Consider the following 72089-nt stretch of genomic DNA (forward strand, 5'->3'; position numbering starts at 1 on the left):
GGGAGGGGGGGAAAGGGAGGGGAGGAGGGAGGGGGTGAAAAGGGAGGGGAGGAGGGAGGGGGGAAATGGAGGGGAGGAGGGAGGGGGGAAATGGAGGGGAGGAGGGAGGGGGGAAAGGGAGGGGGGGAAAGGGATGGGGGGAAAGGGAGGGGGGGAAGGGAGGGGAGGAGGGAGGGGGGAAAGGGAGGGGGGGAAGGGAGGGGAGGAGGGAGGGGGGAAAGGGAGGGGGGGGAAGGGAGGGGAGGAGGGAGGGTGGGGAAAGGGAGGGGAGGAGGGAGGGGGGGAAAGGGAGGGGAGGAGGGGGGGAAAGGGAGGGGAGGAGGGAGGAAGGGGGGGAAAGGGAGGGGAGGAGGGAGGGGGGGAAAGGGAGGGGAGGAGGGAGGGGGGGAAAGGGAGGGGGGGAAAGGGAGGGGGGAAAGGGAGGGGAGGAGGGAGGGGGGGAGAGGGAGGGGGGAAAGGGAGGGGAGGAGCGAGGGGGGGAAAGGGAGGGGAGGAGGGAGGGGAGGAGGGAGGGGGGGAAAGGGAGGGGAGGAGGGAGGGGGGGAAAGGGAGGGGAGGAGGGAGGGGGGGAAAGGGAGGGGAGGAGGGAGGGGGGGAAAGGGAGGGGAGGAGGGAGGGGGGAAATGGGAGGGGAGGAGGGAGGGGGGAAATGGAGGGGAGGAGGGAGGGGGGAAAGGGAGGGGGGGAAAGGGTTGGGGGAAAGGGAGGGGGGGAAAGGGTTGGGGGGGAAGGGAGGGGGGGGAAGGGAGGGGGGGAAAGGGAGGGGGGGGAAGGGAGGGGAGGAGGGAGGGGGGGAAAGGGAGGGGAGGAGGGGGGGGGAAAGGGAGGGGAGGAGGGAGGGGGGGAAAGGGAGGGGAGGAGGGAGGGGGGGAAAGGGAGGGGAGGAGGGGGGGGAAAGGGAGGGGAAGAGGGAGGGAGGGTGGAAGGGAGGGGGGGAAAGGGAGGGGAGGAGGGAGGAAGGGGGGGAAAGGGAGGGGAGGGGGGAAAAGGGAGGGGGGGAAAAGGGAGGGGAGGAGGGAGGGAGGGGGGGAAAAGGGAGGGGAGGAGGGAGGGAGGGGGGGAAAAGGGAGGGGAGGAGGGAGGGAGGGGGGGAAAAGGGAGGGGAGGAGGGAGGGAGGGGGGAAAGGGAGGGGAGGGGGGAAAACGGAGGGGAGGAGGGCGGAAAAGGGAGGGGAGGAGGGAGGGGGGAAAAGGGCGGGGGGAAAGGGCGGGCAGGGAAGGGAGGGGGCAGGGAAAAGGAGGGGGAGGGAAAGGGGGAGGGAGGGCAAAGGGGGAGGGAGTGGGGGAAGGGGGGGAGGGAAAAGGGGGGAGGGAAAAGCGGGGGGAAGGAAAGGCGGGGGGGAGAGGGAAAAGGGGGGAGGGAGGGGAGGGAAAAGCTGGGGGGAGGGGGAGGGAAAAGCGGGGGTGGGAGGGGGAGGGAAAAGCGGGGGGGAGGGGGAGGGAAAAGCGGGGGTGGGAGGAGGAGGGGGATAGAAAAGCGGGGGGGAGGGGGAGGGAAAAGCGGGGGGGAGGGAGAGGGAAAAGCGGGGGTTGGAGTGCGAGGGAAGGGGGGAGGGAGAGGGAAAAGTGGGGGGAGGGATAGGGAAAAGCTGGGGGGGGAGGGAAAAGCTGGGGGGGAGGGAAAAGCAGAGGGGGCGGGGGAGGGAAAAGCCGGGGGGAAGGGGAGGGAAATGCGGGGGGAGGGGGAGAGAAGAGCGCGGAGGGGGAGGGGGAGAGAAGAGTGCGGGGGAGAGATGAACGCGGGGGAGGGGAGAGAAGAGCGTGGGTGGAGTGGGAGAGAAGAGCGCGGTGGGGAGGGGGAGAGAAGAGCGTGGGGGAGGGGGATAGAAGAGCGTGGGGGAGGGGGAGAGAAGAGCGCGGGGGGGCGGGGGAGAGAACAGCGCGGGGTCAGGGAGGAGAGAACAGCGCGGGGGGAGAGGAAAGGGAGAGAACAGCGGGGGGAGTACGGAGGCGAGTATGGGAGATGAGGAAGGAGAACTGGGGAAGGGGACGGGGGGGATTACGAGGGAGTGGGGGGCATAGGAGGGGAGAGAGGAGTTTTGAGAGGAGGGGGAGGAGGGGGAGGGAGAGAGGAGGGGCAGGGGAGAGAGGAGGGGGGAGGGGGGAGGGGAGAGAGGAGGGGAAGGGGAGAGAGATGAGGGGGGAACACAGTATAGGGGGGGAGAACAGCGGAGGGGTTGAGAGCAGGGCAGCTAGGTTAAGAGCGATTGGCCAGATAAACCCTGCGCGGGGTTTGGTAGAGAGCCAGCTACAGGGTGAGACCAGGGAAGGGGAGAGGGGGAGGGGGATGGAGAGGGGTAGGGGGATGGGGACGGGAGTGGGAAGGGGAAGGCTGGGGGATGGAGATGGGAGGGGGAGGGTGTTGGGTGGGGGATGGAGATGGGGGAGGGATGGGGCGTGGATCGGGAGGGGGATGGGGTCCGGAAGGGGATGGTGCGGGGATTGGGAGAGTGGGGCAGGGAGAGCAGAATCACACACTGCTGTAGAGGCCCATCAGGTCTGCACCGACACATGAGAAACCCCTGACCTTCCTACCTTATTCCATTTACCAGCACTTGACCCATAGCCTTGAACGCTATGATGTGCCAAGTGCTCATCCAGGTACTTTTTAAAGGATGTGAGGCAAGCCGCCTCCACCACCCTCACAGGCAGTGCATTCCAGACCGTCACCACCCTCTGGGTAAAAAAGTTTTTCCTCACATCCCCCCTAAACCTATTGCCCCTCACCTTGAACTTATGCCCACTTGTGACTGACCCTTCAACTAAGGGGAACAGCTGCTCCCTATCCAACCTGTCCATGCCCCTCATAATCTTGTACACCTCGATCAGGTCACCCCTCAGTCTTCTCTGCTCCAACGAAAACAACCCAAGTCTATCCAACCTCTCTTCAAAACTTAAATGTTTCATCCCAGGCAACACCCTGGTTAATCTCCTCTGCACCCCCTCTAGTGCAATCACATCCTTCCTATAATGTAGCGACCAGAACTGCACACAGTACTCCAGCTGTAGCCTCACCAAGGTTCTATAGAACTCCAACATGACCTCCCTACTTTTGTAATCTATGCCTTGACTGATAAAGGCAAGTGTCCCATATATCTTTTTTACCAACCCACTAACAAGCCCTACACCTTCAGAGATCTATGGACACACATGCCAAGGTCCCTTTATTCATCAGAACTTCCTAGTGTCATGCTGCTCATTGAATACTTCCTTGTCAAATTACTCCTTCCAAAGTGTATCACCTCACACTTTTCAGGGTTACATTCCATCTGCCACTTATCTGCTCGTTTGACCATCCTGTCTATATCTTCCTGCAGCCCAAGACACTCAACCTCACTGTTAACCATTCGGTCAACCCTTGTGTCATCCACAAACTTACTAATCCTACCCCCAACATAGTCATTTATGTCGTTATATAAATGATGAATAATAGGGGACCCAGCACAGATCTCTGTGGTACGCCACTGGACACTGGCTTCCAGCCACTAAACCATCCTTCTGTCATCACCCTCTGTCTCCTACAACTAAGCCAATTTTGAATCAAATTATCATGTATCCCATGTGCATTTGCCTTCTTTATAAATCTCCCATGTGGAACCTTGTCAAAGGCTTTGCTGAGATCTATATAAACTACATCAACTGCACTACCCTCATCTGGTCATCTCCTCAAAAAATTCAATCAAATTTGTTAGGTATGACCTCCCTCTGACAAAGCCATGCTGACTATCCCTGATCAAACCTTGCCTCTCCAGGTGGAGATAGATTCTCTCCTTCAGAATTTTCTCCAATAGTTTCCCTACCACTGATGTGAGAATCACTGGTCTGTAGTTCCCTGGATTATCTCTAAGACCCTTCTTAAATAGCGGAACCACATTAGCTGTTCTCCAGTCCTCTGGCATCGCCCCCATGGCCAGAAAGGAATTAAAAATTTGGGTCAGATCCCCTGCGATCTCCTCCCTTGCCTCCCTCAGCAGTCTGGGACACAAATCATCTGAACCTGGAGATTTGTCCACTTTTAAGCCTACCAACATCTCCAATACCTTGTCACTCCCTAAATCAATTTGCTCAAGAACCTCGCAGTCTCTCTCCTCGAGTTCGATACCTTCAGCCTCATCCTCTTGGGTGAAGACGGATGTAAAGTATTTGTTCAACACTCTACCGATGTCCTCTGGCTCCACCCATAGATTGCCCCCTTGGTCCCGAATTGGTCCTACTCTTTCCCTGGTTGTCCTCTTTCCGTTGATATCCTTGTGGAATATCTTGGAATTTTCCCTACTTTTACCAGCCAGAGCTTTCTCATATCCCCTCTTTGCTCTCCTAATTGCTTTCTTAAGCTCCACCCTGCACTTTCTGTACTCCACTAATGCCTCTGCTGATATGCTTCCCTTGTACCTGCTAAAAGCCTCTCTTTTCCTTCTCATTGTATCCTGAATACCTCTGGTCATCCATGGTCTCTGGGCTTGTTACTCCTTCCTATAACTCTAGAGGGAACATATTGATCCTGTACCCTCCCCATTTCCTTTTTGAATGCTCCACACTGCTCCTCTATAGATTTCTCCACAAGTAGCTGTGCCCAGTGTACCTTGGCCAGATCCTGCCTTATTTTACTAAAATCCACTCTCCCCCAATCCAAAACATTTTTTTGCAACTTGTCTATTTCTTTGTCCAGAACAAATTTAAATTGTACCATGTTGTGGTCGCTATCACTAAAATGCCCCCCCCCCCACCACCACCTCAGCCACCTGTCTGGCTTCATTCCCCAGAATTAGGTCCAGCCATCCCTTGTTGGACCCTCTACATATTGACCTAAAAAGTTCTCCTGTGCACATTTCAAGAAATCCACTCCATCCAAGCCCTTAACACTATGTCTATCCCAATTAATGTTGGGAAAGTTGAAATCACCTAATATAATTACCCTATTGTTATTGTTTTTACACATCTCCACAAATTGTGCACATATTTGCTCCTCAATTTTCCGCTGATTATCTGAGGGTCTATAATAAACACCTAACAATGTGGCTGCCCCTTTTTTATTCATAAACTCTACCCACAAATCTTCATTCGATGCCCCCTCCAAGATATCATCTCTCCTTACAGCAGTAACTGACTCCTTAACTAATAATGTAATGCTTCCTCCTCTTTTACCCCTTCCCCTGTCTCGCTTGAAGATTCTATATCCCGGAATGTTGAACTGCCAATCCTGCCCCTCCCTCAACCACGTCTCAGTGATGGCTACTATATCACAATTCCACGTGTCAATCCTCACCCTTAACTCATCCGTTTTACCTGTAATACTCCTGGCATTAAAGTAGAGGCCAACAAGCCTTGCCTTACTCCCTTGAAACTTAATGCAGCTGTACTCCCTCTGACTTGATTGTTTTACTGTATTATGATGTGTCCCTATTCCTCTAACATTCTCCCCCTGCCAACTTAGTTTAAACTCCTCCCAACAGCACTAGCAAACCCGCCCGCAAGGATGTTAGTCCTACTCTGGTTCAGATGTAGACCGTCCCACTTGTACAGGTCCCACCTTCCCCAGAAATGGTCCCTGTGATCCAGGAATCTAAAACCCTCCCTCCTGCACCAACTCTTAAGCCACGTATTTATCTGCACTGTTCTATTTCTGAGCTTGCTAGCACATGGCACTGCGAGATTACAGCCCAAGAGGTCTTTCTTTTTAGTCTACTGCCTAACTCCCTGAATTCTTGATGCAAGACCTTATCCCTCTTTCTACCTATGTCTTTGGTACCAACACATATCATGACCTCTGCCATATCGCCCTCCCCCTTCAGGATGCCCTGCAGCCGTTCAGTGACATCCCGGACCCTGGCACCAGGGGGAGGCAACACACCATCCTGGAGCCACGTTGATGGCCGCAGTAGCGCCTATCTGTTCTCCTGACTATAGAATCCCCTATTACTATTGCTCTTCCTCTCTTCCTCCCCTCATGTACAGACAGGCTGTTTATTGTGCCAGAAGCGAGGCTCTTTCTGCACTCCCTGGAGGAACCACCACCCTCATCAGCCTCCAAAATGGAGTACCGATTTGCAAGCGGGACCCCAGGAGACTCCTGAACCACCTGCCTGTTTCTCTTGGACTGCCTGGTGGTCACCCATTCCCTTCCTTCCTCGAGTCCCTTCAGCTGCTGTGTGACCACCTCTCTAAGCATGCTATCCATGATGCTCTCAGACTCGCGGATGCTCCACAGTGTCCCCAGCCGCTATTCCAGCTCTGAAACCCAGGCTTCCAGGAGCTGCAGCTGGACACACTTCCTACACACAGTCCGGGCACTGGAAATGTTCCCCGGCTTCCCACATGGAGCACGAGGAGTACGCCACAGCATTGAGCTCTCCTACCATGACTTATCCCTTTAAATTAAACCTTTTAAATCAATTATTCTAGGGTTCTTCTTTCCTGATCCTCGTTACTACAGAATATACAAACTATAAACCACAAAAAGACCTTAAACTATAAGCGATAAAAGTAGTGAATATTTACCCAACCTTACCCAATACTTACCAGTCATTCCTTTCCCTTATAGTGTCTACTGTGGCAGCAGGGCAAGAACTGAATTTAAGAAGTTGGATAGCAAAGAAAAAATGCAAAGAACACTTCTTCCCCTATGCACCAAATTCCCACTGTGCACCAAATTGCCAATACCCGTACTCACTCTGGCTGTGTCTCACTCACGATGAGGTGTCTCCCCTGTTCGTGTGCAAGCAGTGGTGGGGGAGAGCGTTGAGGCAGATAAACTCTCAGCACGGTGGTTATGAGTGAGGGACCTGGTCTCTAAGAGTTCGAGTGTCTGAGGGGCTGGGCATGGGTCCGGGAGGAATCGTCCGTGCTGAATGTGGGCATATCCGGGACATGAGTGGATGGTCTTGGGTGTTCATTGGCACTGTGGGCTGTGATGGTTTCAGGTGACAGTGGAGGGCTTGTCCAATGTTTTGGGGGATGCTCTGCAGGGTAGCAGGTGTGTCTGGGCGATTTGGGGTGATAGGGGAAGATTCCGGCAGGGGTCAGGGGTTGGTGTTGGAGGGTTGATGCTCCTGGTGAGCAGGAGTTTCCGGGACTGTGAGCGTCTGGGAGGGTAGATGGAGGGCTGCAGGAGAGAGGGTGAGTGTTCTTGTGGATGTGAGACTTTGGGGGAATACAAGGAGTCTGGGTGTTATGAGGGCCTGGGGAAATAAGAGGACGGTTTAGCAGGGGCTACTGGAGGATGTTGGATTTATGTGGAGGCTTGCAGGGAATATATGGAGGGTTTGCGGGGCCTGGAGGGATAGTGATTGTCTGCAGAAGCTGCTATGCCACTTCCTGTCCTAGGCTGTAGAGTTTGCCAAGTTGACCCAGGATCAGGCTGCCTTTGTACAATTAAACCATTTCAAAAATTATTTTCTGGAGCAGCCCTTTGTTTAAATGAAACAGTTTTTGAGGTAGGTTTGCCAATCATCTGCTAAATATTTACAAATCTGTCAGTAGTTTGATGGCAGAAATTGCCATCACAGCTGGAATTTTATTTGCAAAATATTTATATTTCTCTATATATTTGACCATACAGTTAGGAAAGATTATAAAGAGTTCTTTGCAGCAAATTTGTAATATTCACTTTCTAAAATAAAACATTTTGCAAGATATTGAAAAATATATTTAGGGGAGGCGGTGGCATAGTGATATTGCCACTGGACTAGTTTTCCAGAGACCCAGGGTAGTGCCCTGGGGACCCAGGTTCAAATCCCACCATAGTAGATGGTGGAATTTGAATTCAATAGATAACTGGAGTTAAAAGTCTAATGATGACCATGAAACCATTCTCAATTGTCATAAAAACCCATCTCATTAACTGATGCCTTTAGGGAAGGAAATCTGCTACCCTTACCTACATATGACTCCAGACCACTATGTCCCTGTCCCACTGTAATCTTCTACTTCACTACTCTTCTTACTGCTTCAACAGTCTCATTAAAACCCATCTCTTTAGTTGTGTAATGACTTTCAACCCCCGACACAGTTCACAACCTTTACTGTTACAAAGATATGCTGTACAGAATATTAATTTGTAATTTTATCAGCTAGTCACATTGAGCCACTTTTAAAAAGAAATATACACTTTTACTAAACAAAGGACGCTGACTTGAAGTAGCTGCTGATTTGCACCTGTAAGGTCACATTCCATTCCATGGAGACACAAAGTCTACAGAAACCCCAACAGAGATAATGGCACTAAGATAAAGGCAAAAAACTGTGGATGCTGGAAATCCAAAACAAAAACAAAAATAAAAATACCTGGAAAAACTCAGCAGGTCTGGCAGCATCTGCGGAGAGGAATACAGTTAACGTTTTGAGCCTGTAAGACTCTACAACAGAACTAAGGAAAAATAGAAGAGAAGTGAAATATAAGCTGGTTTTAGTGGGGGTGGGACAGGTTGAAGGATTCTCAAAATTCCCACATTTTTCATATCATCAACAAGGATATGACTTTTGGACTTTTATGGCAGAGGACATAACTGCTGAGTGAAGTGTAGAACCCTGAAGCCCATGAAGGCCAGGGACTGGATATGCCCTGGCTTGTTGAGTGCAATGTGGATTTTTGCCTGTAACCAGACAACGAGAGGAGACAGAATATGCATTCTTCCCTTTAAAACAATCAACCCAGAGAAAGACTTCATCTTGCATGAAACTAAAGCCCATCAAAATCTTGCATAAATAATCGCTACTAACTACTAAGGCAGGAAGGCAGCAATCAAGGCAATTATGTGAACCAGTTCAAGACTAGATACAGGGACAGGAAGACAACGATAAACATCATGCGAGCTCATCAAAAACAACGAGACAACAATCACCTGAAGAAGCCCGAATCAGACAAAGAACTAACCTTGATTTGGTTTCAAATAAGAAATTCAAAAAAACAGTATAACTGAGCCACCAGTTACAAAGGGGGTGAGCAGTTTTTGGAGCGGTTGAAGCAGAGTTTAAGCAGGAAGGAGATCGGGAGGTTTGCAGGTCCGCAGGCAACATCACGGCGAGGGCCACGGGGTGGCAGGCTCAACCGAAAACAACAAGACCGCAACCATAGCCCTCCACGAAGATCGAACACCCACAACCGCGCCCTCCACCCAACTGAAGAACCTTCGCAGATTCCACAGACCAGGACCACGTGGGGACGGCAGGCCCCAGAGGACACAAAGAGCGTACCCCAAAACTGCAACTGGCTTACCTGGCTGGATTTCGAACTGTTAAGGAACCCTGGTTGGTGAGCATGATCCCTGACCTCTCCTCGTTCAATTTAATTAGGTATTGGGGGTGGGACAAGGGTAAGGGGATTAGTAGCGTGATTTTCCCTCATTATGCCATGTGTTCCCCGTTCTTAGCTAAGTGTACTTCTCAGTGTAATCTTAATGTTATAAGTTCATTGTGACTTCAATAAACCCAGTTTTAAAAAAACAGTTGTCTGCTGCACTTTGTCACAACCCCTGAATAAATCCAAGTTCTAGAACCCAGGGAGGGGGAATGATTTGGACCGCTCAGAAGTCAGAGGTGAAGCTGATACACACCACCACCCCTACAAGGTAGAGCTGGATAGAGGGCCAGTGATAGGTGGAGATTGCCAAAATATGTCATAGACAAAAGGACAAAGAGGTGTTGACAGTGGTGACAAGAAATGTGCTAATAGTTGACATTAAGGGTAGAAAGCAGGACGAGCAAGGTACAGATAGCCCTAGTGGGGGTGAGGTGGAGGGAAGGGATCAAAATAGGCTAAAAGGTAGAGATAAAACAATGGATGGAAATACATCTAAAAATAATGGAAATAGGTGGGAAAAGAAAAATATATATAAATTATTAGAAAAAATGGGGGATCGGAAAGGGGATGGGGATGGAGGAGAGAGTTCAGGATCTAAAGTTGTTGAACTCAATATTCAGTCCTGAAGGCTGTAAAGTGCCTAGTCAGAAGATGAGGTGCTGTTCCTCCAGTTTGCGTTGAGCTTCACTGGAACATTGCAGCAGGCCAAGGAAGGACATGTGGGCATGAGACCAGGGTGGTGTGTTGAAATGGCAAGCGACAGGGAGGTCTGGATCATGCTTGTGGACAGACTGAAGGTGTTCCGCAAAGTGGTAACCCAGTCTGAGTTTGGTCTCTCCAATGTAGAGGAAACCGCATTGGGAGCAACGAATGCAGTAGACTAAATTGAGGGAAGTGCAAGTGAAATGCTGCTTCACCTGAAAGGAGTGTTTGGGCCCTTGGACGGTGAGGAGGGGGGAAGTAAAGGGGCAGGTATTGCACCTTCTGCGGTTGCATGGGAAGGTGTCGTGGGAGAGGGTTGAGGTGTAGGGGATGATGGAGGAGTGGACCAGGGTGTCCCGGAGGGAACGATCCCTGCGGAAAGCCGCCGGGGGGGTTAAGGGAAGATGTGTTTGGTGGTGGCATCATGCTGGAGTTGGCGGAAATGGCAGAGGATGATACTTTGAATGCGGAGACTGGTGGGGTTATAAGTGAGGACAAGGAGGACCCTATCATGACTCTGGGAGGGAGAGGAAGGTGTGAGGGTGGATGCGTGGGAGATGGGCCAGACACGGTTGAGAGGCCTGTCAACCACCGTGGGTGGAGAACCTCATTTAAGAAAGAAGGAAGACATGTCAGAGGAACTGTTCATTGAAAGTGGCATCATCAGAACAGATGCAATGGAGGCGAAGGAACTGAGAGAAAGGGATGAAGTCCTTACTGGAAGTGGGGTGTGAGGAGCTGTGGTCAAGGTAGCTGTGGGAGTCCGTAGGCTTGTAATGAATATTGGTGGGCAGTCTAATAAGAGATAATGGCACCCCTGGAGGTGTGAACAGCTCCTTCCTATCTCATCCAGATGGAAATTTGATTCCTCAGGGGTTAATGGCTGGGACATGAAACAAAAATCCCCATAGCTATGAAGTAATGGCTAAAGGGAAGCTCTATGACACATCAGCTTATCCTGTACATTGTTTTAGAATATGCAACCAACATGGAAAGAGGTTATGTGATACAGACTTTTGAGTGGATGTTTGAATTTGGGTTAAGGCAGAGGTATTCTAGCTGTTGGAGAGAACAACTGTTTTCTTTCTCTCTACGATATTCCATCAAAGATTGAACCCTGTTTTGATGAGTGAAAAGTGTGTCTAAGTTCCTACAGCAGACAGACAGTACACTGAAAGTTGTTGGATTGCTACAACAGTATTTCCAGGAGAAAAAGGATTTACCAGCCACGACTGTGAACAGCAACTGCCTCAGCTGAGCACTGCTCCTCTGGATACAGCCAGTGAATTATTATTGACTACTTTAAGTGTATTTCAACTTGGCAACATCAGTTCAACATCTGATATTCTGTTAAGTTGTATTCTTTGAATGTTTGGAGTGGATGAGTGTTTGTTCACGTGTGTTAGTGGGAATTAGGACATATTTGTAACATTTTCAATATTTTTATCTGGCCAAGGCATTGTCCTGAGGAATGAGTCAGTGAATGGCTGTCACTTAGCTTGTTTAGCTGAAACAAGCGAGTTGTGTGTACAGGATCGTTTTGTCTAAAAGAACATGGCCCTGTGTATTAACATATGTAGCTTCCAATACATGCAAATGAACCACAGACTCGCAGCGCCCAGATACCTGTATCAGTGACAGGGCAGTGAGAATGCTCAGTTACCTCTAACTGTGTTAGGGCAATGAGAGTGCTCTGGTACCTTTATATGTGACAGAGCTATGAGAGTGCTCAACTATCCTATTCTTTGACAGGACATTGAGAGTGCTTTTGTTTCTTTTTATTCATTCATGGGAAATGGGCTGCGCTGGTTGGGCCAACATTTATTGCCCATCCCTAGTTGCCCTTGAGATGGTGGTGGTGAGCTGGCTTCTTGAATAGCCACTGTCCATGTGGTTTAGGTGCACCCATAGTGCTGTTAGGGAGGGAGTTCCAGGATTTTGACCCAGCAACAATGAGGGAACAGCTATATATTTCCAAGTCAGGATGATGAGTGATTTAGAACCATCAAACCATAGAAAAGTTACAGCACAGGAGGAGGCCCATCTTGTCCATGCCAGCCCAAGGACACCCAGGTGCCCTTGCTAATCCCACCTTCCTGCACCCTATCCATAATCCTGCAGCTTACAGCACTTAAGGTGCAGATCCAGGTACTTTTTAAAAGAGTTTAGAGTTTCTGCCTCTACCACCAACTTGGGCAGCGAATTCCAGACACCCACTACCCTCTGCGTTAAGAAGTTCTTCCTCATGTCCCCCCTACACCTTCTGCCACTTATCTTGAATCTATGTCCCCTGGTTCTAGAATTCTCCTCCAAGGGAAACAGTTTTATCCTGTCCACTCTATCTATTCCCCTCATAATTTTGTACACCTCAATCAAGTCACCTCTCAGCCTTCTTTGTTCTAAGGGAAATAACCCCATCCTATCCAATCTCTCCTTGTAGCTACACTTTTCTAACCCTGGCAACATTCTTGTAAACCTCCTCTGCAATCTCTCCAGAGCTATTATGTCCTTCCTGTAATGTGGTGACCAGAACTGCACACAATACTCCAGTTGTGGCCTCACCAGTGTTTTATACAATTCCAATATTATATCCTTACTCTTATATTCTATACCTCTGCCAATGAAGGAATTAGAGGGAACTTCCATGTGGTGGTATTCCCTCTGTCTGCTGCCCTTATCCTTCTAGATGGTAGTGGTTGTAGGTTTGGAAGGTGCTGTCTAAAGAGTCTTAGTGAATTCCTGCACTGCATCTTGTAGATGGTGCACACTGCTGCTACTGTGCATCGGTGGTGGAGGGATTGATAGTTTGTGGATGTGGTGCCAATTAAGTGGGCTGCTTTGTCCTGGATGTTGCAAAGCTCCTTGAGTGTTGTGGGAGCTGCATTCATCCAGGAAAATGGGGAGTATTCCAACACACTCCTGACTTGTGCCTTGTAGATGGTGGACAGGCTTTGGGGAGTCAGGAGGTGAGTTACTCATCGCAAGATACCTATATCTGTTGCAGGGCAATGGGAGTGCGCAGATATTTGTGTCTGTGACACGGCAGTGAGAGTGCGCAGATAACTGTATCTGTGTTAGGGCAGCGAAAGTGCATTTTACCTGTATCTGTGAAAGTGCAGTGAGTGTGTACATCCATACCTATATCTTTGGCAGGGCAATGAGAGTGCTCAGATACTTGTATCTGTAACAGGGCAGTGTGAGTGTTCAGATGCCTGCATCTGTGTTAGAGCAGTGAGAATGCTCAGATACCTGTATCTGTGTTCGGGCAGTGAGAGTGCTCAGAATCTGTATCTGTGATAGGCCAGTGCTCAGAAACCCATATCCGTGACAAGGCAGTGAGAGTCCTCAGAGAGCTGCCTCTGTGAAAGGAAAATGAGTGTTCTCTGATACTTGTATATGTGATGTGATAGTGAGAAAGCTCAGGCTCAGATACCTGTAACTGTGTTAGGGCAATGGCAGTGCTCAGATACCTTATTCTGTGACATGACAATGATAGTGCTCAGTTACCAGTAACTGTGCTGGGGCAGTGAGAGGGCTCAGTTACCTTTATTGGTGACAGAGCTGTGAGAGTGCTCAGATATTTTATTTTGTGACAGGTCATTGAGAGTTCTTAGATAGCTGTAACAATGTTAGGACAGTGAGAGTGCTCAGATACCTGTATAACTGTTAGGACAGTAAAAGTGATCAGATAACTGTATCTGTGACAGGGCAGAGAGTGCTCAGATGCTTGTATCTCTGTTAGGGCATTGAGAGTGCTCAGAAGCCTGTATCTGTGTTATGGCAGTGAGAGTGCTCAGGCACCTATATCTCTGTTAGGGCAGTGACAGTCATCTGGGTTAGGGCAGTGAGGGTGCTCAGACAGCTGTCTCTGGGTCAGGGCAGTGAGACTGCTCAATACTTGTATCTTTGTCAGGCTGGTGAGAGTGCTTAGATACACGTATCTGTGACAGGGCTATGAGAGTGCTCAAATCCCTGTATCTGTGTTAGGGCAGTGAGAGTGTCCAGAGACCTGTAACTGTGACAGGGCATAAGAGTGCTTAGATTACTTTTCCATGTTAGGGCTGTGAAGGTGCTCAGATATGATATCTCTGTTGGGGCAGTGAGAGCACTTTCATATCCTTATCTGTGTTAGTGCTGTGAGAGTGCTCAGACGCCTGTATCTGTGTTACGACAGTGAGAGTGTCCAGATAGCTGCATCTTTCACAGGCCTGTGGAAGTGCTGAGATACCTGTATCTGTGTTATGACTGTGAGAGTGCTCAGACACAATTATCTGTGTTAGGGCAGTGAGAGTGCATAGATACCTGTATGTTTGACAGGGCAGAGAGTGCTCAGATGCCTGTATCTCTTTTAAGGCAGTAAGAGTGCTCAAATACCTTGTATCAGTGTTAGCACAGTGAGAGTGCTCAGGTAATTGTATGTATGTTAGGGCAGTGGGAGTGCTCCGGTGCCTGTATCAAGAACAGGGCAGTGAGAGTGCCCAGCTACCTGTATCTGTGACAGAGCTGTGCGAATGCCTAGATCTCTGGAACAATGTTAGGGCAGCGAGTGCACTCAGATAACTGTGTCAGTGTTAAAGCAGTGAGAGTGCTCAGATACCTATGTCGGTTTTAGGTCAGTGAGTGTGTGCACATATCTGTATCTGTGACAAGGCTGTGAGAGTGCTCAGATACCTGTATCTGTGACACGGCATGAGAGTGCTCGGATAACTATATCTGTGTTAAGGTAGTGAAAGTACACAGATATCTGTGATGAGCCAGTTAGAGTGCTCAGAAACCTGTATCTGTGTTAGGGCAATGAGAGTGATCAGATACCTGTATCACTTTTATGGCAGTGAGAGTGCTCAAATGCCTGTATCTGTGTTAGTGCAGTGAGAGCGCTTGGATGCCTGTATCTGGGATAGGGCAGTGAGAGTTCTCAGCTACCTGTATCTATGACAGAGCCAGGCAAGAGCTCAGATCCCCAGAACAGTGTTAGGGAAGTGAGAGTGCTCAGATGCCTGTACTGTGTTGTAGCAGTGAGAGTGCTTTGATACCTGTATCTGTGTTCGCACTGTACAATTGAGCCGATAATTTTATCTTTGACAGGGCTGTGAGAGTGCCGAGATACCTGTATCTGTGACAGTTCAGTGAGAGTGCTCAGAAACCTGTAGGTGTTTTTGGGCAGTGAGAGTGCTCAGATACCTGTATTTGTGTTAGGGCAACGAGAGATCACAGATCCCTATATCTTTGACAGGGCAGAGAGTGCTCAGATGCCTGTATTTATGTAAGGGCATTGAGAGTACTCAGATACCTGCATCAGTGTTAGTGCAGTGTGAGTGCTTTGCACCTATAACTGTATTTGGTTGCTTAGGGTGCTCAGACAGCCGTATCTGTGTGAAGATAGTGAGAGTGCTCAGATGCATGCATCTGTGTTAAAGCACTGAGAGTGCTCAGATGCCTGCAATTGTGTTAGAGCAATGGGTGTGCTCAGGTATCTTATTCTGTGACAGGGCAGTGAGAAGTACCTAACTATTCTAATCCCATTTTCCAGCACTAGGTTCATAACCTTGTATGCCATGGCATCGCAAGTGCTTAGGGTTCCTGCCTCTACCACCCTTTCAGGCAGTGAGTTCCAGATTCCCAACACCCTCTGGGTGAAAAAATTCTTCCTCTCATCCCCTCTAAACCTTTTGCCCCTTACCTTAAATCTATGCCCCTGGTTATTGATCCCTCCACCAAGGGGAAAAGTTCCTTCCTGTCTACCCTATCTATGCCCGTCATAATTTTATACACCTCAATCATGTCCCCCCTCAATCTCCTCTGCTCCAGGGAAAATAACCCCAGTCTATCCAATCTCTCTTCATAACTAAAACTCTACAGCCCAGGCTACATCCTAGTAAATCTCTTCTGCATTCTCTCTAGTGCAATCACATCCTTCCAATAATGCGGATTCCAGAACTGCACGCAATACTCTAGCTGTGGCCTAACCAGCGTTTTATACAGTTCCAGCATAACCTCCTTGCTCTTATGTTCTTTGCCCTAGCTAATAAAGGCAAGTATCCCATATGCCTTTTTAACCATCTTATCTACCTGTCCCACTACCTTAAGGTGGACATGCACATCAAGGTCCCTCTGATCCTCGGTACTTCCCAGGGTCCTACCATTCATCATGTATTCCCATGCCTTGTTTGTCCTGTCCAAGTGCATCACCTCACATTTATCTGGATTAAATTCCATTTGCCACTGATCAGCCCATCTATATCCTCCTGTAATCTAAGGCTATCCTCATCATGATTTACCACCCCACCAATTTTCATGTCATGTGCGAACTGACTGATCAACCCTCCTACATTCAAGTCTATATCATTTATGTATACCACAAACAGCAAGGGACCCAACACCAATCCCTGTGGAACCCCACTGGACACAGGCATCCAGACACAAAAACACCCCTTAACCATCACCCTCTGCTTCCTGCCACTCAGCCAATTCTGGATCCAATTTGCCAAATTGCCTTGGATCCCAAGGGCTCTTACCTGTGTTATCAGTCTCCCATGCAGGACCATATTAAAAGCCTTGCAGAAGTCCAAATAGACTATGTCAAATGCATTGCCCTCATCTACGCACCTGATCACCTCTTCGACAAATTCAATCAAATTGGTCAGACATGACCTCCCCTTAACAAAACCATGCTGACTATCCTTGATTAATCCCTGAGTCTCCCAAGTGTAGATTAATTCTGTCCCTCAGAATTGCTTTCAATAGTTTCCCCACCACTGAGGCTAGACTGACTGGCCTGCAGTTCTCTGGTTTATTCCTTCCTCCCTTCTTGAATGACAGTACAACATTGGCTGTCCTCCAGTTCTCTGGCACCTCTCCTGTGGCCACTGAGGTATTACAAATTATTGCCAGTGCCCCTGCTATCTCCTCCCTTGCCTCACTCAACAGCCTGGGATACATTTCATCCGGGCCTCGTGATTTATCTACTTTTAAGCCTGCCAGACCACTTAGAATCTCCTCCCTTTCTATGATAATTTCTTCAATTATATCACAATCCTTCTGCCCGATTTCCATACCCACATTGTCCTTCTCGTTTGTGAACACCGATGCAAAGTATTTATTTAGAACCCTCCCTACATCTTCCGGCTGCACACACAAATTGCCACTATGGTCCTTAATGGGCACTACTCTTTCCCTAGTTATCCTCTTACTCTTAATGTACTTGTAAAATAACGTTGGATTTTCCTTTATTTTACCTGCCAATGTTTTTTCATGCCCCCTTTTTGCTCTCCTAATTTCCTTTTTAAGTTTCCCCCTACACATTCTATACTCCTCGAGGGTTTCTGCTGTTTTGAGCTTTTGTATCCGCCATAACCCTCCCTTTTTCTCTTTATCCAATCCCTTATATCCCTCGACATACAGGGTTCCCTGGGGTTTGTTTGTCCCACCCTTTATCTTTACTGGAATATGTTAGCCCTCTACTCTCCCTATTTTCTTCTTGAATGAGTCCCAATTCTCTGACACAGATTTACCTGAAAGTAGCTGCTCCCAGTCCACTCTGGCAAATCATATCTGATCTTATTAATATCAGCATTCCCTCGATTTAGAACTCTGATTTCTGGCCCATCCTTGTCCTTTTCCATAAGAATTCTGCTCCCTCTAAACCTATGACGCTATGACTAACTCAGTTAATGTTGGGGAAGTCGAAATCCCCCACTATTCCTACCCTATTATTTTTACACTTCTTTGAAATTTGCCTACATACCTGCTCTTCTATTTCTCTCTGACTATTTGGGGGTCTATAGTACATTCCCAGCAATGTGATTGCTCCTTTTTTGTTTTTTCGTTCTACCCATATGGCTTCATTTGAGGAGCCTTCTAAGGTGTCATCCCTCCTTACTGCTGCAATTGATTCCTTGATCAATATTGCGCTACCCCCTCCTTCTTTATCTCCTTCCCTGCCTCACCTGAAATCCCTATACCCTGGAATACTGAGCTGCCAATCCTGCCCCTCTCTCAACCATGTCTTTGTGACAGCAATGATATCACATTTCCATGTGTTAATTTGTGCCCTCAACTCACCTGCCTTATTCATCAGACTCCTTGCATTAAAATAAATACCATCTAACCTTGCCAAACACCCTTGTGCCTTAACTGGCATATAATTTCTATGCCTTCCAGACTTACTTGCTCTCTCTTCTAATTTTGGCTGTGCCTCTCCCCCTGCAGAACCTCCTCTCAGGATCCCAACCCCCTGCCTAGGACAATGGAGAGAGATTAAATCATTGTGTAGAGTCCATGATAGGGTAGCATGTGCATTAGCTGTGGGAGGAGGTAAAAATCAGTGAGTAAAAGCTCTGATAAAGGTAGCAGGTGCATGGACTGTCAAAGGAGAATAAATGGGTGTGTAGAGTCCGTGAAAGCGTAGAGCTGGGTTAAAGACCTAAAAGGCTTCTTGTTATTTTATCCTCCCTTTAGCTCTTGGGCAGTCACAGATGATGGTCCCAATTAATTAATTTTTTTTAATTGTGAAGGTTTTCATCTGTTGATTTACATAGGCATCACAAAAGCAGAGGCAAGTTTACTAATACACAATGTACAGTCCAGCAGGAAAGTAAAGTACAGCATATCACTAAGGACTATAAGTGAAACATTTAAAAATTATATGTGTTGTACAAAATTGCAGACAGTAAAATGATCTAAAGGTACTTTTGAATGACAGTGTTTAAACTATATACAGCTCAACATGTTACTCAAAGGCCACGCATTATTATCAAATAGTTAATACTTGGATAACTGTGGTACACTCTGCAAGGTTCATTTACGTTTTTCAGTATTCGTAGTCACCCGAGATGTCATAAGCATCATCTTCATCGTCATAATCCTCTTCATCTTCCTCTTCATTTGTGATATATTTTCTATCTTTGCCTTTCATACTCATTTCCACTGCTAATGGTGAATCTGTGGGTTAAAATCACACTTGCATTAAACCCATATGTGAGACTACAGAGAAAGACATTGTATTTATATAAGCCCTGATATTAACTCAAGGTGGGATTTGTGCATGACGGGCTCTGGAGAGCAATAGATTTAATGCCAAGGCCCAGTGTGGTTTAAACTCCTGGGCCTTATCACTGCTTGACCAGTGATGAGAGTGGGAATTCACATGGCAGCAGGCTGCAGCTGTGAACCTAGCAGTCAGGTAAGTCTCAGAGGGGGGAATCTCATTGAAGGAGAGGTGGGGCGGCTAAGGTGGCAGAGGAGACCCAGGGTTTCATAGTGGGGCTCAGAGGCACATTTCTGTCACTCCTGGACCACAATGAAACTAATAACAATTAATAAAACTCACCTTTCTGGACCTCTTTAGGTACTCTGAGTCACCTGGCAAGTTTGCTCTGACAGTAAAGCCATCACTGCTCACCTGTGCTGGCCTCACATAAAAAAAACTGACTGGGCCCCAGTGACATCATGGGAGTATGATCTTCATACCTAAAGAGGAACTCACTGGCTAGGGGCAAGACAAGATGTCCTTGTAGCCTGAAATTTAAAATTGCAGGCAGCCAGATCGGGGCAGGAAAGCATTGGGTACGTCCTGCCTCCAAGAGTTAAAATTGAGGCTATTGTCTTTAATCGCTTTAGAGTGCTTCTTTTCAACTTGCCACTGATGATGTTGATCAGATGCCAGCACTCAATTTCATGTTCCATTTTGGAATAGTTATTAAAGGAAGCTGATTTGCAATTCCAGTCTTATACCCGCGCAGCAAGTTAAATATATACCTTCTGCAGTGTAATAACTGTTGTTAATGAGATAACCAAGTTGTCACAGCACAATCCTCAAACCACAAGCCAATGAATGCTTTCACAGAGCTGATGGGAGAGGGGACCCCAGTTTAATACATGACAGCGCATCTTACAATGTAGCATTGTACTACACTGTAGTCTCAGCCTCAGTTATGAACTGAATAACCTGCGGACTTGGAAGCAATGGTGCTAACAACTCGGCCAAGCTAACACAGTGACAAATATATACTTTATAAATTGAAAAGGGTGCAGATGAGATTTATCAGAATGACACAGGACTTCAGTTATCTGGACAGACTAGGGAAGCTGGGATTGTTTTCCTTAGCACAGAGAAGGTTAAGCAGAGACCTAATATAGATGTTCAAAATTATGGAGAGCTTTGATGGAATAAATAAGGAAAAACTGTTTCCACTGGCAGGTGTATTAGTAACCAGATGAGGGAGACTTAAGATAATTAACCACAGGGGAGACGAGGAATTTTTTTTAATGCAGAGAGTTGTTACAATCTGGAATGCATGCCCTGAGGGAGTGATGGACACAGATTCAATAATAACTTCCAAAAGTTAATTGATCTATAGTGGAAAAAGGATACATTTGCAGGGCTATGGGGAAATAGCAAGTGGGTAGAAGTGATCCTGCTGCTATATAAAACACTGGTTACAACATATTTGGAGTAAATAGTGAAAAACTGTTCCCACTTGAGAACATCAAGAACGAGAGGTCGCAGATTCAAAATAATTGTCAATAGGAGTTAATATCATTTGAGGAACGTTTTTTCATGCAGGGAGTGGTTGGAGTCTGGAACAAACTTCTGAAAGGGTGGCAAAGGCAGGTTTGATTGAGGTATTCAAAAGGGAATTGGATTGCTATCCGAAAAGAGCGAATGTGTAAGGTTATGTGGATAAGACAGGGGAGTGGAGCTAGGTGGAATGCCCTTTCAGAGAGCCAGTACAGACTTAATGGGCTGAATGACCTCCTTCTACACTGTAAAGATGGTGTGATACTGTGACTCTGATACTATAAGCAGTAGGGGAGACAATGATATAGTTGTGGTCACTGGACTAATAATCTAGAGGCCCAGGCTAATGCTCTGGGGCCATGGGTTCAAATCCACAATGGCAGCTGGTGGGATTTAAATTCACAGAATCTCAGTGCAGAAGAGGCCCTTCAGCCCATCGAGTCTGCACCGACACGTCAGAAACACCTGACCTACCTAATCCCATTTACCAGCACTTGGTCCATAGCCTTGAATGTTATGATATGCCCAGTGCTCATCCAGGTACTTCTTAAAGGATGTGAGGCAACCCGCCTCCACCACCCTCACAGGCAGTGTATTCCAGTCCGTCACCACCCTCTAGTTAAAAAAGTTTTTCCTCACATCCCCCCTAAACCTCCTGCCCCTCACCTTGAACTTATGCCCACTTGTGACTGACCCTTCAACTAAGGGGAACAGCTGCTCCCTATCCACCCTGTCCATGCCCCTCATAATCTTGTACACCTCGATCAGGTCACCCCTCAGTCTTCTCTGCTCCAACGAAAACAACCCAAGTCTATCCAACCTCTCTTCATAACTTAAATGTTTCATCCCAGGCAACACCCTGGTGAATCTCCTCTGCACCCCCTCCAATGCAATCACATCCTTCCTATAATGTGGTGACCAGAACTGCACACGGTACTCCAGCTGTGGCCTCACCTAGGTTCTATACAACTCCAACATAACCTCCGTACTTCTGTAATCTATGCCTCAATTGATAAAGGCAAGTGGCCCATATGCATTTTTCACCATCTCACTAACATGCCCCTCCACCTTCAGAGATCTATGGACACACACGCCAAGGTCCCTTTGTTCCTCAGAACTTCGTTGTGTTATGCTGTTCATTGAATACTTCCTTGTCAAATTATTCCTTCCAAAGTGTATCACCTCATACTTCAATTCAACTAATAAAATCTGGATTGAAAGCCAGGCTTGAATTTCACGCTTGGCGTGCACAGCAAGTGGGCGGACCCAGCAGCGGACAATCTCTTCCTGGGCGAGATCGTGTTTCCAACCTGATTTCATGCTGGGTGGCCAATTAAGGGCCGACCAGTGTGAAATGCGTCTGCTCAGTGTTCGGAAGGGTGATGAACCAGTGGGGGATTTAAAAACAGCAGAGGCAGCTTCATGAAAGCTGCCAGGGGACACATTGTAGCTTTGGAGTTGTTTGACAAAACATTTTTTGAGCTGCAATGGCATCTGCACCTGCTGGGCACATCAGGCACAGGGACAAGTCCTGTGGGCACTCGCCCCCCCTCACGCCGGTTCTCGGATGAATGCCTGGGAATCCTCATGGAGGAGGTGAGTGTCAGGCAGGATATCCTCATCCCCAGGGATGGCATGAGGAGGCCACCGCACCTGACCAAGAAGGTATTGGCAAAGGTGGCAGCCCAGGTCAGCAGTCATGATGTTGTGTGGTGCACATGGGTGCAGGGCAGTAAAAGGTTCAATAATTTGCTGCACTCGACAAGGGTGAGCACTGAGTTGGCATGAGTCTGTGTTGGAAAGCATTAAAGGCTGACCGCCACAACCCACCCCCCCCCCAACCCACCCACCCACCCACATGGTACTCCAGGGGTGTTAGAGTCTGTGTGCCAACTGTCAATGATATCGGCGCCAGTCAAGGCAGTGAGCTTTGGCTGCTTGGCCTGATTGCTGTACAGGTTGAGGGCCAAGACTCAGATGTGCTCTTCAAGGTGTTCCTCAGATAGAGTTGGCCAGGCTGCAATGGTGCTGCAGGTAGATAGTGGACTAACCAATGCTCCTCTGTCCTCTCAGGAGAAGAGAAACCATAACAACATCGAGAGGTCAAGGACAGGCAGAGGCCTCCCAATTCTGCTCATATTGAGGGGGAATGAGATGAATGCCTTAGAGATGGGGTGCTGATGCCCACCTCGGTCAGCCAGTCGTGGAGAGGCAGGGGTCTCTGATGAAGGTAAGAGTGCAGTGCACAGATGTAAGAGTGTCGGAATGTGTAAACATTGCCATGTTGTCTCATCTGTAATGGAAACCTCAAATCTGGAATCTCCATTCTTCATTGAAGGATGATGGACCAATGTTGCAGATCTCTATTGTTTCACCAGCCTGCCGAGCATGCCCAGTGACAGTGTGATGACTAATACTAATGACATCATTTCTCTCCCCTAGAATCACCATCCAGCATACAATTGCAGGAACCCAATGAACCACCCTTGACACTGGAGGACCAGTGGCTCTCAGATGTACCTGCATCAAACCCCCTCTCTGCACCAGGCACCAGTGCAGGTACCAACATCTCAATGGGCATTAGATCATCAGCTACAATGTTAGTGCACAGTGGTGAGGGCACAGCACGCTAGCACGAGGAGCAGGCGGAGGCAGAGAGTGCCCAGGGTACCAGCAGTCGGAGAACTGCTTAGGACCAGGACCATGCTGAGTCTGAGGCAGATGATGAGCCTCTGGAGTCGCCGATTAGGCAGCAGGTGCTGGATGTGCAGGAGGATCTGACGCAGATTCCTGAAGGTTTGCATGCCATGATCTATGTCATGAAGGAATCCATACTGTTATGACCCTCAGCACTGAGCACACTGCCTTCTCCATTGAGAGAGTGATGAATCTCATGGATAGGAAGCTCTGGGAACAGAATCAGGGGTTCCTGGGGTTGTGCTCAGACCTACAAGACCTCACACAGGCAATGACCTCAGAAGGCCTTGCCAGTCTGAGAGATGCATGAAACACCTAGTATCTCTGCTGGGTGCCTGTCCATCAATGGTGAGCAGGGAAGTCCAGACCAACTTCACGTTGGCGCACGAGCTGCTTGTCGTCTCTGTGGGCTCCTCTCAGGGCACTCCGGATCACGGCAGTAGCTCCTCCGCCCCTCTGCAAGCGACCATCTGATGAGGCTGCGATGATGAGGACTGCCCAGCCAGACTGGACTCTCCCTCCCATGCAGGGCCCGCATAGGCTTCACTGGCTAAAGGACGACCGCCAAGGTCATCAAGGCCAACAAGACAGCAGAGTTAGCAGCTGTCTCCAATGCCGCTCCCAGCGAGGGGGAGGGGGTGCGGTGGGGGGGGGGGGGGGGGGGGGGGGGGGGGGGGGGGCGGAATGGGGAGGGTGGTGGGGGCGGCAACAACATGCAGCACTCACAAACACAAGTTTAAGGCACCATGAGCACAAGAAGGACTTGATCTTCTGTTCTGCCATGTTTTGTTAATATGTTTACTGGAGTGGCCATTAATACATTATCATGTTATGTTCATCTGATGTGAGTGCTAACATGATATAAATTTTGCTATTGTGTTAATGGCCTGAGTATGCTTCACTTGTTTTGTAGGAGCACTGAACAACCTTGGCACCCACGTGTCAGGATGTAGGCATCGTAGGAGCTGCAAGGGTACCTTGCACAGATTTGTAGAATCTGCATCTTGTGGTCACAAACTATCTGGACTTTCATCAAGTGGAAGCCCTTCCTGTTGACGAAGGCTCACCCACTGATGCCTTGATGGCCACGTGTGCAGTTGATGGCACCCTGGATACAGGGGAACCCAGAAATTGCAGCAAAGCCTCTGGTTCACTCAGCCTGGCTGGTCTCATCCATCCAGAAATGAATAAAACCACCTGAACAGTGCATCAGTCACCAGCTTCATGCAACTGTGGACAGCTGATTGAGGCTTCACACAGATCCTCCCACTGAACCCTGGAAAGAGCTGGAAGCATAGAAATTGAGGGCCACTGTGCCCTTCAGAGCCACTGGCATGGGGGTGTCCACCCACACAGTTGGAGGTGATCTCAGGCCCAATCATCTGACATATGGAGATCACAGTCTCCCTGGAGAGGCAAAGCCTCCTTCGGCACAGCACCTTTGACATGTTGAGGTAGCTGCATCGCTGCCTGTATATTCTGGGAACAGGATAGTGGTGTCTTCTGTGGCCCCTTCCCATCTTGGACTCCCTGCTGGCCATGGGCCCTTTGTGTCTGCACCTCTCCTCCCACAGGTCACTCCTTTGGATTTGCCTATGGACACCTCTCTTCCTCCTCAGTGGAAATGCCACCAGTGGAGTAGACAATCCCCATTACCAGGGTAACAGAAGGCTGTCTGATGACTGGAAGGGTCCACTTGGTATAAATCCTTCAGGGACCTTGGAGACACCAATCAGTCTTGAAATGAAGACTAGCAATGCAAAGACTGAGGCTCACAACAGAGATGAAGCTGTCAAATTTCACTTAGCAACCAGCAGCAAACTATCTCCTAAACTCCACACTACTCACAGTGGCAATGCTCCAGACCTTTTTCATCTTGCTCTTGGATGACAATTTGTTAAATATGGGCTGCCTGCCTGCCCGTTTTACCAATATGACAAGTGTGAAATCGCACAGGCAATGTAAAATCGAGTATAATTGGCTTTTTGTTGGCCTTAAATGGCCCTTTAATTGTCAGCATGGGCATGGCTCCAACTCCTGTGTGCACCTGCTGACCTCAATGTTGCTTGCATGCGCGATGACTCCGGAATGCATGCCCAGATGTCATCTGGCGCAATTTCATGTGCATTTGAATCGGGCGCACACTGACCTCAGAACGCAAAATTCAGGCCCTAGTCTCAGTAATGGTGATCATGAAACTATCATCGATTATTGTAAAAACCCATCTAGTTCACTAAAATTCTTTAGGGAAGAAAATCTGCCATCCTTACCTAGTCTGGCCTGCATGTGACTCTACATCCTCAGTAATGTTTTGCCTCTTAACTATCCTCTTAAATGGCTGAGCAAGACACTCAGTTCAAGGGCAATTAAGGATGAATGCTGGCCAACACATGCTGGCCTTTCCAGCAATGCCCACATCCCACGAAACAAATTTAAAAACATTCTGGGCAACACACCTTCAGAAGGATATATTAGTCTTGGTGGTGGTGGGGGGCGGTGGGGGTGGGGGGTGGGGGTGGTTGCAGTATAGATTTACTAGAATGATAGTTGAACTAGAAGGGTTAAGATGTGAAGAGAAATTGTGCAAGCTAAGGTTGTATTCCCTAGGGCTTGAGGGTTGATTTGATCAAAATTTTCATATTCAGGAGAACTGATAAGGCAGATAGAGAGGAACTATTTCTGCTGGCTGGTAAGTTTAGGACCAAGGGCATAGTCTAAAAATTAGAGAAGTGATGTTAGGAAAAGTTCTACATACAAAGGGTGGTAGAAGTTTGGAACTCTCTTCCTCAAACTGCAGTTGATGCCAGGTTAATTGTTAATTTAAAAATTGAGGTTGATAGAATTTTTAAATAGGAACATAAGAAATAGAAGCAAGAGAAGATCATGCAGCCCCTTGAGCTGCTCTGCCATTCAATGTGATCATGGCTGTTCTTAGGATGCAACTCCTGAGATTTTCTGAGACACCAAAAATCTGTCTATCTTGGTCTTAAATGTATTCAATAATCCTATGGCATTAAGAATTCCAACGATTTACAACCCTTTGAGTAAAGAAATTTCTGCTCTTCTTAGTCCTAAATAATTGGCCGCTTATCCTGAAACTGTCCACAATTTCTAGATTCCCCCACCAAGGGGAACAAGAAGCCAGCTTTTTGCTACAGAGGAAGGTAACTCGCATCAATAAATTTCCCAACTTGGCAAACCCGCCTTGGTATAAAATGCTCTGTCAGACCCAATTTTTGCTCCAGGGCTGAGGGAACAGGATAGAGTTGGGCCTGGCACCCCTGGAAGCAGGTCAGAGGCAACCACGAGCAGCGAAGTGCTGAGGTGGCCTGGTTTAAAGGCTTGCCTCAGTTCTCTGGGACTTTGCCCCAATTGTTTCCTTAGGCCCTCTAGCCCTCACCCATCATATTGCCTCACACCCCTACCAACTCCATGACATCTCCATGCCCTTCATACCTGTTATGCTAACCCATGTCCTCCCACCCACCCCCATGACCCCTCATACACTCTGTGCCAACTAATGGCACTTCCATGCCCATTCGCCCAGTATACACACTGTACAGAACCAATGACCTCTATAGTAATAGTTGCATGTGTGCAATTGTATAGAAAATCTGCCCATTCATAATTTTCTTAAAAACTGCTGTTGCTACAACCCTGTAAATGTGTCATTCAACCAAACCTCTGAAGTATTAAATAACAGAAGTTATTAAGTACTTGTGCAAATAAACATTGAGCCATTGACAGAGATCACAGAAATCATATAAATACCATCATATAAGGTGCCAATTAAACAAAGTTTCCATTTCTTCACACCAGTGTCAACAGAGCTAATCCTTTTATGGAAGCCTGGACTCTCAACCAAGCATCTATAAAGAGCATAATGAGTTGGCATGGAAGGGGCATGAGGCGCATGGTGGACATGAGTAAGACCTTTTGAACATACAAATACCAGACAATGGATCACAACTCCTATGAGATCCATGAACCATGAGTTGTGGAGAGCTAGCCTGGCTCCATGAAAATTACAGGGGGCTAGAAGATGCCCATCCTTGTAATTTAGCCGGTTAGGTCAGGAGTGCAGGGTGCAGGCTTTTTATCTGTGCAAGCAAAAACCGGGGCATCAGGAATGGGGGTGGGAATCCCGGAATTGGGTCTGGCCTGCCATTTTTAAATGGCTCTGAAAAAATCCGGCCCAACTTCTCAGTATGTACTCTGTCAAGCCCCTTATAATCTTGAATGTTTCAATGAGATCACCTCTCAGTCTTCTAAACTCCAGGGAATATAGACTCAATTTACTCAGCCTCTCATTGTAGGTCAATCGTCCCACCCAAGGGACCATCCTAGTGAACATTCACTGTGCCACCTCCAATTCAAGTGTATCCTTCCTTAAATAGAGGGAGCAAAATGGCACACAGTATTCTAAGTGCGTTCTTACCAAAACCCCGTACAATTGTAGCAAAACTTACTCATTCTTAGATGCAATCCCCTTGCAGTAAAGGTGAACGTGTCACTTCCTTTCCTAACTGCACGCTAACTTTGTATTCCTTGTACAAGTATACCCAAGTCCCCTTAAACATCAACATTTACAAAATTCACGCATTTTAAAATATATTCTGCATTTCTATTTTTACGGTCAAAATGAATAACCTCACTTTTCCCCACATTACATTCCACCTGCCACTCTGTTGCAAACAAACATATGAATTAGGAACTGGAGTAGGCCATTTGGCCCCTCAAGCCTGCTCCACCGTTCAATAAGATCATGATTGGTCTGATTGCGGCCTCAACTCCATATTCCCACTTACCCCCGATAACCTTTGACTCCCTTGTTAGGGAAGACTCCACCTACCTAGGCCTTAAAAATATTTAATGACCTTGCCTCCACTGCTTTTGGGGCAAAGAGAGTTCCAAAGACTCACGACCCCCAGGGAAAAAAAAATCTCTTCTTTGTCAGAAATGGGAGACCCCTTATTTTTAAACTGTGTTCCCTAGTTCTAGTCTCTGCCAGAAGGAAACATTCTTTCAGCACCAACCTTGTCAAGTTCTCTCAGGATCTTATATGTTTCAATAAGATCACGCCTCAGTCTTCTAAACTCCAATGGATACAGGCCCAGCCTGTCCAATCTTTCCTCATAAGATAAGCTTCCCTCCCAGCTGTCAGTCAAGTGAACTGCTTCTAATGCTTTTATATCCTTTCTTAAATGAGGCCAAAACTGTACACAGTGCTCCAGATGTGGTCTCACCAATGTCCTGTACAACTGTAGCAAAACATCCCTACTTTTATATTCCATTCCACTTGCAATAAATGACAATATTCCATTTGCCTTCCTCATCACTTGCTGTACCTGCATGTTAACTTTGTGATTCACGTACCAGGACACCCAGATTCCTCTGTATCTGAATTCTGCAATCTCTCTTCATTTAAATAATATGCTGCTTTTCTATTCTTCCTTCCAAAGTGAGCAAGTTCACATTTTCCCACCTTATATTCCATCTGTCAAATTTTTGCTCATTCACTTAACCTATGTCCCTTTTCAGACTTCTTATGTCCTCTTCACAACATACATTCCTACCTATCTTTGAGTCATCAGCAAATTTAGCAACTAAACGTTTCTCCCCTTCATCCAAGTTATTGATATAAATTGTAAAAAGCTGAGGCCCCAGAACTGATCCCTGTGGCATTCCACTTTTCACATGTTTTCAACCCGAAAGTGACCCATTTATGCCCACTATGTTTCCTTTCAGCAAACCATCCTCTATCCATGGTAATGTGTTACTCCGACCCCCCACACTCTTACTTTGTGTAGAACATTTGAGGTGGCACCTTGTTAAATGCCTTTTGGAAATCTAAGTACAACACATCTCCAGGTTCCCCTTTATCCATGTTGCTTGTTACTTCCATAAAGAACTCCAATAAATTAGTCAAACATGATGTACCTTTCACAAAGCTATGTTGACTCTGCCTAATTGCATTGAGATTTTCTAAGTGCCCCACTATAACCTCCTTAATAATAAATTCCAATGATTTCCCTATGACAGATGTTAAGCTAACGGGCCTGAAGTTTCCTGCCTTCTGTTTCCCTCCTTTCTTCAAAAGAGGAGTCACATTTGCTACTTTCCAATCTTGAATGTTAAAATGTTGAATGTTGAAAAAGATATAGATAGGTTAAGTGAGTGAGTAACTTTCCAGAATCTAGGGAATCTTGGAAAATTAAAGCCAATGTATATTTCAGCAGCTACTTCTTTTAAGACCATAGGATGAAATCCATCAGGACCTGGGGACTTGTCAGCTTTTAATTCTAATAATTTTCTTAGTACTCTTTCACTGATGATTGTAATTGTTTTAAGTTCCTCCCTCCCTTTCACCTCCTGACTCACAATTATTTCTGGGATATTATTTGCATCCTATACAGTGAAGTTACTCACTCACTTAACCTATCTTTTTGCAGCCTTTGTGTCCTCCTCAGCTTGCATTCCCACCTAACTTTGTATCATCAGAAAATTTAGATATGTTACTCCCTGTCACTTAGTCTAAGTCATTAATATAAATTGCAAATAGATAGGCTTAAGCACTGATTTTTGCAGCACTCCACTAGTCACAGCATACTAACTTGAAAATGCCGCATTTATCCCCACTTGTGCTTCCTGTCCATTAACTAATCCTCTATCCATGTTAATATATCACCCTGAATGTCATGAGCCCTTACCTTGTGCATTAATCTTTATGTGGCACTTCATCAAATCCCTTTTGGAAATCCAAGTATATTACATCTGGTGGTTCCCATTTATCTACGCAACCAGTTACATCCTCAATAAACTCTGATAAATTTGTCAAACAGTATATCCCTTTTGTAAAACCACTTTTTTTTCTAATTATACTATGCTTTTGTAAGTGCATTGTTAAGACTTTCTTAATAGGTTCCAGCACTTTTCCAATGCCTGATGTCAGGCTAACTAGTCTATAGTTTCCTGTTTGCTCTTTCCCTCCTTTCTTGAATAGCATTGTCACATTTGCTAACTTCCAATCTGCTGGGACCAGTCCCAAATCTATGGAATTTTGGAAAATCATAGCCAGCACATCCACTACTCTGCAGTTATCTCTTTTAGAGCCCTAAGATGTAGGTCATCAGGTCTTGGGGGTTTGTTGAATTTTAGCCCCTTAAGCTTCTCCAGTACTTTTTTTCTGTTGATATTAATTATCTAAATTTCTTCACACTTATTAACCCCTAGGTTACCCTCTATTTCTGGTATGTAACTTCTGCCTTATACTGTGAAGACAGATAAAAAAAAAGTCTCCAACTCATTCTCTATGATAATTTCTCCTGTTTCTCCCCCTAAGGGACCAACATTTATTTTAGCTACTCCTTGCCTTTTAAAATACTTATAAAAGCTCTTACAATCAGTTTTTATATTCCTGGCTAGTTTACTTTCATATGCTAGTTTTTCCCCTTTTTATTAATATTTTGGTGGCCCTTTACTGGTTTCTAAAACACTCCCAATCCTGAGATTCACCACTATTTTTTGCAACATTATATGCCTCTTCTTAATCTAATACTTTCCTTAATCTCCTTAGAAAGTCATGGATGGATCTTTCTTGCTGAGTTTTTTTTCAATGGGATATATTTTTTATTGAACATTTTGAATTGTTTCTTTAAATGCTTCCCACTGTTTATTTCCCAAAATAACTTTTAGTCTATTTACCCAATCAGTTAGCCAGTTTTCCTCTCATACCTATATAATTGGTTTTGTTTAAGTTTAACTTTGTTTGTGATTGGAGCATATCATTTTCAAAAAATAGAGAATCAAGGGGTAGTTATCAGTTCTTGTGCTCACGTTCTAATTTGGATAGCAATGATCTACAGGGAAACCCTAGAGCTAGATCTAGCACTGACAAGGAAGTTTAAGATTTTAGTGAGAATGATGTTTCTTTGTCTTACCGGGATCGTAGACACTCAAACTTGCAGATGCGAATGCTTCTCCATACTTATTCCTTGTGTAACAGGTATAGATTCCCTCATCAGACTTCTTCAGTCCCTGAATCTGCAACCACCCTGTGATACCATATCGTTCTGGCCCACCTCGTGCCTGGAGAAAGAAATAAAAGAGGGAACGTGACACATTTTGTCCTGTGTGGGAATTCCTCAAACCAGAAGCATAGGGGGCCTATAGTTTCCTGATGCTTTCTATATGGCAATGCCCTGGCCAGGCAGAGTCGACTTGTGAGACAATCAGCACCCTTTTCTCCTGTACTGTAAATTGTTGTGATTGTTTGAAATTTGGAATTCTTGCATTTGTCCTGATAAGTGCAAGAGAAAAAGCTTCAGCAACATGTCTCTCTTTTCAGGGATATTCAAAACATGTTACCAATTTAACAACCTGGCTTATAGCAACAGAGTCTTTACCTGGATAGAGATATGAGCATCATCCCCCGGCAGAAAGTTATCATTTCCTTTCTTCCTCCATTCCACAAGAGCCATGGGATATGCCGACACCTCACAGCCAAAGACAATATCGTTGCCTGTAACATTGTACACATCGCGAGGTGGAGTGGTGATCCATGGAACTGTGTGAATGTGAAGAAGAGTTACTGAGAGCACAATATCTATCAGGTATTTAACACCCCCCCCACTCTGACATCAAGGTTCCTTCCCATCCACGTGTTAGCCTTCCCTCTGTCAGTCTCCACCACCTGGATTTAAATTTTAGATTCCTTAAATCTGATAATTCTCCTTCCCTCTGGCTATGCCAGAACAAATCTCCTGGAACCCATAAAGGGCTGTTTGCCGTCTCTTTGACTAGAGACCATCTCTCTCCTGTATCAGCTCACAAAGTTGAACAGCTTTTTCTCTCTGCCGACCACACAGAACCCCTGCTGTCTGCCTTTTTGTTATATTCATTGATTTGTAGAGAAACACGTAACCTAATCTCAAAAATGGCTTACTCTGCCCTCTTCCCCATGGCAATGTGAAACATATTTACCATCTATTTAGGTAGAAATGCTAATCAGTTATCTTTGATCACAACTCACTTTCATCTCAGAAGTAAATGGATCGATTACATCACAGCTGCTCACACTTGATACCAACAACATCTTTCTGGGACTTTGGGAGACTCAGAGTCTATTCATTGTAAACTCAGAGACTGCTGCCATTGTCTCTTGCACCTTCCTACCAGCAACCTAAAGCCTTCCCTTAATCTCTAACAATCAAATGATCCAGGCTTCCTGTTAGACAGATTGCAGAACAGTCACATGACCCCCTTCATTTATCCTAGATTTAAAGCTACGGTCCCAAAATATATTGGCCCAAATCTTCCAATCACCATCGGAACCGTTGTGTCCGATGCTTATCAAACATTGATCCCAACAGCACTAGCAAACCCACCCACAAGGATGTTAGTCCCGCTCTGGTTCAGATGTAGACCGTCCCGTTTGTACAGGTCCCACCTGCCCCAGAAACAGTCCCAGTGATCCAGGAATCTAAAACTCTCCCTCCAGCACCAACTCTTAAGGCACGTATTCATCTGCGCTATTATCCTATTTCTGAGCTTGCTAGCACGTGGCACTGGGAGTAATCCAGAGATTACAACCTGAGAGGTCTTGCTTTTTAGTCTACTGCCTAAATCCCTGAATTCTTGATGCAAGACCTCATCCCTCTTTCTACCTCTCATTGGTATCAACATGTACCATGACCTCTGCCTTATCACCCTCCCCCTTCAGAATGCCCTGCAGCTGTTCAGTGACATCCCAGACCCTGGCACCAGGGGGGGCAACACACCATCCTGGAGTCACGTTGACGACCACAGTAGTGCCTATCTGTTCTCTTGACTATAGAATCCCCAATTACTATTGTTCTTCCTCCCTTCCTGTACAGACAGGCTGTTTATGGTGCCAGAAGCTTGGCTCTGTCTGCACTCCCTGGAGGAACCAGCACCCTTATCAGCCTCCAAAATGGAATACCGATTTGCAAGCGAGACTCCAGGGGACTCCTGAACTACCTGCCTATTTCTCTTGGACTGCCTGGTGGTCACCCATTCCCTTCCTTCCTCGAGTCTCTTCATCTGCGGTGTGACCACCTCTCTAAATGTGCTATCCACGATGATCTTGGAATCACGGATGCTCCACAGTTACCCCAGCCGCTGTTCCAGCTCTGAAACCCGAGCTTCCAGGAGCTGCAGAGGGACACACTTCCTGCACACATGCTGGTCTTGGACACTGGAAATGTCCCTGGCTTCCCACATGGAGAACCTTATAATTGTACAGTAAACTTAAAAATCTCCATTTGGTCACCCCTTGGTCTTCTTCACTTTTCTAGAAAAATGTGCCTCTACCCATTTAGTCTTTCCTGATAGTTCTAAACTCTCACTTTGGATATCATCCTTGAAAATCTTTTGAAAACCTATGCCAGTACTTCAATATCCTCTTTATAATACGGAGACAGAACCTGTGACTGACAGCACAATATCTATTGAGTATCTAACACCTCCCACACTCTCTGACATCAGGGTTTCTTCCCATCCATGTGTTAGCCTTCCCTCTGTCGGTCTCTGTTGGTCTCCACCACCAGGACTGTAAGCATTATTCCAAGTGTACTAGAACCAAGGTTTTATTCAAATTTAACATAACCACTAATACAGTATTGCAGATCTACCATGATGGATGACCCTACATGAAGGGTCACATACCTGAAACATTAACTCCACAGATATTGCCTGACCTGCTGAGGTTTTCCAGAATTTTCTGTTTTTATTTCAGATCTCCAGCATCTGCAGTATTTTGTTTTTGTTTCAAAAGATAATATCTCACTGACTCAGGAGTCAGGATGTCTAAAGCTTCTGACTGAACTTAGCAATCAAAAAAAGAGAAAGAAAGCCAAACATAACATCCTTGTTTCTGACCTACTGTCCCCAAATTGACCTCACTCTGTGTCTCTGGAATACCAGTGAGACTTTTGACCTGAAACAGCCTAAGCTTCACCAAAACAAAATGCATAGAATTCGGGATTGTGACACTCAGTCACAGCAGCGTTGTATGGGACTTCACTATCCATTAAAAGCAATGGCCTGAAATATACAGGCTAATTTAGTAGCTCAATATCACAAGTGTGCCTCAGACCCCAGACTATGGGTAAACATTGCCGTGATCTGCGAGTTAGATGTAAGATTCAGAACAGGATACATTATCCCTGCCTAACAGCACTGAGGGTTTACCTACACCACAGGGACTGCAGCGGTTCAAGAAGGCAGCTCACCACCACCTTCTCAAGGGCAATTAGGGATGGGCAATAAATGCTGGCCCAGCCAGTGAAACCCACATCCCATGAATGAATTTTTAAAAAATTAAATAATATCAAGTATCTTTCAGTATATTTAGGACTATTTGAGGGGAACCAGTTAACAAATTTAAACAAAACCAGCTTCACGTTGGTTGTCTTTCCATTTTTGGAGCTGTGTTTGACTCAGTCCTTTATCCACCCAATACCTGAATTACGTATGACCTTTCACACTTCCTTCCAACATTCTATAACCCATTCACAACTAACTCATTCTTTGTGAAAATAACTTAGCACATTTGTGTTGTGTGAGTAAATTTTCCAGTCAGAAACCCCTAATGAGGAACCTCACCTAATCGGAGCACAGCAATATCAATGCGGAGTGTCTAGTGAAGGTTAACGGGTCCCTGACGGCGCCCCTTCGCTTTGGGAGAGGGGTACGTCAGGGCTGCCCCCTGTCTGGCCAGTTGTATTCTATCTGCGTGGAGCCTTTCCTGCGCCTCTTGCGGAGGAGGTTGTCGGGATTGGTTCTGCGCGGGCCGGGCATCGGGGTGGTCCTTTCGGCTTACGCCGATGACGTGCTCCTTATGGTTAGTGACCCGGCTGACCTGCGGAGGATGCGCGAGTGCCAGGAAGTCTACTCTGCCGCTTCTTCTGCCAGGATCAACTGGGGTAAGTGTTCTGGACTCCTGGTCGGTCAGTGGCAGATGGATCCCCTACCCGAGGAGCTCAGGCCTTTCACCTGGAGCAGGACCAGCCTCCTCTACCTGGGTGTCCATCTCTGCCCCGCTGAGGAATCCTGGCCGGCAAACTGGCAGGAACTGGAGACGAAAGTCACCGCTCGCCTGCGGCGCTGGACAGGACTGCTCCGAGTGCTATCTTACCGGGGTCGAGTTCTGGTCATAAACCAGCTGATCGCCGCCATGTTGTGGTATCGGCTGGTCACTTTGACCCCTCCCCCGGACTTTGTCACAAGAATCCAGAGATTGTTAGTCGACTTCTTCTGGGACAAAAGATTGCACTGGGTCGCTGCCGAGGTTCTGAGTCTCCCGCTTAGGGAGGGTGGTCAGGCGCTAGTGTGCCTACGCACACAGGTGGCGACTTTCCGCCTTCAGACCCTGCAGCGATACCTCTACGTTGAGCCTCCTCCTAGATGGTGTGCCCTGATGACGTATTTCTTCCGTCAGGTGCACGGCCTGAATTATGACGTGCAGCTCCTGTTTATAGAACAGCTGGGCCTCGGTGGCTCCTTGCAGGCGTTGCCCGTCTTTTACCAGGACCTGATCAAAGTCTGGAAAGTGGTCGCCTCGCGACGCAGCTCTCCCCCGTCAGGAGTAGCGGCTATCGTCAGAGAGCCGCTGCTCAGGAATCCGCCCCTCCGTCCTTTTCAGTGGTTGGCGGAGAGGAGGGCTGTGGCCGCAGGGGTGACCAGGATCGGGGACGTGCTGGGTGGCGGAGGACTGGGCTGGATGCTCCCGCAGGAGTTGGCGCGACGCGCGTCTGTGAGTGTCCAGGTCGCAGCCGATGCCATCCAAGACCTGAGAACGGTCGTGCTCGGACCCGACGTTATTTTGGGTCTTGAGGTGGCCCAGGTGCGCGGTGGTCTTCCGTCTGAGCGTTCCCCTGTTCGGACGGAGTTCCACATTGGCCCCAAGCCCCGAACCCTCCCTCGGGTGCTGGTGCCCCGCAATATGAGCCGCCTCGGGGACATGCCCTCTGTGCCTTTTGGCACGGCAAAGAGGGGCTTTTTGTATGGACTGCTGCTGCACACCTTCCATTTTCTCGCCCTTGTCCGTCGACCGGACACGCCCTGGCGTGCCTTGTTGCCGTCCGGCGGCGGAGGCCCTCGATGGGAGGCCCTCTACGGAGGTGTCCTCCCCCTTTCTATCGGGGACCTGGGTTGGAGGGTGTTGCATGCGGCAGTCCCTTATAATAAGAGGATGCATAGGTTCACGGACTCTCAGGACACATGCCCTTTTTGCGGTCTTGTGGAGTCCGTGGACCATGTATACATAGGGTGTTGTAGGCTGCACTCCCTTTTTAGTTATTTGAAAAACCTTTTATTGATGTTTTGTTTGCACTTCAGCCCCACGCTCCTGATCTATGGGCACCCGGTGCGGAAGGGGGTCGGGAAGGAGGAGGACCTCCTCGTGAACCTGCTCCTGGGCCTGGCCAAGTTGGCCATTAACAGGTCCAGGCAGCGGGCGATCGACGGGGGAGTCCCGCCCGATTGTTTGTCCCTCTTCCGCGGCTACGTTCGCTGCCGGATGTCCCTGGAGAAGGAGCACGCGGTGTCTGCTGGCACTCTCGAGGCCTTCCGTGCTCGGTGGGCACCGCGGGGACTGGGGTGTTTTGTTGACCCCTTTAATCACATTTTGATTTAAAGTTTGTAAGTTTCCTTTAAACTTTGTTCTTGGTTTTACAGCTGACCTGAATTAGGGGCTGTGCCTGATTTATCCCAATTTTGTTGATTTGGTTTTCATTTAAAAGATTATCAATGTTTTTGGTGTCACCATACAGTCATAATGGTCAGCTACTCCTTTGTTTATTACCCTGCATGTCCAAAGCAGCCTGACAACTCCAATCATTGACAATCCAATTTTAATGAATGTCACCAGAGCATGCGGTAAATTCTCAGAATTTATAACAACTTATATGAATTATTGCATTTGTATCCTCTGTTTCTTTCTTTACATTGCAAAAGTCAGTTTACCCCCAAGTTTTACAAGGTTTTGTCATGAACAATGAAATAGTCCACTTACTCCAATTGTGACAAAGTCTGGAACCAATTCTGATATTTCAAATACACAAGTGAGATTAACTTTTGTTTCCTATTGTGTATTTGGATCAACCCATTAGATCGGTAAGCCCATCCATGACTCATGGAATGAGAATGTATCACATGTTGCCAAGTGATACAGTGCAAGAATATGTTAGGATTACACAACAATCATGCGCTCCATAGATTCAATGACTAGTTAGAGTGCAGACCTACGAGCACCTGTACTGCCACTTTTGCATTTCTGTGAAAAGGTTGATGCTTCCACAAGAACTTGGAAGTGATAGTATAGCTCTGGATAAGGTCACAGACTGGCCTCAGGAATGAACAGTGCAGGGGTCCTCTGGAGGAGACAGTCTCACACTCCTTAGATCCCTGGGCACTACCACTTGCAATCTTGTGCACAGCTGGATCTTGGCAATGACAATAGAGTTGAGAGCCACAGAGTATTTCAAACAATTCTGTGGTTGCCAGTCTCAAAATACTGGCAACTACATTATAAATGTTAATTGTGTTGAATTTAAAAATTGACAGTTAGAGCACATTAATGGTATTCTGAGGACATTGGAGCAGTTTTGTTAGAATCGCAAGGAGCTATTTTCTGGAGCAGAGTTTTGCTGATTTGAAATGCCTCTGCACAGGCAGATGTGGGCTCATGGTTCTTGATTCCCACCTCCTGTGTGTTCAGAATCACAACCGAGGAACTGAATGGAGTCCAGCCATTTCTCCATGGACAGACAGGGAGGGAAAACCATTCCTGAGTGGCCATTTCAAGAATGACATTAAGCTACATGTTTGTGCAAGCCCCCAACCTGCCTTTTCTTCCAATCAAGATTTGAGGCGCTGCAGAAAGAAAGAACTTGCATTTATATAGCACCTTTCTTGGCCTCAGGCCGTCCCTAAGAGCCAATAAAGTACTTTTGAAGTGTAGTCACTGTTTTAATGTAGGAAATTCTGCAGGCAATTTGCACACATACAGACTATCTAGAAATGCAATCTTCTGTTTGCTTTAATGTCTAACAATAAGGTGCAGCAAAATAGGACCTCTTTGCAAACTAAAATGTATCTTTTGCTAGCTGAGATGTCAGGGAGGACAGACCCGAAAATATTTTTTTAAAATTCATTTGTGGCTTGTGGGTGCTGCTGGCTAGGTCAGCATTTATTGCCCATCCCTAATTGCTCTTGAGAAGGTGATGTTGAGCTGCCTTCAATTGCCACCATTGTATCATGTATATTGACAAGCAGTGATAGTAGGATTTGTTTTACTATCTGGCACACTGGTGTATATCTTCTATCTATATAGAAAATGAAAATTTATTGGGCATATATAAGTATAAATAAAGAGCTGCCAAGCATGACTCATTAGCAGTGACAGTCACTCAATCTACTTTGGAGATGTGACCTGTTTTACAGCTTGCCACTCTTAGACATAAACAATGCTCCATATGTTTAAGTGGATTAGCAATTTGGCTGCCTGTTACTGATCATAAATGTCACTCCTGATATTTGCCTGATTTTTACAGCGACATTTCGGAATGAGGAAACACTGATCCAAGAACCTCCTGTCAGCGAGCACATTACATGAGATATGAAGATAATGAATCACTCTTTTACCCAAATCCATTTGTGTTGGAATCTGCACAGCTTTTTAACAAACTACACCCACTATGGTTGGAGAAAGATAAAGGAGATTTCTGATTAGGAGAGAACCAGAGAGAATATACCCTTTAAATGCTGTGAATTCAGGATGAGTGCAGGCAACAACAACTTAATTACATATAGTGAAATTGGTCATGGACAATATAGGCAATAGGAGTTGTGCGCCACTTACACATTTCCTGAATGTTTATGTTCGATCTTAACCCCACGATGTTCTAAAAGCAGGTTGGATTGAGGTGTTACAATGTTTTTTCACAGTTAAAGAGCACACAGGTCTCTCCGTATTGCCAATCCATTATAATGTTTTTTTACATTGAAAACCCTCGGTCAAAGGACAAGGCCCAGCATACAGGTTGAAAAAGAGTCAGTAAAAAGACATAGCCCTTTGAGAACCAGTGGTTAGGTGATGTGAAACTTGTTTTTCAAATCTTGTGCATTGAATGAGGGAGGACAGACTGAGGGAGGGGAAACTAAGGGAGTGGAGATTTAGGAAGTGGAGACTGAGGAAGGGGAAACTGAGGGAGTGGAGACTTAGGGAGGGGAAATTGAAAGAGAGGAAACCGAGGGAGGAGAGAATGAGGGAGAGAAGACTGAGGATGGGGAAATTGAGGGAGTGGAGACTTGGGAAAGAGAGATTGAGGGAGAGGAGACTGAGGGAGAGAAGAATGAGGGAGGGGAGACTAAGAGAGGGGAAACTGAGGGAGTGGATACCTAGGAAGGGGAAATTGAGGGTGGGGAGACTGAGGGAAGGGAAACTGAGGGAGTGGAGACTTAGGAAGGGGAAATTAAGAGAGAGGAAACTGAGGGAGGGGAGAATGAGGGAGTGGATACCTAGGAAGGGAAGATTGAGCAAGGGGAGGCTGATGTTGGGGAGACTGATCGAGGGGAGACTGAGGGAATGGAGGGTGCGGGAGAGGAGACAGGGTTGGAAGACTGAGGGAGGGGAGACTCAGGGAGAGGAGACTAAGCAAGGAAAAATAAGGGTGGGGAGATTGAGTGAGGGGTGACTGAGGCTAGGGGGAAGATTGGGCGTAGGGAGAGATTGAGGGAGGGGTGACTGAGGGAGGGGAGACTCAGGGAGAGGAGACTAAGCAAGGAAAAATGAGGGTGGAGAGATTGAGGGAGGGGTGACTGAGGGAGGGGAGACTCAGGGAGGGGAGAGGAGGCTAAGCAAGGAAATAAATGAGGGGGAGACAGGGTAGGAAGACTGAGGGTGGGGAGACTGAATGAGAAGAGATTAGGGTGGGGAGATTCAGTGAGATGAGACTCAGCAAGGGGAGACTGAGGGAAAATGTGGATGATAGATAGCTGGCTGAGGAAGGGGAGACTGAGGGAGGGGAAGCTAAGAAGGGAAGACTGAAGGTGAAGAGACTGAGGAAGAAGAGCTGGAAGGATAGCTGAGGGATGGGAAATTGTCTATATCTTAAAGAATAGTGTTCAATGGTTTGATTGATCTCTGTGTTTGATTGTGTTATTTTGCTCTCTGATCCTCATAATTGTGCTTGATTGCTTAGGCCTGTGGGTGGAACTGGAGAATTAAGAAATCAGAGAATGGGTTCCAGAAATACTGAGACTCATTGCAGAGGCATGTTTGTATAGAAAATCATGTAAGTTCTGAAATGTTCTAAAGTTCTGTAAATAAATCTGTTTGGGTTTGGAACTACAGTTACTTCTTTTGTTCTGAGATAAATCAGATAGCTAAGATATACAGCAAACTAGTAAATACAGCAGCCTAGTGTTTATATTACACAGAAGGGTGAAAGTTATGTTACCTTTTTACAGGGTGGGATAGACACTGTATCGATTACTGTGTTTAGTTCTGGACACTGCGCCTCAGGAAACTAAGGCTATCTATCACTATTTATCCTTCAAGCAAAATCCCTCAGATTAAGTTCCTTTGAGCACTGGGGTTTGTTGGAAGGAGGCTGATAGTGAAATGGTGCATTCACCAACCCGAGTCCTTAGAATTTGAAGTGGGGGCAGGCTGATAGGCAAACAAAGGCCAAGTAATAAATTGCAAATAATCATCTTTTGTGGACCCACTTTTTTAGATGAGAGTTTAAAAAAGTTAACAAAAGGAGAGTGTGTATGAGAGACAGGCCAGATTTTAAATGGTGCTGAATAAGTTAATTTCAGATGATGTAATGACTTGGAAAGGTATTTTGGAGTTGGAAGCACTCAAAGAAAGCATGTGGAAGAATTCATTATAAGTTACAGGTGAGATCTGATTGAGGCACTAATATTGCCCTCTGTGTACAGGAGCACAATTATAGCATATCAGACAATCATTACTCAGTCCACTCTAGACACTTCCTTTGGTAGCTAGCACCTCCTGACAGCAACAATCTTGTGCCCTTTAGAGGAAAGTGTGAGGAAATGTAGCAGAGCAAGATAGAATGAATTATGACCCAATGGGGAATGGGCAAGTTTAGAAATCTGCTTGAATTGCAAAGGTCCTTTAAACAGAAAAATTTCATTCAATTATTTAATCTGACCCCCGTGAAATTTTTTGACAAGTTTCCCCAAATTCAGATGGAGTGAGATTGTTTCCCTGAATTGTTGCTGCACTGGGGTGTGACTCACTAAAACTGCCTGGCCACTGATTCAACACTTGCCTCAGAAGCTAAATGGAGCATCCATCACTTGAGGTGAAATGGGATCACCAGTTACTCTTTCCCATTCCGCTATCTGTGAGGATAAGGATTAAGACTGTTGGAAGTACAGGCAGAATGTGGGCCATGGCACCTTAGAACAGGAGGAGGGAAAACCTATGAGGTGGTTGTAGAGGATTCAATAATTAGGGGTGCAGGTAGCATCCATAGTAAGCAGGAGTGAGAATTCTGATGGTTTGTTGCCTACCTTGTGCCAGGGTAAGAGACATCTCAAAGCAGCTTGAAAGGATATTGGAGAGGGAGGGGGAGGATCTAGTCATTGTAGTTCATGTTGGGACCAACAAAACAGGAAAGGGTAGACAAGAGATCCCATTTCATTACTGTCAGGGTCTAGGGGCTAAATTAAAGGACAGAAACTTAAAGGTTATTATCTATGTATTATTACTCAAACCACGTTCAAAAAAGGCAGATAGATAAGCAGATTATGGAGGTGAACATTTGGCTGAAGGAGTGATGTGTGAAAGAGGGGTTAGAAACATAGGAAATAGGAGCAGGAGTAGGCCATTTGACCTGTCAGGCCTGCACCACCATTCAATTAGATTACAACTGATCATCTACCTCAATGCCATCTTCTTGTACTATTCCCATACTCCTGATGTTATTTATATCCAGAAAACTATCAATTTCTGACTTGAACGTACTCAATGATTGAGCTTCCACAGCCCTCTGGGGTAGAGAATTCCAAAGATTCACCACCCTCTGAGTGAAGAAATCCCTTCTCATCTCATTCCTAAATGACCTGCCCCTTATTCTGAGACTGTGTCCCCTGGTTCTCATCTTAACAGCCAGGGGAAACATCCTATCGGCATCTACCCTGTCACACTCTGTAAGAATTTTGCAGGCTCCAATGAGATCATCTCTCATTCTTTGCAACTCTAGAGAATATGGACCCAGTTTCATCAATCTTTCCTCATAAGACAATCCCACCATCCCAGGAATCAGCCTGGTGAACCTCCATTGCACTCCTCTATGGCAAATATATTCTTCCTTAGATAAGGGGGCCAAAACTGTACACAATACCCCGGGTGCAGTCTTGCCAAAGCTTATACAATTGTAGCCTGATAACTTTACTTCTCTACTCAAATCCCCTTGTGATGAAATCCAACATACCACTCGCCTTCCTAATTGTGTGCTGCATCTGCATGCTAGCTTTCAGTGACTCATGAACAAGGACACCCAGGTCCCTTTGGACACCAACACTTCCTAATCTCTCATCATTTAAGAAATACTCTGCCAATCTGTTTTTTCTACCAAAGTGGATAACTTCACACTTTATTCCATCTGCCATGTTCTCGCCCATTCACTGAGCGTCTCTGTCTTAGCCTGTCCAAATCCCCTTGAAGCCTTCATAACTTGCATTCCCACTAGTTTTGTGTCATCAGCAAATTTGGAAATATTACATTTTGTCCCCAGATCCAAATCATTTATATAGATTGTGAACAGCTCTGGACCTAGCACTGATCCTTGCGATACCCCACTAGTAAAAGTCTGCCATCCTGAGAATGACCCACTTATTCCTACTCTCTGTTTTCTGTCTGTTAACCAATTCTGAATCCATAGCAGTATATTACCCCCAATCCCATGTGCTCTCACTTTGTTTACTAACCTTCTGTGTGGGACCTTATCGAAAGCCTTCTGAAAATCCAAATATGCCACGTCCACTGGTTCTCCTTTATCTATGCTACAGGTAACATCCTCAAAAAACTTCAACAGGATTGTGAAACATGATTTCCCTTTCATAAATCCATGTGGACTTTGCCCAATCATATCATTATTTTCAGTGTCTCATTATTACATCATTTATAATAGATTCTAACATTTTTTCTATAATTGACGTCAAACTAATAGGTCTGTAGTTCTCCGTTTTCTCTCCCTCCCTTCTTAAATAGTGGGGTTACATTTGTTACTTTCCAGAACTTACAGAATTTTGAAAGATGACCACCAATACATCTATTATCTCTATTGCCATCTCCTTCAATACTCTGGGATGTAGCTCATCAGATCCAGGGGATTTATCAACCTTCAATCTGATTCACTTTTTTAAAGTACTACCTCTTTATTAATACTAATTTCTTTCAGTTCCTCATTTTCACAAACCCCTTGGTTCCCTGGTATTTCTGTGAGATTTTCTGTGTCTTCCTCTATGAAGACAGACACAAAGTAATTGTTTTGTTTCTCTGCCATTTCCCTATTCTCCATTATAACTTCTCCTGTCTCCACCTGTAATGGACCCACATTTGGCCTGGTTATTCTTTTCTTTTTCACATACCTAAAGAAGATTTTACAATCCACCTTTATGTTTCTCGCCAGCTTGCATTCCTATTCTCTTTTCTCTTTCTTTATCAGTTTCTTGGTCCTCTTTTGCTGGATTTTAAATTGCTCCCAATTCTCATGCTCACCATTTTTTCTGGCAACCTTATAAGCCATTTCCTTTTGTTTAATGCAATCTTTAACTTATTTCGTTAGCCACTATTGTGTCACCTTTCCTGTTGGGCTGTTGTGTCTTAGGGAAATGTATATTTGTTGTAGACCATCTAATATTTCTTTAAATACTAGCCATTGCCTATCTAACTGTCAATTTTTTAGTGTATTTTCCCAATCCACCATAGCCAACTTACCCCTCATATCTTCATAAATTCCTTTGTTCAGACTTAAGAAGCTAATTTCAGAATGATCTATATCACTTTCAAACTTCATGTAAAATTCTATCATATTATGGTCATTATTGCTTAAAGGCTCCTTCACAGCAAGGTTATTAATTAGCCCTTTCTCATTACATAATACTAATTCTAAAATAGCCCAACCCCTAATTGGTTCCTCAATATGCTGCTCCAGAAACCCATCTTTTACACACTCCAGGAAATCATCCTCCCTGACAATTCATGCTAATTAGGTTTATCCGGTCTATATGTAAATTGAAGTCGCCCAGTATTATTGTTTTAGCCATGTTACATGCAGCTATAATTTTCTGATTTATACTGTGCCCAATTATACCTTTACAGTTTGGTGACCTATAAACAATTCCCACCAATGTTTGCAGCCCCTTGCTGTTCTTAGCTCCACCCAAACTGATTCAATGTCTCGATCCTTCGATCTAAGATCATTACTCACTAATGTGCTGATCTCGTCCCTTATTAACAGTACTACCCCATCTCCTTTCCCCTCAGCTTATCCTCCCTATTTGATGAATATCCCTGAATATTCAGTTCCCCGCCACTGTAATGGCAATTAAATCATACCCATTTACCTCTATTTGTGCCTTGCTGTGAGTGCTGCAGATAATAAATAGTTTGTAAAATAGTTTGCATTCAGGTGAAGTGCCCTTAACTTTGTCTTTTTAACATTATTCCACATTTTCATCCTTTTGGTGCTTGCCTTCACTTCATCTGCCTTCTAATTTTGCTTCCTACTTCCTGTTACCAGTTTTGCTTCCCTTCAATCTGAGCTCCCTCTCAGGTTCCCATCCCCCTGCCAATCTGGTTTAAACCTTCCCCAACAGCACTAGCAAATTTCCCCACAAGGATATTAATCCCAGTCCTGTTAAGGTGTAACCTGTTCTTCTTGTACAGGTCCCCTCTGCCCCCAGGACCAGTCCCAATACTTCAAAATCTGCTGCCCTCCCTCATACATCAATTCTCCAGCCACATGTTTAATCGATTAATCTTCCTATTCCTATGCTCACTAGCATGTGGCACAGGGATTAATCCCGAGATTACTGTTTTTGAGGCCTTGCTTTTTAATTTCTTTTCACAGCTTCTTAAAAATTGCTTTCAAGACTTCATTCGTCTTCCTACCTATGTCGTTGGTACCTACATGGATCATGACCTCAGGCTGTTCACCTTCCCTCGGAAGGATGTCTGGCAGTCGCTTTGTGACATCCTGAACCTGGCACCTGGGAGGCAACATACCATCTTGGAGTCACGTCTACGGCCGCAGAATTGCTTGTCCGTTCCCTAGCTAATGAATCTCCTATCAGTGTTGCCTTTCCACTCTTTTTCCTCCTCTCCTGTGCAGCTGAGCCATCCATGGTGCCATGGACTTGGATTCTTCTGCACCCCTCTGGGGAACCATCGCCTTCACCAGTATCCAAAATGAATAACCAGTTAGTGAGTGATTTCGACTCAGCGGACTCCTGCAGTACCTGCCTGGTTCTCTTAGACCGCCTGGTGGTCACCCATTCCCTCTCTGCCTGCATGCTCCTAACCTGTGGTGTGACCACCTCCCTCAATGTGCTATCCATTGGTTCTCTACCTCATGAATGCACCACAGTGACTCCAGCTGCTGCTCGAGTTCTGAAGCCCTGAGCTCAACTTCTGCAATCAGTGACACTTGCTGCAGATATAAATACGGGCCTCTCAGTACAACTTGCGCTGACTGCGGCTTGACAGAGTGAGCAGCTGTGAGTTTGGTGAGTGAGGGAGTTCAGTAAGGAGGGGGTGGTGGTGATCCTTTCTTTTTCTGCCTTTTTCAGCCTCCATTATTTGGTTCTTACTTCAGTACAGAGGAAGTATCTGATTATTGAGGAACTGGTAAGCTATCTTACTTATAATAAATAGTTTGTAAGAGTTAAGGCACAGCAGAGCAGTTCAGCAGTCAGGAAATGTGATATCATCCACTTTGGACCAAAAAAGGATAGAACAAGTTACATTCTAAATGGTGAAGAGCTAAAATCAGTGGGGATCCAAATAGACTTGGGCATTCAGGTACATAATTAATTAAAATATCATGAACAGATATAGAAAATATCTGGTCTGTACACAGAAGGAAATAGAAGTATGCAGAAGGTAAATGGAATTTAATATAGAGACGTCTGAGGTGATGCATTTTGTCAGAAGGAGAGGCTAAATAATATAAATAAATAATATAGGCTAAGTGGCATACTTCTAAAAAGTGTACAGAAAGAGGGAGAACTGGGAGTGAAGGTGGCAGGACACATTGAGAGAATGGTTCAAAAAGCATATGGGCTTCATAAATAGGTGTATTGAGTAAAGCAGCAAGGAAATTATACTGAATCAATATAAAGCTCTGGTTAGGCCCCGACTGGACTATTGAATCTAGTTCTTGTCACCAGACTGCAGGAAGAATGTGAGGGTCCTAGAGAGGGTGCAGAGGAAATTGGACTGAATGTTTCCAGGGATGAGGGATTTTAATTACAAGGTTAGTTTGGAGAAGCTGGGGTTGTTCTCCTTGGAGCAAAGGAGATTTAGGTGAGATTTGATAGAACTGTACAAGATTATGACAGGTTTGGATAAGGTAGACAAGTAAAATCTGTTCCCATTAGCTGAAGAGACACAGATTTAAGATTTTGGATAAGAAATGCAGGGGGAATGTGAGGAAGAACTTTTTTACACAGCAAGTGGTAATGACCTGGAATCCGCTGGCCGCAAGTATGGTGGAAGCAGAAACAATCAACGATTTCAAAAGGAAATTGGATGGGGACTTGAAGGAAATAAACCTGCATGTTTAGCTTTAGATTTAGAATAGGTTTAGATCATGCTGACAAAGAAATGTTGTTCCCATTAGCTGATGGTACAAGAGGATACAGATTTAAGCTTTGGGCAAGAGTACAAGGGGGAATGTGAGGAAGATCTTTTTTATGCAGTAATTGGGAATGACCTGGAACTCACTGCCTGTGAGGATGGTGGAAATGGATGGGATGAATGATTTCAAAAGAAAATGGAATGGGCACTTGAGGGAACTAAGCTTGCAGGGATATGGGATGAGTGGGTGAATGGGACTGACTAGGTTGCTCTACAGAGAGCCAGCATGGACTCGATGGGCTGAAAGGTCTCATTCTGTTCTGTAATGATGCTATCACAGAATCACAGAATCACAGTGCAGAAGACACCCTTCGGCCCTTCGAGTCTGCATCGACAAGTCAGAAACACCTGACCTACCTATCTAATCCCATTTACCAGCATTTGGCCCATAGCCTTGAATGTTATGACATGCCCAGTGCTCATCCAGGTACTTTTTAAAGGATGTGAGGCAACCCGCCTCCATCACCCTCCCAGGCAGCGCATTCCAGTCCGTCACCACTCTCTGGGTAAAAAGGTTTTTCCTCACATCCCCCCTAAACCTCCTGCACCTCACCTTGAACTTATGTCCCCTTGTGACTGACCCTTCAACTAAGGGGAACAGCTGCTCCCTATCCACCCTGTCCATGCCCCTCATAATCTTGTACACATCGATCAGGTCGCCCCTCAGTCTTCTCTGCTCCAACGAAAACAACCCAAGTCTATCCAACCTCTCTTCAAAACTTAAATGTTTCATCCCAGGCAACATCCTGGTGAATCTCCTCTGCACCCCCTCCAGTGCAATCACATCCTTCCTATAATGTGGCGACCAGAACTGCACACAGTACTCCAGCTGTGGCCTCATCAAGGTTCTATAGAACTCCAACATGACCTCCCTACTTTTGTAATCTATGCCTCGATTGATAAAGGCAAGTGTCCCATATGCCTTTTTCACCACCCCACTAACATGCCCCTCCACCTTCAGAGATCTATGGGTTATGGGTAGAATCGTCCCAGATTTGCACAAAGTGCGATACCAGGCGGGAAAAAGGACATTTTACACATTGGCCACAATGGCTGCTTTTCGTGCTATATCATCACATCCCCAGGGCACCTGCCTCATTAATATTGTATTCCCAGGAAACGCATTGGCTTTTGATTCACCTGCCCTGCCATCACCCCAGGCCTTCAGCAACCTGGGTGCCAAGTTTAAATGGCCTGCAGAGAGCTAGCACGTTCTAAAGCAACAAAAGCTGCTGCAAAGTCATAGCATAGTCAAAGGGATGAAACATTGTGCCCCCAATTGTGACACCTCCCTCGAGCACCTACTAGATGCAATGGAGGCCCATCATGAAGTTCTCTACACCCGTTCTGGGTGAAGACCAGCAAGCAAGATGACAAATCCAGCATGGGAGGCAGTGGCAGCTGTGGTCAATGCCAATGTCCTGCAAAAGAGGAAACCACTTAGTGCCAGAAGAGGATAAATGATCTCCTTCATTCCGCCAGGGTAAGTCACTCTTCTCATCACTCACAACTCACACACTCACAAACCTATCACACACCCACAGGGCCCTCACTCACTGTCAGTTCAACGGACATCACCATTCACTCTCTCACACACACCTTCATCTGCTCTAAGGATCAAGTCCGCATCCTGCTCATGGCACCACTCAGTACCCACACATGCCAGGCATCCTTATCATCTATCCTGCCAGGCGAGTGTTATACTCTCTCCATCTCCATTTATGCAGGACATGCTGGCATACAACAAAAGGGAGAGATCACACTCTGATAGAGGAATGCCTCACATCAAGGTCCTCGCAAACTTTGAAAATAGAGTCATCGAGCTGGCCGGCGCGATCTCAACCATTCCTGTGCTGACGGTGAGGTCGGCAGTGCTCAACTAAGTGAGGATCCAGCAGTGCAACATCCATCAGACAACCATGCTGTGAGTCAATTCCCCTGTTGAACAGTACCCTGCTGTGCACTAATTATCTCTCCTTGCTTTCACAGGCACATCTGGGAAGCAGCCAAGGGGGCCAAAAGGCAGGTCCTCGACTCAAGCCCTGAAGATGCCTTGGAAGTAGAATCTGACGACACTCTAATTGAAGACCTGTGCTCACCTACACACTCCACCAGTGAAGAAACACACACCTCAGTAGGCCCTAGTTCTACAGTAGCCTTGAGGTCACATTCTAGTGAGCACATTGCACTGTCTGATCCACAGCAGGTGGCAGCAGGGACTTCCCAGATTTTTAGCACTTGGAGGACTGCTGGTTGCCAGAAATCTGCTGAGCCCGAGTCAGATGAGGAACCTCTGGTCTTGGTCATTCTCAGTTGCTGGAGCTGCAAAGGCAACACCAGGAAGGGATGCCCACTGCCCTCCTCAGATTGCAAGGCATGATGGAGGATTCTGTCTGCCTTCAGTCTGAGGTGATAGCTCCTGCATGCCAACGCACTGAGGTCAACACTGGTAAGATGGCGGCCGCCATGGAGACCTTGGTCCAGGACATCGCTCCTGCACTGCTGCGCGGGCTCAACTCCATCGCTGACACTGTAGTTGTCCTCCAACAGTGTGTACATGAGAGGGGTGCTGGGCAGCTCAATCTTACTCCAGCTATCCCTTCTCCTCAAGGAGCCAGGCAGGGGCCCCGGGCACCCATAGGGAGCAAAATCAGCAGGTGCATAACCTGGGCCATCCACACGGGAGTGTCCGGCCCATCCGAATCCCCTCTTCCTGTGACCCCAGCAGCTGCAGCTCCACAGGCCAAGGAGGGGGCCATTGTCACACTGCAGGACCCCGAAAGCAGGCCGGGGCCCTCCAGGTCTCGGCCCTCCAGAGGACGCCCACCAAGGTCATCACAGACAGGGCATCGCAGTCAGCAGGCTGCCCCCACCTCCACTAAGGATGGCCAGGGATCACCAAGATGTAGCGGCAGGTTTAGGAAAGTTAAGATGATGTAATTTTTTTTATTCAATACAACTTGAACAACATCTAGAGACTTCAGCTCTTTACTTCAGCTTTTTCACAGCCATACCTGGAGGCAGTGACTTTTTTTCAGCCTTTTCTTTGTCCATGATGACTAACGTGTATAGGTACCTGCTGCACCATAATTTGAATTTTACATTGTCTTTGTTCTTCTTAATTTTCATGGTTGCACAGCCTGGGCACGGGTGTTAATCACTTGTACATAATGTTCACTATTGTTAATAAACTCCCAAGAATGTCTCTCTGCCTTTGGCTCCTTGTTCTGAGCAGTGTTCTTGTCACTCAGATGTGAAACCTTTCTGCACAAGATAAAGGCAGGTGTCTCAGTCCAGGGCCTCTTCCCTGTGCTCTGTGCAGCCTTCAGACCAAAGTGATGGTCTAGCCTCACACTCCATGGAAACATTACTGACGTCTGCACCCTGATGGTGCTTGTCATTGCTGCCAGAATATAGTGGGCAGGCGTCACAGAGTTCCCCCATTCTCTCTGTGTGCTCTCAGCACCTTTAAGGTGGGGCTGGCCCCCATCATACCAGCATCTGTGACTAGTGATGCTATGCTCCAGCTCCTGAAGGGCTCAGGTGCTGAATGTGGACAAAGGGTCAGATGCATTTAACATTTCACGGCTGCGTCTCTATGATATGACCCTGATCAAGCAAGCTGCCCTCAGCCAGACAGGAGTCACACATTCACTGAGGCAACATGAAGATCTACGGACTGTCCTCACTGTTTGTCGTCATCATCCTCCTGGAATCTGGTGACTATTAGGCCCTTTGCTGTGTCTCCATGACATGAGCCTGAGCACTGAGGGTACGTGCACTGCCATCAGCCACACAGAGTCAAACGTTCACAGATGCAAAGTAAGGATGGCAAGACTGTCCTCACTGCATCTCGTCATCATCCTCCACAAATCTAACAATTGTGAGGGCCTCCCGAGTGTGCCTGCCTCATCAGGCCTCATCACTGGCATCTCACCTTCGAGGACCTCATCACCCTCATCCCCTTCAACATCCTCCTCATCAGATGATACGTGTAGCTCCTCCATCTCTCCTCAGCCAGGTGCTCTTCCCTTTGCAGCAAGCGACAATGATACGCAACACTCTCGGTGGATTGTATTCCAGTGGACCTGCTGAGGCACCGGAACCTCATTTTCAAAATGCCTATCGTTTGCTCCACCAAAGTCCAGGTCATGGCATGAGCCTTATTATAGCATCACTCTGCTGCAGTCTGAGGCCGTCGCACAGGCATCATCAGCCACGTCCTCTGTAGCCCTTTTCCCCAAGGAGCCAATCCTGCAGCCTCTCTAGACCCTGGAAGATGTAAGGGATCTGAGGCCTGCTAAGGATGTAGGAGTCATGGACATTCTCTGGGAATCGTGCAGATTCCCAGAGAACACTAGTGGTGCTTGTGGTGGTCGCCCAACAGTTAAACATTCAGCAAGTGGAAGCCCTTGCAGTTGACCTAGTTGACTACTTGTTACCATTGAGATCTAAATGCTATGTGAGTGCAATCAATCGCACCCTGCACCTGTGGAGAACCTGAGATCTGCACGAGGAGAGAGATGTGTGGGTTAGCACGGGTATACTAAGATCCTTTCTTTGTTAAGTCTGAAGGCTGCTTCACACATGCAGGAGAGTGCTGGCCAGCACTTGGATGACCAGCATGTAGTGCTGATGGCTGTTCGAAACCCCACCCACATCCACCCCATTCCATTTGACCAATTGGCGGCAGCTTCAGCCACTGGACTGCATGCTCTGCTCTTAACTCAGGCACAGGAATTCTCCTAACCTGCATTGCAAGGCTGCACTGTTACTTTGAACCATGAGGGATACTGGTCCAAACCTTAATAAAGACATTGCAAGGGACTCTGAGTGTCTCCACCAATGACTGCGCCATGGCTACCCCTCGCAAGGGGATTTTACTACTTGCCCAGTCGTCCAATTGCTCTGCTATCTCCTAAAATGCACATTAATTTGCAGTCTGCACCCATGGGTGAAAGGTTTTGGGGCATTCGGTGGCACTTTCATGCTTTTGCATTACTTGAGTGGGTTGATAAGCTTCAGAGGCCGGACTCCAGGCATATCAATGGAGCTGCAGCTGTACGGTCTCAGCTGCGGAAGAATGCTCACTTTTGACAAGTTTTCCCAAGTGTGTGGCCACTTCACTCACCCCCTCCCCCTCCCCCCACACCCCCAGCATGTGCTTGAGTATTTCTTCAGTCTGCCTGTGCTGTCTTGCCCCCACTCTGGTCCGACTTGCACTGAAGCCCTTGCCCCGGCACCACACTGAAGGCCAGCTGGAAAAAAGTGACTTGCCTTTGCTCCCCCATGAGCACACAACACCTCTTCCTTGATGAACTACGGGCAATGCTCATGAGCATTGTGTGCACTCACCTTCGAGTCCCCCTTGAAGCTCAGGATACCAGATGAACACCGTTTAAAGGCAGTCATGAAGCACGCCAATCTGAAGTCATACTGACGTGAGCAGTAAATTTGATGTGGGGGAATGACTCCAGCAAGCTGGGCTCATAATTAGATGCAAACAAAATAAAATGACATTCCCGACATGCAGCAGTGGGAAATGCGGTGCACCATTGATGGGTGGAGCAGACGATCGCAAACTGGTTTCATGACGTTGTAAAACTGATTTTTGGCCTTCTTGTCATATTGTTCCCCACGCCCCCACGGTCCACCATAATGCCCAGCACCAACAAGGGTGTTGGAAAACTCCAGCCTGTGACTTTAAGGCCAGAATTTTACATTGCCCCCTTCCCACCACCCACTGCCAGTGAGCATGCTAATAGGCGGGAGGTGTAAATTCAGGTGGCATGGTGGGGCCACTATGCCCAGAGCCTACCTACCTCCACTGGTAATTTACCAACAGTAGGGTAGGCATCAGGTGGCTCGCCCACCCTGGGCCAATTGAAGTCCTTAAGTAGTCAATTACTGGTCCCGGAAGGTGTTTCTGTCTTTGCTGCTGGTATTTTATCATTAAGTTGGGTTGCCCACGCCATCTTGCAAGGCCAACTTGGCGGATCTCTCCTGTTTGGACACGCTGTGCCAGACAAAGGCCCTGCCCACAATGGTAATTGCCTGTCCCTACCCTAACCCCCACCACCCTGGCATCTTGATCACGGCCCCCCGCCTCCCCACTCTAGGGCCTGTCTGACTGAGCCTGCAGAGCGTCCCCAACTCAACTTTCAATCTGGTCTCCATGCCACTTTGCTTGGCCTGCTGCAGCTCTAGCAGTAGCCACTGCTCCCTGTGGAGCTGGTGGGTTTGGTGGATTTGCCCATTGGTCAGCAACACTTGGAGGCAGGACATCCTCCCAGATGGGAGTGGGAACATTGACCTCCGTTAAATCATAGCTTCCTCCCCCTTTGGGCTCACGTCCGACTCAGCTGGGCCAGTGGTGGGGCCATTACCCCCATGAACAATTCTGACCTATGTCTCTAATTCATTCTTCAGCTATACATGGCCCTGGTTAGACTGCACTTGGAGTGACTGTAAACAGTTTTGGGCCCATCCCTTATGAAGAATATATTCACTTTGAAGGGATTGCAGCTGTTTATTAGGAATTTATTGGAATGGCTCTCCAAGGGTAAAATCACGAGGAGAGATTGCACAAATTGGAGTTGCTTTTCCTGAAATTTGCAAAGTTGAAGGGTGATTTGGTCAAAGTTCTCAAGTTATTAAGGGAGAAAAGTTGGGTCAATAGAGAGAAAGTATTTCTGCTAGTTGGGGCGTCTAGGACTAGGGGGCAGAGTCTAAAAATTAGAGACAGATCATTCAGGATTGAAATTAGGAAACACTTCCACACGCAAAGGTAGAAGATTGGAACACTCTTCTGCAAAGCAATTGCTATACACGAGCCTATGTTTCTCTTATGTTCCATTGACAAACAGCATTCCAAGTCATTTTCTATTCTAGCTGGTAAGGGGTAGGTGAAGCCTGACCTACTACTGACTGCTATTACATTGCACCCAACGACCACACTGAATGCATCCCACTCAAACAACTGAGGGACCATGATTAGCCATTAGGAGTACAGAATACTTACGTATTTTTAAAAATTCATTCATGGGATGTGGGCGTCACTGGCTAGGCCAGTGTTTATTGCCCATCCCTAAATTGCCCTGCTTTCAGAGGGCATTTAAGAGTCAACCATATTGCTGTGGGGTCTGGGGTTACATGTAGGCCAGACTAGGCAATGATAGCTGAATTCCTTCCCTAAAAAGAAAGGGTTTTTACAACAATCAGCAATGGTCATCATGAGACTTTTAATTCCAGATTTTTATTGAATTCAAATTTCACCATGTGCTATGGTGGGATTCAAACCCAGGTCCCCAGAGCATTACCCTGGGTCTCTGGAATAACAATTGAATAAACCAAAATACCACAGCCTCTGCAGTGTCTTTTAATACACTGTGCTCTCTATTACACCCAGTGAGCTGTAATACAGTGTTCCCCATTACACCCAGTGAGTTGTAACAAACAGTACTCCCAATTACACCCAGTGAACTGTAATGTGCAGTGCTCTCTATTACACCCACTGTCCTGTAATACACAGCGCTCCCATTACACCCAGTGAGCTGCAATGCATAGTGTTCCCAATTACACCCAGAGAGCCATAATACATTGTGTTCTCTATTATGGTCAATGAGCTGTAATACATAGTGCTCCTAATTACACTCAGTGAGCTGTAATACACAGCGCTCCCTATTATACCCAGTGAGCTGTAATGCACAATGCTCCCTATTGCACCCACTGTCTGTAATACACAGTGCTCCCTATTCCACCCAGTGTCCTGTAATACATAATGTTTCCTATTACACCCAGTGAGCTTTAATACAGAGTGCTCACTATTATATCTAGTAAGCTGTAATGCACAGTGCTCTCTATTACACCCAATGTCCTGTAATACACAGTGCTCACTATTATATCTAGTAAGCTGTAATGCACAGGGCTCTCTATTACACCCGGTGAGCTGTAATACATCATATTGTGTTTAATGTGTCACACCCTCTATTATTCACAGTATTACAATATGATCCAGGAAAGTGGATAGACACAGCTTAAATAATTTTTAAAATGTCTCTTTGCAGTCATTAATATGCTGGTGTACATGTGTATGTACAGATTCTTTATTTTCAGAATGAATGATCCTCTGACACTCTTTGAGGTCATACTAATTAAACCCCATAAAGGATACCAATATCATTGCGGCAGGAGTGTTGTACAACAAATAAATGCAGATGATGTAAACAGTACTGAAGAATTCCCTATGTAAAAGCACAGCAGGTAGTACGGATACTGAAACTCTGAAATGATTACCTGTCTCACAGGGCCCCCTGTGTGTAATGCTGAGATTGCCTTCTCTGTTGCTGTAAAATGCCTCTTTGAACTTGCAGATATTGTTGTAGGTCTTTCCATTGGATCCGCACACGCTTCCTTGGGATTGGCATGTGCACTGGGGTTCTGGGATCTCCCCGAGGAAGGCAGCGCTGGTGTCCAGCAGACACTCCAGATCCTCTCCACACCTTCCATAGAAGTGGTTGGTGTTGTCGAGGTCGCAGATTTGCCCCTCAGCATTGCCACACTCGGGGCAACAGTCGCAGGCGTCCAGCACTGTCCCAGCCGTGCACCCCAGCGGCTCGGGACACAGGTCAGGCTGGCATACCCCACAGCCATCTCCTTCCTGTAGCAGCCGCAGCCAGCCTCTGTGGTAAAGGTTGGGAAGAGCCTGTGCTGCTTGAGCCAAGAGGATTATCACTGCAGCAGAGAGCACAGAATTCATTGCCAGGCTGGAATATGAGGGAATCAAGATCCAATGAATCCAAAGAGCCAAGCTCCAGATATTTTCATCCTTCAGAAAAGATAAAGTGTTTGAAACATGAATTAAACAAATGAGTTAAACTAAAATTCTTGCAGTATAAATAATCATTGCCCTACATACATTGCAAGAGTGTGATTAAACCGATGAAAAAAAGGAAACTCTCAATGCTACTCTAACACAAGTTCCGAGGGTATTCCGACACACAACTGACAGCTTTGTGAAGAAATGGTTTGCTCTTGTCGCAATCCTGAGGGGAATTGGCACAAGGCAGGCGCTAATCCACATAGACAAGCTGTGAGGAGCAGAGAGCTGGGGACTGAGCTCGGTGGAGAGTCTGTCTATCTGTGTCAGAACTTTTCCCTTTTCTGCTTCTCTCAGTTATAGAGCACTGTCTGCCTGCCAAATCCCTCCCGCACTCATGCACAAACACACACTCACACCCTGTCACAGGAAAGACAGAGCAGCCAGATGGAACTTGATGTTGTTCAATTCCTCACACATTGAGTCCCTAAAATTTCCTTGAGCTTTACTCAGATAAGATTCCTAGCTGGCTCCTGATTTGTCAACCATGGAACTAATTATCTGGTGTCTTTTAAAAGGGTTGCTGATATTTGGTTTAATAAAAAGTGGAGTGTGGGGTGACCTCACTGTGACACCAATTGGAACTTCACAGGCCAATCTTTGCTCAATTTAAACAATATCTCCCTCCTCCATCCCACTATATTTTAAAAACTTTTATTGTTGTGAATCGTGCCCTCACTAAAGTCTGAAGAGATGTAAAAACTTTCACTCTTATCATGAGGTGTCAGCATCAAGTGCTTCTGGGTCAATTGCTGACCCAATTTCCGAATGCACCAGCCTAATCTGTGTGAAAATTTCCACTCCCCACAACTCCTGAATTATGGAATCTTTCCTGCCAAGGATCCCAGCCCATTTGGGAATGAGAAACCTTCCACCACACATACTCATCCCATATTATCCACCAGACCATGTTCTGAAGCTGAATGGCAACTGTGCCTAACCCACTGTCCCAGCTAATCCCATCCCAGCTCCTACTCCTGATGACAGTCCTTGCTGGAACAGCAGTGTGTATGGATGTTGGGTAGGGCCAGAATTGAGCTCAACTCTGGGGCCTCCTGTAGTTGGATAGCCTGCAATAGTGACTGTATGGCAGTTCAGCTTCTCACACACTGAATCCCCAGTCATCCTATTTGCAGGAAGGAGGTGGCTGGTCAGCAGAGGAGTGAGGGACTGCAGGTGTGTGGGAATGGAAGGAGTGTTGAAGTGGGGAAAATGAGTGGGTGGAATCTTGCCTCAGGATTGAGACTTGCCTTGATGCTGAACTCAGAAGCTCAGAAAACAACCATGCATCAGACAAACCCTGACCACACGTACATCCACTGCACATACCCCCACCACATTTACATCCACCGTACGTACATCCACCAGAAATACACCCACCGCGCATACCCCCACCACACATACAACCACTGCAAATACACCCACTGCACATACCCCCACCACACATACACCCACCACACATAACCCCACCACACGTACATCCACCAGAAATACACCCACTGTACATACTCCCACCACACATAGCCCTCCGCACATACCCCAACCGCACATACACCCACTGCAAATACCCCCATTGCACATACCCCCACCAAACATACAACCACTGCAAATACACCCACCGCACATACCCCCTCCGCACATACCCCCACCGCACATACCCCTCCGCACATACCCCCACTGCACATACCCCCACCATACATACCCCCCACTGCACATACACTCACTGCACATAACCCCACCGCACATACCCCTCCGCACATACACCCACCGCAAATACCCCCACCGCACATACCCCCCCTGCACATACACCCACAGCACATACCCCAACCGCACATACCCCCCACCACACACACCCCCACCGCACATACCCTCACCTCACATAAACCCACCTCACATACACCCACTGCACAAACCCCCACTGCACATACCCCCACCGCACATACCCCTCCGCACATACCCCCACTGCACATACCCCCACCGCACATACCCCCCCTGCACATACACCCACGGCACATACCCCAACCGTACATACCCCCCACCACACACACCCCCACCGCACATACTCCCACCTCACATACACCCACCTCACACACACCCACTGCAAATACCCCCACTGCACATACCCCCACCGCACATACCCCCACCTCATATACACCCACCTGACATACATCCACCTCACATACCCCACCTCACATACACCCACCTTACATACACTCAGCACACATACCCCGATCAGATCGACCTCGTCAGGCCTACCCTATCACCCCTCTCCATCCCCTGCTTCCCAAATCACCCCATCCCCTATCAGCCCCTTCAATCACCCCTCCTCCCTCCATTACCCCTCCCTGCATTTACCCTCCTCAGTGACGCCACCACCCACCACCACACCCCCCCCCCAACCCCACCCCCCAAGTACCCCCTCCAGTTTCAGCCTGATGCTCCTACTGCAGGATTGCTGCTAAAATTTTTTTTAAAAATATTTATTTTTGGGGTGTATGTGTCACTCACAAAGGCCAGCATTTATTGTCGACCCCTATCTGCTGAGAAGGTGAAGACTGACCCCCTTGGCCCACAGTCATCCTGTTCTTACATGTAACAATTTGTGAGGGAAGTAAAGAGTCCCCACATCGGTGTGGGACTGGAGTCACATATTGGCCAGACTGGGTAAACATGGCAGACTTCCTTCCCTAGAGGACATGGGTGAACCAGTTAGGTCTTTATGACAATGCACCAGCTTCATGGTCATTTTCACTGACTTCAGCTTTTTATTTCCAGAACTTTCTTGCAACATGAATTCAAATTCTCAAATGGCCCAGGTGTGAGTTGAGCTCAAGTTCCACTGGATTATTGTCCAGTAACATAACCACTCTGCTACCATACCCACCATATTGTATCCTGTCCTTGCCACATCAAATTATTCAGTCAAAGGATTGGGAAGAGGGAGGCATCTCTGAAATACTTCATTTGAAATAATGTTATTGAAGCATCTCCACACACAATGTGGCCAGACCACAACTCCACAGAGGTGTAGGGTGTTACAAGGTGAGAATGCGTAATCTCAGAACTGGACACAGTTCTGTCCTCACCTAAAGTCTAGTCATGAATATGTCTCCATCAGGAGAGGGGGGATTGGGAAAACTGAAAGAAAACCACCCACCTTTAACAATCACAGAGTGCCGACACTCTCCATCTCTGAGTGGCACAAGTCCAACTGAGCGGATACGGTGAGCAGGAGGCTAACTATGCAGAATCGCTCAGGAGAAGGATCCTAATAACTGTCCTAACAACCAGGCTTGCATGGACTGGCTGTGCAGACACTCCATGAGTGAACAGCAAATTGGGACTTTGCAATGATCAGCTGAGTTCAGGAATTTGCTTATCCCAGCAGAGAACACAATCCCTGCACTTGGCTCCCCATCTGATTGAAGCAAGACCTGAGAGAATGACTGTTCTACTGGCTTCCTGGGCTCCCATTGCTGAAGCATTAGTGGGTTGTTCCACTACAACATGATCAGCAGTAATAATGACCTGAAAGGGCCAAAGGTCACAAAAGTCATAAGAAGATTAACGTTTTGGCAAAAAGCCTTCTGCAAGCAACAGCTTTAAGTTATTTCAGTACAACCCTGTGAGGCAAATGCTCCACATGTTTAAGCTGGCTGCATTATTTGCCTGAATGAATAAGTCAACTCAATTAAATACTTTCAATTGAATCTCATGGTTCAAACTCAGCCTACTGCCTTAGCGTCAAAGAGCAGTCAGTGTACGTGTGAACAGTGGGTCTACCTGTGAGCAGTGGGTTTTTTTATTCTTTCATCGGATGTTGGCTTCACCAGCATTTATTGCCCATCCCTAATTGCCCCTAAAGAAGATGGTAGTGAACTGCCTTCTTGAACCGTTGCTGTCCACATGGTGTAGGTACATCCACTGTGCTGTTAGGAAGGGAGTTCCAGGATTTTGACTCAGCAACAGTGAAGGAACGGTGATATATTTCCAAGTCAGGATGGTGAGTGGCTTGGAGGAGAACTTCCAGGTGATGGTGTTCATATATATCTGCTGCCCTTGACCTTCTAGGTGCTGTTGAAGGACACTTGGCGATTTGCTGCATCCTAGTGCACCAGCAGTGGAGGGAGTGAATGTTTAAGTTGGTGGATGGGGTGGTAATTGGCTAGATTGGATTTATCGTCCTTTTTTGTGGGTAGGACACATCTGGGCAATTTTCCACATTGCCGGGTAGTGTCCTGGAACAGCTTGACTAGGGACGTGGCAAGTTCTAGAGAAAAAGTCTTCAGTACTATTGCCAGAATGTTGCCAGTGTCCAGTGCCTTCAGCTGTTTCCTGATATTACGTGTAGTGAATCAAATTGGCAGAATGCTGATATCTGTGATGCTGTGGACCTCCAGCGGAGGCTGAGATGGTTCATCCACTTGGAATATGGCTGAAGATTGTTGTGAATGCTTCAGCCTTGTCTTTTGCACTGATGTGCTGGGCTCCCCCATCATTGATGATGGAGATATTTGTGGAGTCTCCTCCTATGGTCCAACTGTGAAAAGTGACTCTGCATGTGAATCATCAGGCTACCTCTGTAGGTTGGGTCTGTCTGTGAACAGAGTGTCCCTGTAAACAGTCAGCCCCGTGGACAATGAGTTCACCTGTAAACAGTGAACCCCGTGAACAGTGAGCTCACCTGTAAACAGTGAACCCTGTAAGCAGTGAGTTCAACTGTACACAGTGTGACCTGTAAAAAGTGAGCCATGTGAACAGTGAGTTCAGTCTTAAACAGTGAGACCTCTGAATAGTGTGTTTACCTGTAAACAGTGAGCCCTGTGAACAGTGAGTTTACCTGTGAACTGTGAGCCCTGTCAACAATGAGTTGACCTGTAAACAGTGAGTTCACCTGCGAACAGTGACTTCCCTGTAAACAATGAGCCCTGTGAACAGTAAATTCACCTGTAATCAGTGAGCCTTGTAAACACTGAGTTCAACTGTAAACAGTGAGCCTTGTAAACACTGAGATAACCTGTGAAGAGCGAGCCTCATGAACAGTGAATTCAGTTGTAAACTGAGCGTCATGAACACTGAGTTCACATTTGGACAGTGAGTTCACCTGTAAACAGTGAGCCCAATGAAATCAGTTTACCTGTGAACAGTGAGTCCCATTAACAGTGAGTTCATCTGGGAACACTGAGCTCTGTGAATAGTGATCTCACCTATAAGCAGTGAGCGCTGTGAACAGTGAGGTCGCCTGTGAACAGTGAGCCACGGGAATAATGAGTTCACCTGTAAACAGTTACTTCAGCTGTAAACAGTGAGCCCAGTGAACAGTGAGTTTACCTGTAAGTAGTGAGTCCCGTGAACAGTTAGTTCACCTGTAAATAGTGAGCCCCATGAACAGCGAGTTCACCTGTTAACAGTTAGACCCGTGAAACATGAGTTCACCTGTAGATTGAGCCCTGTGAAGAGTGAGTTCACCTGTAAAGAGGGAGCCCTGTGACACTGAATCCTGTGAACAGTGAGCCCCGAGAACATTGAGTTCACCCGTGAACAGTGAACCCTGCGAACTCTGACTTCACAGTAAACAGTGAGCCCTGTCAACAGTGAGTTCACCTGCAAATCGTGAGACCCATGAACAGTGAGTTCACCTGTAAACAGTGAATTTACCTGTTTTCAGTGTGTTTACCTGTAAACAGTGAGCCCTGTGAACAGTGAATTCACCAGTAATCAATGAGTCATTTCACCTGTAAACAGTGAGTCCCATGAACAGTGAGCTAACCTGTAAATAGTGAACCCTGTGAACCATGAGTTCACTTGTAAACAGTGAACCGCATGAACAGCGAGCACATCCGGAAAAAGTGGACTCTCTGAACAGTGAGTTCACCTGCACAGAGTGAGCCCTGTAAAAAGTGAGCCATGTGAACAGTGAGTTCACCTGTAAACAGTACGTTTTCCTATAAACAATGAGCCCTGTGAACAGGGAGTGCACCTGTAAACAGTGAGTTTTCCTGTAAACTGTGAACCCTGTCAACAATGAGTTCACTTGTAAACAGTGACCCTGTGAACAACGAGTTCACCTGTAATCAATTAGCCATGTGGAACAGTGAATTCACCTGTAAATAGTGAGCCACATGAACAGTGAGATGACCTGAAAACAGTGAGCATTGTGAAAAGTGAGTTCACCTGTCAACAGTGAGTCCCGTGAACATTGGGTTCACCTGTTAACAGTGAGTTCACCTGTAAACAGTGAGCTGTGAACTGTTAGTTTGCTTGTAAGTAGTGAACCCAATGAACAGTGAGGTCACCTGTAGACCGTGAGCTAACCTGTAAACTGAGTCCTGTGAACAATGAGTTCACATGTAAACATTGAGCCCTGTGAACAGTGAGCCCCGAGAACAATGGGTTCACCTGTAAACAGTGAGTCCCATGAACAGTGAGTTCACCTGTAAACAGTGAGCCACGAGAGCAGTTAGTTTGTCTGTAAGCAGTGGGGGTTGTGAACAGTGAGTTTACCTGTAAACAGTGGGGAGCGTTTTGCCCTTGGCGGGGGTGGTCGGGAAGACAACCGCTGCCCATGATTTGCACTGCATCGCTATTTTACGCGGTCTGCCAAGTAAGGCCCACGCAGCGTGGAACGCGAGCAGCAGCGCTTAGAACTGCCTGTGCAGGGGTGGGGGTGGGGAGGGCAAGTAGGCCTAGCGTGAACTTTGCTCATGCACGCATAAGAGTGCTTCAATCTCCCTGAGGGGCATGGAGCTGCTCCAGGGAGATGAAGCGCTGTTTAAAAAAACTAATGAACACAATAAAAATGTAATTAAACATGTCCCCTCATGTGACTGTCAAGTGTGAAATTTTAATTTTATTTTTATTTGCTTTAGGAAACCTCATTCTGCCTGTGGATGGGTTTTCCTAAAAAGTGCAAAGGCCGCTTGGCGTTTTCGCTTGACCATCAACCGTAAGATTGGATGGGCAGCAAAAAATTGAAATCAATTACCTTGTTAATGGCCTTAATACGCCTTTTAATTGTCAGTGGGTGCGCTGCCGACTCTGGCGCGTGCCCGTTAAACAAAGTATCACAGGACTACACAATGATGTAGGGACACTCGTCCGACATCATCGCGCGTCATTTTATGCTTGGCCGGGTCGGGCGCGCGCCCACCGAGCTCAGTATTCTGCCCAGTGAAACCTCTGAAAAGTCAGTTTACCTGTGAACAGTGTGCCTTCTGATCCACGAGTTCATCTGTGAACACTGAGCCCTGGGAACAGTCAGGTCACCTGTGAACAATGAGAACCATGAAACCATGAAGAATAAGTTCACCTATAAACAGTGATTTCACCTGTAAACACTAAACCCTGTGCAAAACCATTAAATAGAGCAGAAAGAGAGATGAGAGTACGTTAAAGAGCGTGGAGAGAGAGAGAGACGAGAGTCCATTAAAGAGCTCGGAGAGAGAGATGAGAGTTCATTAAATAGCATGGAGAGTAAGAGACAAGAGAGGGAAAAGAGCATGGAGAGCAGCTGATTGGTGAGTAGCATTGGTGAGAATTTCTAGTCTTTAAAGTAAAAGTAAGGTCTTTAGTTTGTGTTTAGGTCTCTGGTCTTTTATTTCTCTTTTTCTTAAAAATAACTCGTTAAGTATAAGATCAATGCTGGTGTGTAAAATAATAATTATAATGAAGTGTAAAGAGCGAAGGATTCTTAAAAGTGTAAAGAGCAGGGTTGGTAGAGTAATTAATTAATCACTTAATTAAATAGAACACGATATGATGGCAGGACATGAGATGTGTTACTGCTCCAGCATGTGCGGGCTGCTGGACACCAAGGTGATCCAGAGCGAACACATCTGTACTAAGCGCTTGCAGCTCGAGGAACTTTGGATCCGAGCTGAGGAGCTGGAGTCCAAGCTGCAGACATTGAGCCACATCAGGGTGGGGATAATTTACCTGGACACTTTGCTCCAGGAGGCGGTCATACTCCTCAGAATAATTGAAAGAAAAACATACAATGTGGCAAAAATTAGCGGTAAACCGAGGGATTGGGAATGTTTTAAAAACCAACAAAAGATGCTCAAAAAAAAGAGGGAGAAAATAAACTTTGGGGTAGAGTAGCAAGTAATAGAAAAATGGACAGTAAGAGCTTCTTTAAGTATATAATAATAAAGAAGAGAGAGGCCAAAGTGAACATAGGCCCCTGAGAGAATGAGGCTGGGGAATTAATAATGGGGCACTAAGAAATGGCAGAGGAGTTGAATAAATACTTTGCTTCAGTCTTCACAGTTGAAGGTACTAATAGCATTCCAGAAATACTAAATAATCAAGAGGCAAAAGTGGGGGAGGAAATAAATACAATGACTATCACTAGAGAAAAAATACTAAGGAAACTAACGGGGCTAAAGGTTGATAAGTCCCCTGGACCTGATGGGTTGCTTCCTCGGATATTAAAGGAAGTAGCTACACAAATAGTGGATGCGCTGGTAGTAATCTTCCAAGGATCCTTAGATTCTGGAAAGGTCTCAGAGGATTGGAAAACTGCCAATGTAACACCCTCATTCAAAAAGGAAGGGAAACAAAAAAAGGTAACTATAGGCTAGTTAGTTTAACATCTGATATTGGGAAAATGTCACAGTCTATTATAAAATGTAATAACAGAACATTTAGAAATGCGTAATATAATCAAATAGAGTCAGCATGACTTCAAGAAGGGGAAATCATGCCTGACAAATTCATTGGAATTCTTTGAGGAGGTAACCAGCAGGATAGATAAAGGGGAACCAGTATATTTGGATTTCCAAAATGTGTTTGATAAGGCATCGCACATATAGCTAGTTAATAAGATAAGAGTCCATGGTGTTGGGGGTAGTTTATTAGCACGGATATAGGTTTGGCTAACTCATAGAAGACAGAGTTGGGAGAAGGGGGGCATTTTCAGGTTAGCAACCTGTAACTAGTGGAGTGCCTCAGGGATCAGCCACAATTATTTACAATATATATTAATGACTTAGATGAGGGAAGTGAATGTACTATTGCCAGGTTTGTGGATGACACAAAAATAGGTTGGAAGGCAAGTGGTGAGGGTGATACAAAGAGTCAACAGAGGGATATGGATGGGTTAAGTGAGTGGGCAAAAACTTGGCAGATGGAATATAATGTGGGAAAAGGTGAGGTTATGCACTTTGTCAGGAAGAATAGAAGAACTGAATATTATTTAAATGGAGAAAGACTGCAGAAAGCTACAGCCCAGAGGGATTTAGGGGTCCTCATGCATAAATCTCAAAAAGCTAACATACAAGTTCAGTAGGTAACAGGGAAGGCAAATGGAATCTTGGCCTTTATTTTAAAGGGAATGGTGTATAAAAATAGGGAAGTCTTGCTAAAACTATACAAGGCACTAGTTAGACCACACCTGGAATACTGTGAACAGTTTTGGTCCCCTTATCGAAAGAAAGACATACTGGCATTGGAGGCAGTCCAGAGAAAGTTCACTAGGTTGATCACGGGTATGGAGGGATTTTCTTATGAGAAGAGGTTGAGCAGGTTGGGCCTGTACTCATTGGAGTTTAGAAAAATAAGAGGTGACCTTATTGAAACATAAAATTCTTAGGGGTCTTGACTGGATAGATGCTGAGAGGTTGTTTCCCCTTATGGGAGAGTCTAGGACCAGAGGGCATAATCTCAGAGTAAGAGGGCACCCATTTAAAACAGAGATGAGGAGGAATTTCTTCTCTCAGAGAGTAGTGAATCTGTGGAATTCTTTACAACAGAGGGCTATAGGGGCTGGCTCGTTAAGTATATTCATGGCTGAGATAGACAGATTTTTAATCAGTAAGGGAATCAAGGGTTATGGGGAAAAGGCAGGAAAGTGGAGTTGAGGACTATCAGATCAGCCATGATCTCATTGAATGGCGGAGCAGACTCAATGGGCCAAATGGCTGGCTTCTGCTCTTACGTCTTATACTGTAACCTGGGCTTAATTAATAGGGGCATAGAGTACAAGAGCAAGGAGGTTATGCTGAATTTATATAAGACACTTGTTACACCTCAGCTGGAGTAATGTGTACAGTTCATGGCGCAACACTATAGGAAGGATGTGAACATATTGGAGAGAGTGCAGAAGAGGTTTACAAAAATGTTTCCAGGGATGAGAAACTTCAGTTACGAAGATAGAATGGAGAGGTTGGGATTGTTCTCTTTGGAGAGAAGAAGGCTAAGAGGAGATTCGATAGAGATGTTCAACATCATGAGAGGGCTGGACAGAGTAGATAGGGAGAAGCTGTTCCCGCTTGTAAAAGGATTGCAAATGAGAGGGCACAGATTTAAAGTAATTTGCAAAACAAGCAAATGTGAGGTGAGCAATAAGCTTTTTCACACAATGAGTGGTTAGGGTCTGGAATGCACTGCCTGGAAGTGTGGTGGAAGCAGGTTCAATCGAGGCAATCAAGAGGGCATTAGTTGATTATTTGAATGGAAACAATGTGCAGGGGTATGGGGATAAGGCAGGGCAATGGCACTAGGTCATAATGCTCATTTGGAGAGCTGTTGCAAACAAGATGGGCTGAATGGCCTCCTTCTGTGCCCTTAAAATTCTGTGATTCCAATGAACATTGAGTTCTCCTATGAACACTGAGCCCCGTGAACAGTGTATTGACCTGTAACCAGGGAGTTCGTGAGTAAACAGTGAGCTCCGTGTTCACTGAGTTGACCTGAAAACAATGAGCCCTGTGAACAGTGAGTTTATCTGTAAACAGTGAGCCCCGTGTTCACTGAGTTGACCTGTAAACAGTGAGCCCCAAGAATAGTGAGTTCACCTGTAAGCAGTGAGACCCGTGAACAGTGAGTTCACCTGTAAACAGTGAGACCCGTGAACAGTGAAGTTCATCTGTAAACAATGATCCTTGTAAACATTGAATTCACCTGTGAACAGTGGCCACCATAAACAATGAGTCCATTGTAAACAGTGAGTCTCATGGACACTGAGTTCAACAGTAAACACTCAGTTCACCTCTTAACAGTGAGCCACATGAACAATTAGCTCACCTGTAAACAGTGAAACCTATGAACTGTCAGTTTACCTGTGAACACTGAGCCCTATGAACAATGAGTTCATCTGTAAGCAGTGAGCACTGTGAACAGTGAGGTCACCTGTGAACAGTGAGCACAGTGAGCAGTGAGTTCACCTGTAAACAGTGAGCCCTGTGAACAGTGAGGTTACCTGTGAACAGTGAGCACTGTGAACAGTGAGGTTACCTGTGAACAGTGAGCACTGTGAACAGTGAGGTCACCTGTGAACAGTGAGCACAGTGAGCAGTGGGTTCACATGTAAACTATGAATTCATCTGTAAACAGTGAACCCTATGAACTGTGAGCTGACCCATATGCAGTGAGCCCTGTGAACAGTGAAATTATCTGTAAGCTGTGTGCCCTGTGAATAGAGTTCACCTGTAAACAGTGAGTGCCATGAACAGTGAGTTCACCTGTAAAGAGTGAGCCATTTGAATAGTGAGGTCGCCAATAGAGAGTAAATTTAACTAGGAACAGTTAACCCTGTGAACTGTGAGTTCACCTGTGAACAATGAGCACCATGAACAATGAGTCCAATTGTAAATAATGAGCCTCGTGAAAAAACTGAGTTCAACTGTAAACACTGAGTTCACCTGTTAACAGTGAGCCACATGAACAGTGAGTGCACCTGTGAACAGTGAGCCCTATGAACTGCCAGTTTACCTATGAAGTGAACCCTGTGAACAGCAACTTAGCCTGTGAACGCTGAGCCTTGTGAACAGTGAGTTCACCTGTATACAAATAGCTCTGTGATCAATGAGTACACTTGTAAAGAGTGAGCCCTGTGAACAGTGAGTTCACCTGTAAACAGTGATCCCCGTAAATAATGAGATTACCTATAAACTATGAGCCCTGTGAACGGTGAGTTCACCTGTGAACAGTGTACCCCATGAACAGTGAGTTCAACTGTAAACAGTGTGCCCCATGAACAGTGAGTTCACCTGTAAAGAGTGAGCCATGTGAATAGTATGGTCGCCTGTAGAAAGTAAGTTTAACTGGGAATAGTTAACCCTGTGAACTGTGAGCTCACCTGTGAACAGTGAGCACCATGAACAACGTGTTCAGCTGTAAACAATGAGTTCACCTGTAAACAGTGAGTACTATGAACTGCCAGTTAGTCTGTGAAATGAGCCCTGTGAACAGTGACTACACCTGTGAACACTGAGCACAGTGAGTTCACCTGTAAACAGTCAGACCCATGAACAGTGAGTTTACCTGTATACAAGGAACCCTGTGATCAGTGAGTACAATTGTAAACATTGAGCCCCATGAGCATTGAGTTCAACTTTAAACTTTGAGCCCCTTGAACACTGAGTTCACCTGTGAACAGTGAGCCCCATGAACAGTGAGTTTACCTGTGAACGGTGAGCCCTGTGAACAGTGAGTTCATCTGTGAACACTGAGGCCTGTGAATAGTAAGTTCACCTGTAAGCAGTGAGCACTGTGAACTGTAGGTCACCAGTGAACACTGAGCTCTGTGAACAGTGAGGTCACATGCAAACCGTAAATACTGAGTTCACCTCTTAACAGTGAGCCCCATGAACAGTGAGCTTACCTATAAACAGTGAGCCCGATGAACTGTCAGTTTACCTGTGAACACTGAGTTCGCCTGTAAGCAGTGAGCACTGTGAACAGTGAGTTCACCTGTGAACAGTGAACCCTATAAACAGTGATAAAGCAAAATACTGCGGATGCTGGAAATCTAGAAGAAAAACAAAAACAAAAAAAGAAGAAAAACTCAGCGGGTCTGACAGCCTCTGCAGAGAGTCCGTATGACCCTTCATCAGAACTAAGGAAATAGAGAAATGGGTGAAATATAAGCTGGTAGAGGGGGGTGGGAGAGGTGGATCTCGATAGGGGGCCAGTGATAGGTGAAGGCAAAGAAGAGACTGCCAAAGATGTTATAGACAAAAAGACAAAGGGGTGTTGAAAGTGGTGATATTATCTAAGGGATGTGCTAATGGGGACATTAAGGGAAGCGAGCAGGACAAGCTAGTGGCAGATGGCCCTAGTGGGTTTGGGGTAGGTGGAAGGGATCAAAATGCGCTAAAAGGTGGAGATGAAACAATTGATCGAAATAAATTTTAAAATAGGTGGGAAAAGAAAAATATCTTTGTTAAAAAATTATAAATTATTTGAAAAAGGAGGATCGGAAAGGGGGTGGGGATGGAGGAGAGAGTTCATGATCTGAAATTGTTGAACTCAATATTAAGTTCGGAAGGCTGTAAAGTGTCTAGTCGGAAGATGAGGTGCTGTTCCTCCAGTTTGCGTTGAGCTTCACCGGAACATTGTAGCAGGCCAAGGATGGACATGTGGGCCTGAGATCAGGGTGGACAGTGAGTTCACCTGTAAGCAGTGAGCACTGTGAACAGTGAGGTTACCTGTGAACAGTGAGCCCTGTGAACAGTGAGGTTACCTGTGAACAGTGAGCCCTGTGAACAGTGAGGTTACCTGTGAACAGTGAGGTTACCTGTGAACAGTGAGCCCTGTGAAATGTGAGTTCACCTGTAAACAGTGAGCCCTGTGAATAGTGACTTTACCTGTAAACAGTGAGCCATGTGACCTGTAAACAAAGAGTTTACCAGTGAACAGTGAGTTTATCTGTAAACAGTGAGCTCTGTAAGCAGTCAGTTTACCTGTAAACAGTGAGCCCTGTGAACCAGGTGAGTTCACCTGTAAATAGTCAGTTTTCCCCACTGAATATTCTGTGCATGGTGATTGTCCTGTGAACCGAGAGACAACCATAGAGCAATGGGTCTACATGTGAGAAGTATAGTTTGAACTGTGATAAGTATCTGTAGTATTTTTGTTTCTCAATGCACAGGTACACAGATGAATTGCTCCATCAGCACGGTGGTTTTCAATTGGTCTTTGATTTTGTTTTCCAAGTTTGCAGATTGCAGGCTGCTGACTTTCACTGGGGCAGACTGCAGATGGCTTTGCAGAACTCCCTCAAGCAGCTCTGGGCCCAGGAGTCCTGGTGACTGTAGCCTGAACTTGCATTGCAGCATCTATGAATAGAAGTTGTTTGTGCTGTCAAGGAAACTGAAAATCAGATGCTGCATTACGGTTGGGTCTACAAATTGTCCCATGGAGTTGGTCACCACTTTTACACTTCAAAGAATGACTCCAAGCTCTGCCCAAAGCCTAGTGCCAAGTTGATGCCAGCCTTCACCATGCTCCTTGATGTTGAACATAGTCTTTCTGGCAGGTTTTTCACTATACCAAGCATTAGTATACGAACATATGAATTAGGAGCAGGAGGAGGCCACTTGGTCCCACAAGCCTGTTCTGCCATTCAATAAGATCATGGCTGATCTCACTGTAACTTCCTGTCTACCCCTAATAACCTTTCACCCCCTTGTTAATCAAGAATCTATTTAGCTCTGCCTTAAAAATGGTCAAAAACTCTGCTTCCACTGCTTTTTGAGGAAGAGTTCCAGAGACTCACAACCCTCTGAGAGAAAAAAATTTCTCCTCATCTCTGTCTTAAATGAGCGACCCCTTATTTTTAAACAGTGGCCCCTAGTCCTAGATTTTCCCACAAGAGGAAACATCCTCCCCACAACTACCCTGTCAAGGCCCCTCAGAATCTTAAAGGTTTCAATAAAGTCGTCTCTTACTCTTCTAAACTCCAGCAGATACAAGCCTAGTCTGCCCAACCTTTCCTCATAAGACAACCCACAAAAATCTCACAATGTCAGTCTAACCTTGCGCTATCTGCTCTATGAGTGCCTGGTGGTAAACAATATGTTCAGCTTCATCACCACAAATATTGTCCCTCGCTCACTCTGAAATGTTAATCACAGGTGGATCAGTTGATTGCTGCAATGTCTCTCTGGAACGAATACATGCTGTTGGAGTAATCTATCTCCCACTTGTACTTGGTAAGATGGCTGCAGGAGCCCAACAGGGTCCACTGCCCAAATTCCATACGTACACCGTGTCACCTCCACTGAAAGTACGAGCTTTACAGTGCATGTCATGGTTAAACTTCTGATTACTCTGCTTCTGCACCACCTGCCCCTCCAAGCTTGGAAAGGCGAGATGTAGACGTGTACACAGATGGCGTTTCATTAATAACTCTGATGGCGTTGAACCCGTAGTTGAATGTAGCGTTGTACAATAACTGAAAAAAACCGGGAAAGTCGAGATTCAGAGTGCCCTCTGATAGCTTTTTCACACCAGACTTAAAAGTTTGTATTGCCCTCTCAGTTAGGCCATTCGATGTGAGGTGGTAAGGGGCTGTTTTAATATGTCAAATTCCATTCAGATCCATAAATTTCTGAAACTCTGTGCTGGTAAAAGCAGTAGCTTTATCTGAAACGACAATTTCAAGTAGGCCATGTACGCTGAAACATGTAGCTTCTCGATAGCTGCATTTGACGTTGGCAACTTGACTTCATACACATCCATCCATTTGGAATGTGCATCTACAATTAACAAGAACATGATACCCAAGAATGGTCCTACTTAATCGATATGTAATCAAACCCAGGGATGACCAGGCCACTCCCATGAATGCAGGGAAGCTGGAACAGCTTGTTGTTGCTGACAGTGGAGGGCAGTGCTTGACCAAGCTTTCAATATCTCCATCAATGCCTGGCCACCATACATAGCTTCGTGCAAGCACTTTCATTTCTGATATGCCTGGATGGGCACTATGGAGTTCTATCAAGAGCGGCTTTCTGCCTTGTGGTGGGAACACCACTCGACCCCTACAGCAAAATCCCGTCTTGACAGCTCAATTCCATCTGTCTGACCTGGAATGGTCTCAATTCTTCAGATACAGGTAGGTTTGGCTAACCTATTAAGACAAAGTCTCTGATTTTCAATAATATTGGATCTTGGTCTGTCCAATTTGTTTCACACACACAGGTGAAGTGTCTAATTCAATAACAGCACTAATTCCTGTGGAACGGGAGTGTGCACAATACTGTCTGGTAATGGGAGACAACTGAATGCATCTGCATTTGCTATGTAAGCCAGTGGGGGTATATAAAAGAATACTCGTACACAGATA

The 72089-nt window shown here is 46.3% G+C and overlaps 1 protein-coding gene across 2 annotated transcripts; it reads right to left on the bottom strand.

Moving 5' to 3' along the window:
- Positions 1–18487: 18487 nt before the first annotated feature.
- LOC121281184 (kazal-type serine protease inhibitor domain-containing protein 1-like) lies at positions 18488–56261 on the bottom strand. Of its 2 annotated transcripts, XM_041193946.1 has the most exons (5): positions 56057–56261; positions 55435–55966; positions 31622–31782; positions 31157–31304; positions 18488–18940 (listed from the first exon to the last, which is right to left on the bottom strand). In XM_041193946.1, the coding sequence occupies exons 2-5, from the start codon at positions 55895–55897 to the stop codon at positions 18810–18812; spliced, it is 903 nt and encodes a 300-aa protein (XP_041049880.1). In that variant the 5' UTR covers positions 55898–55966; positions 56057–56261; the 3' UTR covers positions 18488–18809. The 2 variants fall into 2 exon arrangements, with proteins under 2 accessions (XP_041049880.1, XP_041049879.1); XM_041193945.1 differs by having other exon boundaries at positions 55435–56261.
- Positions 56262–72089: the final 15828 nt, after the last annotated feature.

The sequence above is a fragment of the Carcharodon carcharias genome, chromosome 8 (genome assembly GCF_017639515.1).
Source record: "Carcharodon carcharias isolate sCarCar2 chromosome 8, sCarCar2.pri, whole genome shotgun sequence".
Taxonomy (NCBI): Eukaryota; Metazoa; Chordata; class Chondrichthyes; order Lamniformes; family Lamnidae; genus Carcharodon; species Carcharodon carcharias.

Coding starts and splice junctions, on each gene's coding strand:
- LOC121281184 (XM_041193946.1), bottom strand. CDS start 55,897: ATGAATTCTGTGCTCTCTGCTGCAGTGATAATCCTCTTGGCTCAAGCA. Junction 31,305..31,621: donor ATGCTCATATCTCTATCCAG/GTAAAGACTCTG, acceptor TTCTTTCTCCAG/GCACGAGGTGGGCCAGAACG. Junction 18,941..31,156: donor TTTGAGTGTCTACGATCCCG/GTAAGACAAAGA, acceptor TTTAACCCACAG/ATTCACCATTAGCAGTGGAA.